This window comes from Phodopus roborovskii, unplaced genomic scaffold (assembly GCF_943737965.1).
Source record: "Phodopus roborovskii unplaced genomic scaffold, PHOROB, whole genome shotgun sequence".
NCBI classification, from domain to species: domain Eukaryota; kingdom Metazoa; phylum Chordata; class Mammalia; order Rodentia; family Cricetidae; genus Phodopus; species Phodopus roborovskii.
The window spans coordinates 49223-121311 of NW_026125403.1; the positions used below are offsets into that span (position 1 = coordinate 49223).

The following is a 72089-nucleotide window of genomic DNA, read 5'->3' on the forward strand; positions in this document are numbered from 1 at the left end:
AACTCTAATAATCATAAGGTCTGTCTCCTCCTACAGCAGGAAAAAAAAAAAAAAAACAAACATGAATGTAAAAGCAACTTGCAAGCCAGGGATGGTGGCACATGTCTGTGATTGCAGCTGGGAAGCTGAAGCAGGAGGAAAGTCACAAGTGTCAGGCCAGCCTGCACTGCACAGAAGGAGCCTGCCTCTCAGGACACAGTGGCACGAGTCTGTGATCCCAGCACTCAGGAGGCAGAGATATGAAGGGCATTAAGACACTGAAGGTTGGCTTAGAACACACACACAAGTGAGAACCACCAGAAAGAGAATAATTATAGGGCTAGAGATCAACTCAGCAGTTAATACAAAAGGTTCCAATTTCAATTCGGAGGCTAAGCATAATGGGAAAAACAGAGGAGCTCTAGAAGGGTGAACACCCCTAGAGAACAAATCTGCAGGCATATAAGTGTGAGGTGGGGCCTGGGGCATGTGCTGTGAACCTTCAGCCCAGGTGGGCAGGCATCAGGGCATCCCTGTCCCGACTGGGGCTGACCTTGACTATGGCACACAGAAAGACTATTACTATTCTAGAATCAGAAAACGCCAAGCTCTCTCTGTATATATTATTTTTTTTATTAAGCCTCCTCATTTAAAAAAAAAATACTTAAAGCCAGAGGCTACAATTACAATTTTCAATTAGCAGTATAATAAGAAATCATAAAAGGAGAGACTGTTGACACAGGGGCACTGAAAATAGGGGTGGTGACGCCAGCCAATTACCTCGTTAGAAAAATAAGAAAACTTCAGCAAATATTTACACACTGCTTAGGAGAGTTAGCATTAAAAAGTTAATCACGGAGTCTATTTGCGAAAAAAGAAGAAAAAGGTGATTCTACATCACAGGTTCTAAGAGAGCAATTCACAACTGAGGCAATGAGTGGTCTGTTTTAGGAAACATCTGCTTTTAAGCTGGGCGGTGGTGGCACATGCCTTTAATTCCAGTACTTGGGAAGCAGAAGCACTTGGATCTCAGTGAATTTGAGGCCAGCCTGTTCTACAGAGCGAGTTCCAGGAGTGTTAAACATAGAGAAACCCTGTCTTGAAAAACAAGAATGAAAAGAAGGAAGGGAAGAAAAGAAAGAAAGAGAAACATATATTTTTGTTTGGGGTCAAGTGATGTTCAACAACAGTGCCAAAATAACTCAAAGAGCAATCTCACTAAGAGCTGGAGAGGATAGCAGGTGAGCCAAGGGGAAAGATGTGTAAGAACCTCACTTGTAAAAGAGCCCACCTTTCTTTCTTCCTCCCTCCCTTCTTTCCTTTTTTAGATAGGGTTTCCTGAACTTACAGCATTCTGGCTGCTTCTGCTTCCCGAGCTGGAATTAAAGGTGTGCACCACTTTAACAGGCCAGGCCTAAGATTCTTAGAATTTCCAGGGATGAACCCTTATTGCCCTGGAAAACACTGTGGTCTCCCTGATAAAATACCAATAAGCTGGACTACATCATAGCTACAAAGTTCTGCCCTTGGGTTGGAGAGAAGCTTGGTGGTTACGAGCTCTTGCAGAAAACCCAAGTTCAATTCCCAGAACTGATATCAGGCAGCTCACAGTTGCCCATAACCCTAGATCCAGACCTAATACCTCTGGACAGACACACAATTACAAATAGTATATAAAGAGGCTGGAGAGACGGCTCGGCAGTTAAGAGCATTTACTACTACTCTTGCAGAGGACCTGGGTGAGTTCCCAGCACCCACATGGTGGCTCACAACTGCCTGGAACTCAGTTCCAGGGGATCTGATGACTCTTCTGACCTCCATGGGATCCTACACACACGATACACATACATCTACTCTGGTACACACACACACACACACACACACACACACACTAAATGAGCAATTTTTTTTTAAAAATTGGCTGGACACCTTCAATCCCAGCACTTAGAAGGAATTCCAGGACAGCCAGAGCAGCCAGAGCTACACAGAGAAATCTTTAAAAAAAAAAAATAATAAATAAATAAATAAATAAATAAAACAAAATTTTAAAGCTTCTAACAAGTGAACAGTGCTAGCAAAAAAGTAAAGACAACTGAAAGGTCAGAGGGCATGTCTACCAATCACATGCCTAACAAGAAATCCATGTGCAGAGCCTAAGGAGAATGCTTGAAACCCCACAGTAAAAGAAATTGGGGGGAGGGGAAGCAATATGGCTCATCATGTAGGGGCACTAGCCACTAAGGCTGACAACCTGAGTTCCATCCCAGCCTAGCCTAACTAGTGAGTTCCAGGCCAGTGAGAGACCCTGCCATGAAAATACAAGGTGGAGAGCTTCTGGAGAACATCATGTAGGGTTGACCTCTGGCACTGGCACGCACACACTCACACATTTGAATGTACACATGCACACATAAGCATATGCAGGCATGCACACACATGCATATGCAGACATGTATAGACACACACATTCATGCATGCACACACATATACAAACACACACACACTAGTTTTAGAATGAGCTAAGGTCTTGAACAGACAATAAAGCACATGAAAAGATGCCAAACTTCACTAGTCGTTTAGGAAATGAAAACCAGAGACACTGCTTTATGCATCAGCTACTATAAGACAGGGGCAGGAAAAGACTCAATGGGAAAAAGCACTTGCCACATAAGCTTGACCACCTGGGTTCGATTCCTAGGACCTACATAAAAATCTGTCATCTCACCTTTCCGACGGTGAGATGTGAGGTGGAGACAGGAGAATAAGCCTGGGGTACACAGGGCTACACACTGGGCAGTAGAATCCAGAAAGACTATGCCTCAACAGGGTCATGAAAAAGAATAGACTCCTTAAGGTTGCCTCCGTGGCAACCAAGACCACTAGTATGTGATCTTTTCCAGTCTAGAACTTGGGCTCATAAATCTGGGATTCCTATTCTGCCCTCTATTATTGTTCAAAAGCCTTTAGTGATGCCAGTACATAAAAGGAACCTAAAGGATCTTTTTGCATTTTTTTTTTTTTTTTTTTTTTTTTTTTGGTTGGTTGGTTTGGTTTTTCGAGACAGGGTTTCCCTGTATTGTTTTGGAGCCTGTCCTGGAACTAGCTCTGTAGACCAGGCTGGCCTTGAACTCACAGAGATCGCCCTGCCTCTGCTTCCCGGGTGCTGGGATTAAAGGCGTGCACCACCAACGCCCGGCTCCTTTTTGCATTTTGAAATGCATTTTGAAACAGAGTCTCATTTGGTAGACAAAGCTGGACTGGAGCTGGCAGCAATTCTCCTGTCACAGCCTCCGGGATGCTGAGATCATAGCCATATACCACCACACCAAACTTGTAAGGATGGATGAATGGAAGGACTGGATGTTGGATGCATGGGAAAATGGGTGAGTGGGTAGATGAGTGCAAGATGCGGATGAGTGGGTGGGTGGGTGGATAAGTGGGAAGAGAGGTGGATGCATGGATAAGTAGGTGGAGGGGTGGGCGAATGGATGAGTGAATGAATGTATCCATAGGGGTAAATGGGTAGGTGGATGGCTGGACGGATCTATGGGGATCCACGTGGAGGGCCGAGCAGAAACGCACGCCGGGGCTCAGGACACCATCTTCCCAAAGGCTCGGACCCACCCCTGTACCCCTCGATCACGCACCTGAAGCGCCCACTCTCGCACGCCTCGGCCACGAGCCTCCACCACCAGCTCTGCAGGTTCCGCGCCGTCCCGCCCTCAAAAGAGTAGCGCTGTCCATTGGACAGAACCTGCGTCCGTCTTCCAGCCAGCCAATGGCTGCCGCACGGGAAGGGCGCAGGATACTGGCGTCATCATTCGGAGCTGAGGGAGCGGGCAGTTGCTGGGGCAACTCTTGGTGGCGTGGGCACCTGCGGCGGGATTCTGGCAGCTAATCTGGGCGAGGCAGGTGGAATGTAGCTCCGAGAATTCCAGCATGGTAAAGTTTGTAAATCCGGGCTTGGAGAGGCACGCCTGTCTTCCAGCTTTAGGAAGGGTGAAGCAGGAGGATTAGGACTTTAAGGCCATCTTCGTCTCTTAGGGAGTTCGAATCCAGATTAAATTGTAAGAGTCCCTGTTGTCGGGGAGCATGCATATACAATCCCAGCATCGAGAGATAGAGGCAGGAGGATCAGAAATTCAGGATACATGCCATCCTGTCTCCAAAACCAAAATAGGGCCAGTGAGACGGTTCAGAGTTACGGTAAAAGACTTGTTGTAAAACTTGATAACCTTAGTCTGATGCCCAGGACTCATATGGCAGAAGGAAAACCAACTCCCACCAGTTGTCTTCTGACCTCCAAACACACACACACACACAGAGTGAAGATGTAGTGTAATCTAAAGTGCCAGGGTCATGACCAGCTGGTCATGGTGTTACTGGCCATTAACCCCAGCATTCGGGAGGCAGAGGCAGGAGGATCTCTATTACTATGAGGCCAGCCTGACCTACATAGTGAGATCCAGGCCAGCCAAGGCTACACAGTCAGAAGGGGCAGTTGGTGGGGATAGAATCAAAGCTAAAGCTCTTGTCAATTCCCTGGATTCCCTCAGCACCAAAAATAATAAAAGTAGTAGTTTTTTTACACTTTATCTGGGCCTGGCAGCATAGGGAGACATGGTGTCTCAGAAGATAAAAAAAAAAAAAAAAAATTAAAAAGGGGGGAGGGGACTAGAGACACACACAGTTCAGTCGGTACTCACTGAGTTTCATCTCCAGAACCCATATTTTTAAAATAAATAAACAAAGCCAGGCCTATTGTAGTCACAGCACTGGGGAAGAGGAGGATCCTCGGTGCCCAGAAGGGAAGGAACAGAGGGATGAGAAGGGGCAAGATCAGTTCTATTCTGTGGAAACACAACGGTGACTTAGCAGGAAAGTATGATGAGGGCAATGAACAGAGAGGGAGATCAAGAAGAAATCCTGCACACTCCATCTTCTCTTTAACTCATCTTCCCTGAGGGGTTATGTGACTCTAGAAGAAATGGCCACAAAGCTGGGAAGCTGAAAGAGATACTGGCAGAGATTCTAATACTGGATCTTTGAGTTGGAGCCCAGAAAGGCTACCATGCAGGAGACAACCTGAACCAGAGGAAAAGCTGCCCTTGCAGGGGCTATGTGAAATACACCTAAGATTCCCATCAGTTTCTGAAACTGCATTGGAAGATTTGTTGCTGATACTGCTGGCTGACAGAGAGGAGACAGTTGGTTCTTTGTGAGGCAGAATACAAGGAGGGGAAATTACCAAGATGTGAGAAAAGACAGGCCCCTCCCCCAAGCATAGTTGATGCCTCTCACCAGCTGAGAAGCAAGAACTCCAACACAGCTGGCATTTGCTGTGAAGGTGGTCAACACAGAGATAATATCCCTTCTTTATAAAGATATGTTATCTTAAAATAGCCAGGAACCAGGCATGGGGCTGCAATGTGTATGACCATGAGTGGGACCTCATTCTCCTAGATATTTTCCGGGGAATCTCAGACAAGACAGTTAACCTCCATTGCAGTGAAGATGCCTCAACGTCCTGAATCCCTCAGAGCTGGAGTTTTTACCTTGTCAATAGTAATGCTGCCAGATGCTACTCAGGATTTTCTTTAGGTTCCTTAGCAACCTTAGAGCAGCAGTTCTCAACTTGTGGGTCTCACAAGGGTCACCTAAGACTATCAGAAAGCACAGATATTTGCTGGGCAGTGGTGGTACATGCCTTTAATTCCAGCACCCGGGAGGCAGAGGCAGAGGCAGGTGGATCTCTGTGAGTTCAAGGCCAGCCTGGTCTACAAAGCGAGTTTCAGGCTCTGAAGCTACAAAGAGAAACCCTGTCTCAAACTAAAAAGAAAAAGAAAACACAGATATATACACATAACAGTAGCAAAATTACAGTTATGAAGTAGCAACGAAAATAATTTTATGGCTGGGGGTTACTGCAAGAGGAACTGTATTAAACGGTCTCAGCATTAGGAAGGTTGAGAACCACTGCTTAGAGGATAATAATAACTCCAACCCCCACCACAATGACGTATATGACTCTTAAAAACAAGGGAGAGAGACTGTTCCTTGAGAAGCCCACACCCATGGTCTGTGGTCTTACTTTCTGCCTGATACCTCTTTCTCTTAAAATTCATATTAAGAATGTTTTGGGGCCTGGCATTGGTGGCACATGCCTTTAATCCCAGCACTCGGGAGGCAGAGGCAGGTGGATCTCTGTGAGTTCAAGGCCAGCCTTGAATCCGGACAAGCTCCAAAGCAATACAGAGAAACGCTGTCTTGAAAAACAAAACAAAACAAAAAAGAATGCCATTTTGAAAGCCAGGCATGGTGGCACAGGCCTTTAATCTTTTGCACATGGGAGACAGAGGCGGAAGAACCTCTGTGAGTTCAAGAGGCCAGTCTGATATAGCGGGTTCCAGGACAGCCTGAACTACATAAAGAGACCCTGTCCCCCCCCCCAAAAAAAAACAAAACATGTCATTGAGGGGACCTGGAGACATGGATCAATAGTTAAGAGCATTTGTTGCTCTTGCAGAGGACTGAAGTTCGATTCCCAGCAACCATATGGTGGCTCACAACCATTTATAACTCCAGTTCTAGGGATCTGATGCCTTGTGACCTTGGACATCAGGCACACATGTGGTACACACGCACACATGTAGGCAAAATACTCACAGCCACAAACAAATCTAAACAAAAATTTTAAAAGACTGCCCCTCCTTTTTCTTTTCAAGAAAGGGTTTTTCTGGGTAGGCCCGGTTGGCCTGGAATGTACTCTGTAGACCAGGCTGGCCTTGAACATAGAGATCTGCCTACCTCTGCCCATCACTGTCTTGATCTGTCAGCTGTGCTGATCGGTGTTTGCAGACACTTCCTTCTCATCAGGTGTGATCAGGCCCTGCCACATAATCGGTGACAGCACACAGTCAGACCCCATCAGGAAGTCACACACTCCAGGTGCCTGAGGAGGGCAATAGTCTCCATGGTCTTTAAATTTCTTTCTTTAAATTTTTTGTATTTATATTACTATAGTTTTATTAGTATATGTTAATTATAATAATGGGTCTCATGCCATTTTCATACATGTATGTAAGGTATCTTGGTCCTATTCACCCTCTCTACCCTTTCTCGTCCTCTTTACATTCCCTTTGACCCTCTCCCTCTTCCCTACTCTTCTCCTCTCAACTTTCATGTTTATGCATATTGGAGACAGGGCTCATGCCACCAAGGCTGTCTCCAAACTGGCTGTGTAGTGAAGGATGAAGTTGGACTCCTGATCCACCCCCTCATGTGTGCTAGGGTTACACTGTGAACTGCTCTACCCAGTTCATGTGGTACTGTGTGAACTCGGGGCTTCATGCATGCTAGAAAAGCACTCTATCAAGCATTGTCCCCAGCCCATCGAGACATCCCAATGTCAATCATTTTACAGACCACTCTTTTCTCAACTACAGTCTCTGTACACATCTGGGGCCTTCTGGACTTTCTGTTCTGTTCTACCTGGCTGTCTCTCACATTTGCCTCTGTGTGTGTGTGTGTGTGTGTGTGTGTGTGTTCATTCGTGTGAGCACACATGTATATGGAGGTCAAAGGTCTTCACTGAGTGAAGGTCTGTCACTGTGCCATGTTACTGTTTGAGACAGGGTCTCTCACCGAACCTGGAGCTTTCAGACCCATCAAGGCTAGCTCCCCACTGAGCTCCAGTGATCCTCCTGTCTCTGTCTCTCCCAATGCTACAACAAGAAGAGCCAGTGTGTCTGGCATTTAAAAACATGGATTCTGGGACTACAAACTGAGGTCCTCATTCCCATTCAGCAAGCACTTTACCAACAGAGGCAGCCTCTGGTCAACATTTGATTGTAATCTGAGCTTAAGCACTGACTGCCCTATCTATGTCTGGAAGCAAGCTCACTGCTGGTATTTCTAAGCAGGATCAGCCTGGCTGGGTAAACTAATTTAGGGAAAGCAATGGGCACTGTCAGGATGTCCAGTCCTCCAAATATGCTTTCCATCTATCTGCATCTGCTTCTTTTCCCCTCCAGACACTAAGTATCCCAAGCTAGCCTCAAACTCACAATCCTGCCTCATCCTCCCCAGTGCTGTGACCACAGGTGTATACTGCCACACCCTGCTTGATCTTAGTCTGCAGAATTGATGTTTGTGTCTCACTTCCATGCCATAAAGGTCTTCTCTGGGCTTCACTAGGTTTAATAATAAGTGTTCTGTATTGACTAGCTGGATAAATGGTGTTTTCTCTCCCATCCTATCTCCTGGCTGCTGTTCATGAGAATAAAAGCTATTTTCAGTTGTGAACCTAGCTTTAACCGCTGCAGGTGGTGGCGCATGCCTTTAGTCCCAGCACTCAGGAGGAAGAGGCAGGTGGATTTCTGTGAATTCGAGGCCAGCCTGGTCTACAGAGCTAGTTCCTGGACAGGCTCCAAAGCAATACAGAGAAACCCTGTCTTGAAAAAAATTAGAGAGAGAGAGAAACACTGTCTCAAAAAACAAACAAACAAACCAAAAAACTATTGATGGCTGGGTTGCTTTCTGACCTACCATCTTCTCTAATTGTTTGGGGGAGGGAAGTGACATTTATGATCTCAAGGAAATTCTACTAGTCTTTGCTCCACTGAACATGTGTTTCTTGTGTGGACATGTGGTGTGTGCAAGCATTTGCATCTGTGTATACATGTGTGTCGATGTATATACATACATATGTACATATGTGTGGAGGCCAGAGGTTGATGTCAATTTATCTCTATCACTCTACCTTAGTTTCTTTTTTAGACCACATCACTGTGTAGCTCTGGCTAGCTTGGAACTTGTTATGCAGACAGGTTATTTCAAACACAGAGACCCACCTGCATCTGCCTCTGCCTTCTGGGTGCTGGGATAAAGGCAGGTGCCACCATGACTGGCTCCAACTTTTTCTTTGAAACATACTCTCTCAATGAGCCCAGCGCTCACTGGTTCAGGTCCAGGGATCCTTCTCTCTCTGCCTCCCCAGCCCTGGGCTTACAAGCACATGCCACCATATTTCTAGGGACCAAAATCAGGTCCTTGTGCTTACACAGAAAAAACTCCACTCGCTAAGCCATGTCCTCAGCCCCCAATACTATAATCTTGATGTCCAAGACTAAACTCTTGATTCCCCTTCCTCTGAGGTCATATTCCCTGGGCTCCATGTTGGCTCACTACCACCACCCTCTTCTCTCTTCTCTCTGTCCTCTGTCCCTTCCTTTCTCCCCTCTCTCCATGATTTACTGTTACCATAGCTTTTATCTAAGACTGGGTATGGTGACTCAGGCTCATCATTCCAGCACTGGGGAAGCTGAAGGAGGATGGAGGAGTCTAGGTCAGCCCGTACCATGTAGTAAGATCCTATCTCAAAAACATAAAAGCCAACCCAAGCCATCATCGTTATTTCTGCTACTTAAGAAGCAGTGTTGGCTGGGCAGTGGCGTCACACACATCCCAGCACTCGCAAGGCCGAGGCCAGTGGCTCTTTGTGAGTTCAAGGCCAGCCTGCTCTATAGAATTGTTCCAGGACAGCTAGAGCTACATAGTGAGATCCTGCCTCAAGAAAAAAAAATCCACTTTTGCTTATTTAATCTGTTTTACATTTACTAATTCATGTGTGATTGGACAAGTATCACAGCATGTGTATGGAGGTCAGAGGATAACCTACAAGATTCGTTTCTCTCCTTCTACCATGTGGGTCCTGGGGCTCAGACTCAGGTTATCCAGCTTGGTGGAAGTGCCTTTATTCAGTGACCCATCTCTCCAGCCCAGTATAAATGCATGATTAAACTGACTTTATTACTCTTCTGAAAACTCTAAAAATAAAAATCACTAATGAACCTCCTCCAGGCTTGTAGCTTAACTAAATAAAGATCAGGAAATGTGATTCGGCTGTGGCCCTAGCTGCTTCGATGACAACACGAAACACAGCTGGTCCAGTCCAGCTACTGCCACATCCTCCAGGCCACACTCTCTTGTCCAGATGCAAACTGAATAAAACTGGCTTTTCTTTCTTTCTTTGTTCCCTCTGCTTGTTTGTTTGTTATTGTGTATATACATGTATACATTGTGCATATGTGGATGCCAGACTTTTGTGAGTCTGTTCTCTCCCTCCATCACATGGGGATTGAACTCGGGTTGGCAGGTTTGATGGCAATCTAGCTTGCCCACTGAGCCATTTTATCTGTGCCCCCCTTTTTGTTCAGAAAAAGATCTCATGTACCCCAAGTTGGCCTCATTGTCTCTATGTATCTGAGGATGACTTTAAGCTTCTTTCTGACCCTCTTGCTCTCTTGTGTGCTGGGATTATAAGTGTGCAACAACATGCCCTGCTGGGGATAGAACCCAGGACTTCCTGCATGCTAGGCAAGCATTGCCACCAAGGAAGCACAAAATCGGCTAAAGCTGGCTTTTCTAACTTACAGCATGACTTAAAATGAGCCTGTGGAGTTGGAGAGATGGCTGAGTGGTTAAGCGTGAAAGGGGTAAACTAATAAAGGGACCAGACCCTCACTCAGCCATGACAGGCTACAGAAAAGACATGTAGGCCTACTCAGCACATGACATAAAGAAACTTCAGATTCCTCTGGTCTCCTAGAGCCTAGAGCCAAAACTGAACCCAGAAAAACTCCAGATCCCCTCCTCCCCCCAGCCTCCTAGATGCTTGGTTCCTGGGAACTGTTTGGCTACGAAAGAAACTCCAGGGGAGACCAAAACCTCCCCTGTCGTCTCCAGGATACAGTTCTGAAAACTATTGATATCTATGTACAACAGGCCACCTGCAAGTAACAAGACAAAGCCATAGAAGCCACAGAATGTTCCCTCTCAACACTGACCAATAAGAATAATTGGTGCACAAGTATTTCATGCCAAAATATGACTTTAAAATTTTTCCCTGATTGTTCCCCAAATGAACCAATCAGAAACCAACCTACTCCTACTGATGTACTCCTGGGAGTTTTGCCTTTAAAATCCTGACAGTAGACAGGAAACTCACTTCCCCTGGTGGCTGCTGCGTCAGCCAACTAGATGAGGTCCCGGTCATGGATGGATGAACAATAAACCTTATGCATTTGCATCAGTAGGCCTGTCTCTCTCTGGTGGTCTCTGGGGATCTTCACGACTTGGGAACAAGAGTACTGGCTGCTCTTCCAGAGAACCTGGATTCCATTACCAGCAACCACATGGTGGCTCACAACTGATGTCTAGCTCCAGTTCCAGGGGATCCTACACCCTTACACAGACAAACATACAAAACACCGATGCACACGAAATAAGTAAATCATTAAAATGAGAACCTGTGAGCTTAGCACTCATACTGCAAGCCTCTTCCATATCACAGGATGCTACAATTTTCTTTTTCTTTCTTCCTTTTTTTTGTTGTTGTTGTTTTTTTGTTGTTGTTTTTGTTTGGTTGGTTTGGTTTTTCAAGACACTGTTTCTCCTTGTAGCTTTTGGAGCCTGTTCTGGAACTCTGTAGATTAGGCTGGTCTTGAACTCTGAGATATCTGCCTGCCTGCCTGTCTCTGCCTCTGAAGTGCTAGAATTAAAGGTGTGCACCAGCCACCACCACCGGTCTGCTACAGTTTCCTTATACTAGATTCCACTGGACTATTGTGTTTGTACAGAATCCACATCCTGTCCCTGCCTTTAGCACACCTTGGAAAACAAAGCCTAAGGGTGGGACACTCTGACACTGCTAAGAGACTGAGAACCATTGAACTAGACTGCCAAGATTCATTGTGCCCCATATACCCTGTTTCCCCGGGGTAGAATGGGGACAAGTTTCCACAGAATGAGACTCAAATGCTGTTAGGCATGCTGGTTAGTGACTGGCAAAGCAGAGGTAGCCGAGATCTGGGAAGGAACGAAGAACTCAGCTGAGAGTTAATCCAATCCCCATAGAATCAGTGACGCTAGAATTAAGCACGGTGAACACACCAACACCGGGCAGCTGCTTGTAGCAGCCTTCTGTCCCTAAAATCTCACAAGTTTTCTGCCTGGCAGTCGTAAAAATGACAACCCAGGTTGCATGCTTTCCAGGGAGAGCTTTAAATCAGGAAAGAGACCCACAGGTACAATTAGTAGCTTGCATTTACTTATTTCATATTTGTTTTATTTCCCAGTACGGCAGTTTTGTACATCTTAGGTAGGTGCTGTACCACTGAGTCACACCCAGCCCCTCACTGGGGGATTCTAGGCAGGTGCTCTACTGCTGATTCTAGGAAAGAGCTGTCATGATCCCAATCCTCTTTTTACCATTTTGAGGTTTTGTTTTTTGTTTGTTTGTTTTTTGTGGTATAATCTCATGTAGCTCAGGCTGGCTTCAGACTTGTCATACATGAGTCTTACCAGAGGTTGACCTAAACTTCCGATCCTCCTGCCCCATGACCAGTTAATGGGGAGCCAGGGATGGAACCAAAGGCATCATGCATGCTGGACAGGCATTCTACACACTGAGCTATACTCCAGCAGACTTTTTATTTTGAAAATATTTTTTAAAGATTTATTTCTGAGGCCAGGTGGCGGCAGTACACTCGAGAGACAGAGACAGGCGGATCTCTGTGAGTTTGAAGCCACCCTGGTCTACAGAATGAGTTTCAGGATTGGCTTCAAAGCTACAGAGAAACCCTGTCTCAAGAAAAAAAAAAAAACAAACAAAAACTATTTGCAAGCCCGGGCATAGCGGTGCACTCAGAAAGCAGGAGGGGCCAGATCTCTGCTAGTTCAAGCCCAGCTTGGTCTACATAGAGAATTCCAGGACAGCCAAGGCTACATATTGAGACCCTGTCTTTTTTTTCTCTGAGACATGGTTTCTCTGTGTAGCCCTGGCTGTCCTGGAACTCACTCTGTAGACCAGGCTGGCCTTGAACTTACAGAGATCTGCCTGCCTCCCTGAGTGCTGGGATTAAAGGTGTGAGCCACCATCTCCTGGCTGTATTTTAATTATCAATTTATTGTGTGTCCCTGCACACACATGCATGTGCCATGGCACCTGTGTGGAGGTCAGAGGACAATTTGCAGAAATTATGGGATGGCTACTCTTGGTTATCAACTGGACTACATCTGGAATTAACTTAAACCCCAAAATAGGGCATATCTGTGAGGGTTTTTAAATTATGTGTGGGGGTGGGTGTTTGTGTGTCAGGATGTGCACATGAGTGCAGGTGGCCACAGAGGCCAGAGGGGCCAGAATCCTCTGGAGCACATTGTGAGTCACCTGACATGGGTGCTGGGAGTCAGACTGGGGTCCTCTGGAGGAGCAGTGTGTGCTCTCAGCCACCGAGCCATCCCTCCCGCCCCCGCTTGGAAGTTTTCACACTGTTCCAGAAAAATAAAACGAGGCATTCTTTCCTCGGGGCAGGAAGAACAGTCAAGCCAGCTTCCCTTCTCATACTCCCTCCAAGACCCTTGAAAACAGAGGGCAGGAGACAGCTCAGTGGATAGAGTGTGTGCTTCACGAGTGTGGGGACAGGATCCCCAGAACCCAAGTGAATAAGTGAGCAGGCATGGCGGCTGCCTATAATCTTGGTGCTCAGGGGACAGAGACAGAGGAGCCCCAGGACAACTTGGTTAGCCAGAGTAGATGAATCATCGAACTCTGGGATCAATTGAGAGCGCCTTCAAAGTGGAGAGTGATCAAGGCAAATGCCTGATATCAAGTATCAAGTTCAGGGCTACACACACACACACACACACACACACACACACACACACACACACACACACACGAAAAAAAGACACTTGTAAACCATAGATGACTTTGGGAAAGGAAGTCTAATTCACATACAGACCCACTTCCTAAACTCATTTTGGAGCTGAGGAACTGAAGAGCCCATTGTTTGTCCCCAGCTAAGAAAGTGAGGTGAGGTTTTTGGGGATGCCACCTAGCACTTCAGTGCCTCCCAGGAATGGCCTGTAGCTCTGTCAACCTCTATTCCAAAGAAGGCCTTTTGGTGACATCTTGTGAAAAGGACAGAAACTGCAGCTCACACTCCTGAAAGGCAAGCCCTCTGTCCCTAGTCTCTGGTCTTAACGACAGCCAGGCTTTGGGTCCCACCCAGAGATGGACTGGATATGACAACAGAAGTCAACTCAGAAAAGGGAGGGAGCAGCCAAGAAAGGGAGAATGACTCATTCTAAAGCCAAGTCTAAGATGTCAAAGCATTTGAAGATGTGTCTGCCCCATAAGAGGCAGGAAGGAAGGCTTTGGCAAATGCACAGGCCCTTCCAGCCCAATGCCAGGCATAGATCCCAAGCAGTCTCCCCAAATGAGGCCAACAGGCTTAACAGGAGTGAGAGCCCTTGCCTGTGACCCCAGTACTCTAGCACTTGGGAGGTTGAGGCAGTGGGATTTCAAGCTCAAGGCTAGCCTGAGCTGCATACTGGGATTCTGTTTAAACAACATGAACCCATGAATCAGCTTCCAGGGCTGGATAGCTCAGTGGTCAAGAACACTTGCTTCTCTTCCAGAAGACCTGGGTTCAGTTCCTGGCACCTTCGTGCCGGCTCACAACCACTGCCATGTTCCAATTCCAGGAGATATGACACCCTTCTCTGACCTCCAAAGACATCAGGCACACACAGGTGCAGACACATATGTTGGCAACACAATCTCTCTCTCTCTCTCTCTCTCTCTCTCTCTCTCTCTCTCTCTCTCTCTCTCTCTCCAGAGTAAAAGGCTGATTTTACAGTCTGTAGAGCCAGGGCTGTAGCTCACTGACAGGTGGATAATGACACAGCCAAACAATCCAGTGAGTACTGGATGGTGTCCACTGGTGCATCGTCTGTGCAGTCCTGCCAGCAGCAACTGGGATGGGGGTCTCCATTCTGTCACTTGTAGAAGCCTGAGGAATTTCTTTAAAAACATTTTTTACTTCCTTTTATTTTAAAATAAAGATTTGTTTTAATTTTATGCATATTAGTGTTTTGTCTGCATGTTTTCTGTGCACATTGGCATGCAGTGCCTACAGGGACCAGAAGAGGGCACTGGATTCTTCGGAACTAGAATTTCAGATGGTTGTGAGTCACCAAGTGGGTGCTGGGAATTGGACTCGGATTCTCAGGATGAGCAGCCAGTGCTTAGCCAGCACTTAGCCCTCAAATTTCCTTAAATTAAAAAAAAAAAAAAGAAAGAAAGAAAATCTTTTAGGGTCCTTGATTCAGGTAAAACAGGCTCCTTGGCGTCTGTGCAGAAAGGAATTTCTGGACAAGCCAATGAGAAGCCGAGTCAGAGTCTATTAAGGGTGGGTTGGGCTGTAGCTCACTTGGTAGCATGTTTGTCTAGCATGGGTGAAGCCATGGGCTCCATCACCAGCACTTTATAAACTGGCATAGTAAGGAATGTCTGTACCTGGAAAGTGGGGAACAGTAGGTCAGTAGTTCAAGACTACCCTTGAGGTCAACCTTGGATACTTGGGACATTGTTTCAAAAGAATGAGCAGGGTGTGATGGCTCACACACACCCTTAATCTCAGCCTTTGAGAGGAAGAGGTAGGCAGATAGATCTCTGAGTTCAGAGGTCACCCGTCTATCAGGATAGATAATGAGACACTGTCTCAAAACAAAAATAAAAACAAAGAAGAAAGGAAGTCACCAAAGTATAATAAACCACGAATGAGTATGGATGTGGGCTTTTTCATTATTATTATTATTATTATGATTTTGGTTTTTTTCAAGACAAGCTTTCTCTATATAACAGTCCTAGCTATCCTGGAACTTGCTTTGTAGACCAGACTGACTTTGAACTCATAGAGATTCACCTGCCCAAATGCTGGGATTAAAGGTGTGCGACACCATGCCTGACTGGTTTTATATTTGTTTTTATGTGTGTGTGGGCTTGTGTGTACGTATGTTCACTATGTATGTGCCTAAAGAGGTCAGAGGAGGGTTTCAGATCCTCTGGGACTGGAGTTATAAGACAGTTGTGAGTCATTATGTGGGTGCTGGGAATTGAACATGGGTCTTCTTAACCTCTCTCCAGCCAAGCCAACTCTCCAGCCCATTAGTGTTGGCTTCTTCTTCTTAAGATTTATTTATTTTATGTATACAAGTGCTCTATCTGCATCTATGCCTGCATACTAGACAAGGGCATCTGATCTCACTGAAGATGGTTGTGAGCCACCATGTGGTTGCTGGGAATTGAACTCAGGACCTCTAGAAGAGCAGTCAGTGCTCTTAATCTCTGAGCCATCTCTCCAGCACCCTAGTGTGGGCTTCTTAAAGATCAGTGGTTTAGTGACTTAATGGTGACTGTATGTAGGGTTTTGGCATCTTTTGGAATCTTGTTACAGAACAGGTTTTTAGGGTACACCCCTTCCTCTATCTCTGCTCCCTTTTCTATAATTGAAATCATAGAGTGGCTCTAGAAGTGCCTTGGATGAAAATATAATCTTTTAAAATGGATTTTCAAGCTGGGTGGTGGTGGCACATGCCTTTAATCCTAGCACTTGGGAGGCAGAAGCAGGCGGATCTCTGTGAGTTTGAGGCCAGCCTGGTCTACAAGAGCTAGTTCCAGGATGGAGACCAGAAGGCATCAGAGCCCCTTGAGGGAGAATTAGCTGCGAGATGTGGGTGGTGGGAACTGAAATCTGATCCTCTTTGGGAGCATCAAGTTGAGGAAAGCAAGGCCTTAAGCAGTTATTTACTATGTTAGAATCCTTGTTTCTCAGCTAATTAAGTTTTCAAATAGACCCCTGTATTAGTACCTCCTTTCTCTTTTGTTAATTTTCTCCATCTTTCTATCTGGCCTCAGTCCCACTTCTCATCTGTGCCTCTGGGAGGGTTCTGTGGGTGCCCAAGGCCACACTGGAGCTCATAAGTGACACATATCACTATTTAGACTCTGTCTAAAAAGGAAATAAGCAGGTGAAATAAATTATTTTATTAACCATTACATATAAAATATTTCATCATATAAACAATGTCTTACATTTGATATTGCTCCAAAGCCTGGTGATTTTGTTTTGCTTCCTTTGTCTCAGACATGATAGACAGGTCCTCTACTACTAAACAATGCCCTAGATCTAAGGGGTTCTAGGCAAATGCCCTCCTATAGAATCATGGTCCCAGCTCCTAACTGGTAGACTCTAGGTGAGTGTTAACCCAACAAAGCTAGCCCTAACCTTTCCCAATGTACTTCTGATTTTTCTTTAACAGTCTGTGCCTTTGAGTGCAAGGGCCCAGAGGCCAGAAGCATTGGATGCCCCTGGAGCTGAAGTTTATATGTAGTTGTGAGCCATCCAATGTGGGTGCAGGGAACCGAACTCTTGTCCCCTGGAAGAGCAGTCCATTGCCCAGGCCCACTCAGTGTGCTTTTAACTCTCAATTTGGAGTCATCTCAGCTGAGGTACTTTTATTTCATGAAATGGTTAGGAGGTAGATCCGTTCACCCAAGCCCCCCACATACTTAAACACTGCCTAGTTAGTGAACCCAGATTATTTAAAAGCTGAAGAGGAATGAAAATCTCCACTATGCTGGCTACCACCATCCTGGGAACGTGGAGGCACAGAAAAACGATCTGTCTCACTGTCCCCACACATCAACACTGCCTGGACTTCGTTCTGAGAGCAACCCAAGTCCCCTCAGATCTGGGCAGAGACTGGGGGTAGGAGGAAGTACAGTGAGTCAGGAGCTGTACTGATGTGGACCCTGGAGAGGCACAGGCTTAGGGCAGTCACAGTCCAGTCCTTGGAGCAGTGGCTGAGTAGACCCCACCCTGCCTTCCCACCACAGCCAGGGGGCCACACAAACTGCAGAATGCTGCTAGTACGTAATTCAGGAAGTTTAACTTTCCCAAAGGCATCAGAAATCAGGATTAAGGGCAAAACCGGATTAGGCGGCTAGTCCCACTTCATCCCTGACACCCAGTGGTCATCAGGATCAATCAAATGACATTCCCCACAATGTCACGGCCAACTGGTGGCACAGCTGGTCAGGCCATGCAGGCAACACAGGATCGATGGTGGCTGCACCCTGCAGTCCATCCCCACTGCTCCTCAAAGAGCTCAAGAAGGACTGCCACGGCACTTCAGCACGTGGGGAAGTTTCTATTTCAACACCAGGGTCGGGAAAGGGCACCACACTGATTGTGTTCTTGGGCACCAGGAGTGGACTGTGCCCCACGGACACCCAGTTACCAAAGCCATGTAGGGAAGAATGTAGAGCCATCGGCAGGTCTTTTCTGTTACAGGACAGAATTTCCCAGAACACCAAGTCCTGGAATGGTTTAGCACAAGCCAAAGCCACGGCTTATGAGGTTTACACAGGTTGGTAGCTCCCGAGCTCAGCAGCTTGCTGTGGTAACCTAATACACCTCCAAGTGCTGAACAGCCTCATTTATTTTGTTAAATAATTTGTGCTGTCTGTGTGTGTGTGTGTGTGTGTGTGTGTGTACACATGTGGGTGCACATATGTGTGTGTGAAGCTGGAGGTAATAATTGCTGATGTCCCTCCCCAGGAAGTGTCCACCTTGTTTCTCAAGGAGGTATGCTGGCCTCTCTCTCTGCTGGTAAGAACTCTCCAATTAGGCTACGCTGCTGGTCAGAGTCCCAAGTGTTGGGATTACAAGTGTGCACCAACCCCACATCTGGCTTTTTTAAAAGCATGGATTCATGGAATAAACTAGGTCCTCATGCTTTGAGCCATCTTCCTGCCCTAACTTCAACAGTCAATGGGAGACGTTTTCATAAAGACTCAGTGTAACAGGAGAACCAGGAAAGTGCTGGAGACCACATCACCAAGGTTAAAACCCAACAGAGAAAGGAGCTGGTGTTCAGCCCAGACAGGAGCCTCACTGTCACTTCACGGTCCGTCTGAAAAAGACAAGAAAGAAGCCATGGGTGACCACACATGTCAGAACTGCCTAGAAGGGGTCTGTCATGATAAAGGGCCTCGGAGACCACTGGAGATATTCTAGAAACAGCTACTGTGGCCAGGCCTGGCCTTTCTTATGGAAGCACACCACATCACATGTTTGAAAAGCACAGCTGAAGTCTCACATGCCATTTAGACTAGTACCTGAGTTGCTGGGCCAGCCAACTGATTCCCGATGGCTTCTGCTCAGGAGCTCTGGATGCTGAAGACCTACAGAGAAAGTCAGATTTGCGTTTATTAGACCCTCTCACCCACAGCAAGAGAGCCCACCTCAAATATACAAACAGCTCAAGAAAGTCAAGTATAACTACAAATAACTTAGCTGTCCTCTGACCTCCATATGCCTGCTGTAGCTAGCATGTATATCCTGTTAGCCCCAACAAAAGATGAAAAACTAAAAGGTAACTTATGGGGCTGGCAGATGGCTCAGTGGAGAGTGCTTGCTGCCCAAGCCTGGGACTCATTTAATTCCCAGCACCATGTAAAAGCCAGATGCTAGTGTGTGTCCGAAATCCCAGGGATGCTACAGGGATATGGGGGGTGGAGGCAGGAACCTCCGGGGGAGCTCTCAGGTCAGCTAGGCTGGCACACGCAAACAGGATCAAATAAAGTGAAATCAAGGACCAACATCCATGTACACTCGAGTGCATACATGGGTGGGTGGGCAGGGGAGTACACACAGTAAGTTATCTTTCATTTTGGCTCGGGAGTGAGTGCAGACAGAAGTTTCTACTACTATGTCAGGCATTGATGGCGAATGCTTTTAATCCCAGCACTCGGAGGCAGAGGCAGGCAGAGCTCTGTGAGTTCGAGGCCAGCCTGGTGTACAGAGCTAGTTCCAGGACAGCCTCCAAAGCTACACTGAGAAACTCTGTCTCAAAAAACAAAACAAAAAAGAAGTTTTTATAACTTATAAAAGTAGCAATAAGGGATGTCCTGGGCCCCTTCCCACAAAAGATATGCCAATGTCCTAACCCAACTTCTGGCAGTCAGGAAGGACACCTCCTTTAGAGACAAGTCTTCACTGAGATGACCAAACTGAGCATCAGTCACCCCAGTCATCAGTCAAGACAGCAAGCCACACAACTGACCGTGTGCTAACAGCAGGAGGCAGGATACAGACAGGCACTTGGGAAAACCACACCAAGACCAAGGCAGAGATGGGAGCAATGTGCTACAAAGCCAGGCTCATCAGGGAGCACTGGGCAAACCAGACAGTGGGAGAAGTGGGGCCTCTCAGAAGGAGCCGTCCAGTTGCCAACTCTCTGTTCTCGGCCCATGAAAGAATAAATTCCTGATGTTGAAGTCCCCAGTATGCAGCAGCTACAGGACTAATTTCACAGGACTCCAGCTCAGACTGTGAATATAAGCTTCTGTCTGCACGGCATGACGCACACCAGATTGGGAGCACTAGGAGCCCGTGCTCACCTCCCACTGCTGGCCGAGCTGCTCCCAGCTTGGCAGTTGTGGTCCAGAGGATGCCTGTGTTGAATGCAGAAGTTGCCATGGCATTGTGAACAAGCCAGCGGGAGCATCTCCTTCTTCCTGCATCCCTCTTTTGAGCATCGGTGTGTGAAAACCTGCAAGGAGCAAAGTAACTTCTGTGAGCAGCATGTCACCAGCCTACCTGGAAAGGACCCTGGCAGCACAGGGTTGTGACTCTAAGTACTCAAAGAGTCTGCATTAGGAGAGAACTGTGCCTTGGCCCTCAACACACACAAACACCTGAAGCTTATGGGTGTGGCTTAGCAGCAGATTTATTCCCCAACACTGCCCAATAAAAACAAAAGCAACAAAAACCAAAACCTGAAGCTGCGGGGATGGCTCAGTGGATAAGAGCACTTGTAAGGAGATAAAGATCGAAGATCAGATCCCCACGTAAAAATCTGGGCACAGCTACACATGCTGCAACCAGGGCTTGTGAGGGACAGGGATGGGGATGGGGGCTGGGGATTGAAGCTTTCTTGCTGTCAGCCTAGCTCCAGCTTCAACAAGAAACTGTCAGAAGAGGGCATAAGGCAGGGAATGATGGCGCAGCCAGAAGACACCCTTCTCTGGACTCTACACCTTCATGCAAGGGCAATGCATACACATGTGTATATACATTCACACACAAACCAAAACAAAAAATTTTATTTATTGCTTTTTATTTTTCTTAAAAAAAAAAAAAAAGTCTGGGTCTCACTATGTAGCCTTGGCTGGCCAGGAGGAGCTTGCCATATTGCCATGTACCATGCCGGCCTTTACTCTGCCTCCTAATTGCTGGAATTAAAGGCATACATCTGGCTTTTTAAAAGTTGTTTTAAGAGGGGAAAATAAAAAGCTAAGGACAAGCCCTGGGCGCTCAGAATGAGGATGCCAAGGTTCTGTTTAAACAGCTTGTGCCAGGTGAAAGGCAAACACCGATTATGCAGTCAGCAAAGCTGTGGCCCCTTGGGGGAGGCAACAGGTGATTTCCTGGAAGACTAGGCAGAAAGAAAACAGGGCAAGGAGGGAGGCAAAGCAAGGGCGTGACAGCAGCACCATGGTAACTGGCTCAGCGGTTCTGGGACAGTAGTTTCTGAGGATTTAACTCAGGTTGTGAAGCCTGCATGGGCAGGCAGAAAGCTTTATCCATTTAGCTGCTCCCCGGCCCAAGTGTATGCTTACTCTGGAAAATGGTGGGGCGAGCATCCAAGAAAAAAACAAGCAGGAGAAAAAAGCAGGGGGAGCTCCCAGGGGAGGAGCAGCCAGGATGTGAGGGCTCCTCAGTCTGCAGCTCAGGCCCTGGGAATGTGCGGCCTGCAGAAGGCCGATAAGGAAAGGATCTGCAAATGTTAAGGCTCTTCCCCATATGAAATAAACAAAATGGCAGCACATTTCGCTAAAAGCAACAAGTCTAGAAAAGCAAACAATAAAAAGGGAGGCACAATGGTGCAGGCCTGCAATCAGAGAGCTGAGGCAGGAGGATCAGGAATAAGCTAGACTAGGTCTCAAAAACACGAAGGGAGGGAGGGAGGGGAAGGTGAAGCTGGGGTGTAGGAGGAGGGAGAAAGGGAGGAAAAGGTTGTAGCCAGATTTCAGAAGCTAAAATTACTAGCAGGTGGAGAAGACACAGCTATTAGCTGGAAGAGCCTCAGAGCAAGCCCTCTGAGGAAGCAAAGCACAGTGGGCAGAAACAGTCACTGGGAGGCTGGGCGCAGCAGGACCACATCCCAAAGAGGCCACGGCCCACCTGAAGGCCTGATAGGATAGAGGCTGAGAATAGAGGCAGCTAGTGCCCAGCTCAGGGGCCACACTGTCCCTGCCTGTGCTGCCCTCTGGGTGGCAGAGAAGGTACGTCCATACCTTCACCAAGAAAGACCAAAGACAGGCACACACCCGCCTCTCACCCTGTCGCCCCCCCCCAGGAGAGGACCAAGAATGTGACCCATTTCTTCTGACTCCAGAGGGAGTGCAGGAAAGGAGAGAGTTAACGGAAGGGTCTAGAAACCCTTGCCCTCTTTTATATCAGAAGAGACACTTGGGGATTCCTGAAGACAAGGACCTAAACTGAGACCCTTGTGAGGATTGGGAACTGTTTCTATGCGGCAAACTCACCATTCACAATGCAGAAGACCTGGCTTCCCACCAACTGTCAGCACTCCACATTTTGATGCCCAACAAGCAAAATGTCTGGGGTTCGATCCCCAACACCATATAAAACAGGCATGATCTTGCATGACTGTAATACTAGAGCTCAGGGAGAGGAACCTAGGGGGATTAGGAGCTCAAGGTCATCCTTGACTATATAGAAATACTAGACCAGCCTGGGCTATGTAAGATGCAGTCACAAAAGAAAGAAACCTGACCAGCACCCCCTCCCCCGAAAAAGAAAAACAGCAGCAGCAGCACTATGCTGTGTACCATCGTGTGTTAGCAGCAGCAGCAGCACTATGCTGTGTACCATCGTGTGTTAGCAGCAGCAGCACTATGCTGTGTACCATCGTGTGTTAGCAGCAGCAGCAGCACTATGCTGTGTACCATCGTGTGTTAGCAGCAGCAGCACTATGCTGTGTACCATCGTGTGTTAGCAGCAGCAGCACTATGCTGTGTACCATCGGTGTTAGCAGCAGCAGCAGCACTATGCTGTGTACCATCGTGTGTTAGCAGCAGCAGCAGCACTATGCTGTGTACCATCGTGTGTTAGCAGCAGCAGCAGCACTATGCTGTGTACCATCGTGTGTTAGCAGCAGCAGCAGCACTATGCTGTGTACCATCGTGTGTTAGCAGCAGCAGCAGCACTATGCTGTGTACCATCGTGTGTTAGCAGCAGCAGCACTATGCTGTGTACCATCGTGTGTTAGCAGCAGCAGCACTATGCTGTGTACCATCGTGTGTGCAGCAGCAGCACTATGCTGTGTACCATCGGTGCAGCAGCAGCACTATGCTGTGTACCATCGTGTGTTAGCAGCAGCAGCACTATGCTGTGTACCATCGTGTGTTAGCAGCAGCAGCACTATGCTGTGTACCATCGTGTGTTAGCAGCAGCAGCACTATGCTGTGTACCATCGTGTGTTAGCAGCAGCAGCACTATGCTGTGTTAGCAGCAGCAGCACTATGCTGTGTACCATCGTGTGTTAGCAGCAGCAGCACTATGCTGTGTACCATCGTGTGTGCAGCAGCAGCACTATGCTGTGTACCATCGTGTGTTAGCAGCAGCAGCACTATGCTGTGTACCATCGTGTGTTAGCAGCAGCAGCAGCAGCAGCAGCACTATGCTGTGTACCATCGTGTGTGTTAGCGCTAATCCAACTCTCACCTTTTTGTTCCTCCCAGGGTGAGAGGTGCAATCTCTGTCCATGTGCTCTCCAACCACCACATCTGGGATCTCTCCTCTTTTCACAGGGATGGGGACACTACAGAGGGGACACACGGGCACCTGCACATCCTGAAATAATGAACATACAATGACACCAAGACTCACACACGATGGTGTCTTACAGCATAACAGTAAACCACCCAAAGTTGTTCAGTGGGATTTAAACGCACAAAGGCCATCACTGCCAGCTTTGGGGGGCCCTCAAGAGAGGAAGCTGGTGAGATGGGGGTGGAGGGCATATCATGGCTGTGGGAGGGGACCCACCTGACCCCTCAGAGACAAGGTGATAGGTGGAAACACTGGCAGGAAGGGGTCCCAGCAGTCACTCTGATCCTCAGTGGGTTTACAAGCAGGGAGATAGCCTCAGCAGAGGACAGGGCTGAGACCATGTGGAAATACTTAGATTAATAGAAATCCACAGGGCTATACCCCACTGCTGACTGCCAGCTACTGAGGGGGGCTCTGCAGGGAGTGATGGCAAAACTCTGAGCCAGGACCACTGAGGGAGAGGGTCCATGCCAGAGGGGATGGGGCAGGCAGCTGACATCAGATGCGAACAGGCATCACAAGCTTGTGAGGCTTGCTGTCTGCAGAAGGGCTGCCTCAGTTGGCTGATGGGCCCACAAAGAAACAAAGCATTCCTGTGTGATCACTGAGTAGACACTTCCCAGGATGGGTACAAGGAAAGGTCCAGATGACACACAAACAGGATGGCACCTAGTCATCTGTGCCTGGTAAACAGGGATGTAAGTCACCTACCCCACCCACCACAATGACTTGGCCGGACTATAGCCAGCCCTGCTTAAGGCATGTGACAAAGTCACTTACTGTCCATATGTCACCAGGGGAAGTGGCAAAGTTCACTGACATAACCTATGAGTCACCTTTGAGACAGAGTGAACCCATGGACTTGAGGAACCTGGGTTTTAACGGGCACCTCCCAGTGTCAGCTGGACAGTGTGGAATCTTCTAGGAAACTCCTGCTACAATGACTCAGAAGGAACGAGAAACTTTGACAACTACTGTTCCCTGTTGCAGGGGGATCCACAAGCCAAGTGTGTGAAGTGAAGGGCCAACTGTGAAGGCTTGAATGTGCCACACACACTGAGGGTGAGATTTGAGGGCTGGGAGACAGCCCCGTTGGTAAAGACACCCAAGCAAGCACCATGACTTGAGTCCCCTCACCCCCCTTTGGTGGAATATGCTGGTAATCCCAACACTGCAAAAATGGAGACAGGAGGATCCCTGGGACCTTCGAGCTAGCCAGCCTAACCTACTTGATGAATTACAGGCAGTAGTGACTTACCTCAAAAAAAAAAAAAAAAAAAGGCAAGGTGAATGGCACCTGAAGTTGTCCCCTACTCAGCCCTCATACACAGCACAATTTGACTGAGTGGGTGCAGACTTCCCCCATGGGCCTCGGGAGTCACAGCCTACAGCCACAGTCCTGATTTCCATACAAATACACTATCTGGAGACAGCACAGGATGCATGGAGCACAGGATGCATGGAGCACAGGATGCATGGAGCACAGGATGCATGGAGCACAGGCTGCAGAGGCAATCATGGCCCCTTCTGACTTCCTGACTATCACTATCACAGCAGACTGCTACTGCTAACCCCCTGCACCTACCAGGGTAGGCTCAGAGCACAAACACTCCAGTAGCCACGTGAATTGGTCCTTCCATACAATCTTGTAGCACGAAGAGACACTAAATATTGGTCATCTCCCTCCAGCTGTTTATTCCCTTGCACGCCTGCCTCTGCCTCCTGAGTGATGGTATTAAAGGTGTGTGCCACTACTATGACCTGCTGGCAGCATGCATTTGTAATACCAATGCTGGGAAGGCAGAGACAGGAAGATCTTGGGGCTGGTTGGCCAGCCAGTCTGGCCACTTAGTAAGTTCCAGATTCAATAAGAGAACTTGTTTCAAAAAAGGTAGAAAGCAGCTGGGTGTGGTGGAGCATGTTTTATCTCCCAGCATTTAGGAGGCAGAGACAGATGGAACTCTGAGTTCCAGGCCAGCCTGATTGACAGCAAATTCCAAGCTATTACAGATATGAAGGGGGACCCTGTCTCAAAAAACAGAACTAAACAAGTAACCAAAATAAAATAAAATAAAATAAATTAACACAAGCAGCTGGGGTGGCTGGTATCCACTGTCCTGTTATGACGTACACTACATTGCTAAACGGTCACCTGAGTTCACTGAGAAGCTGGCTCTGGAAGCCATGCTGCAACCCATCCCCAGCCCATTTCCAATCCAATCATGTTTATCTCAACATGTCCTCCAAGACTTCTTGCCTGGGGATGGGTCAGTCCCCCTAACTCTGTGACAGAAAGAACAGAACAGCCATGCAGACCACGTGACAGCACCATGTCACGGAGAACAGCCAGAAGGGAAACTACTTCCAACAGGGGGACTGCTGCCTACCCTGTGATGGGGAAGTACCTGCCGTGGGAACAGAAGTCAGAAAACAGCAATTGCGAACTCCCTCAACCTCCCCATCCGTTTCTGCTGTTTCTGTTTCTGGTGTCCAACTGGACAATGTTTTATACTATTTATCCATCCACATCCCCTTCTTCCAGCTCGCTCTTGCTACTCTTTTACCTTGGCTGGCTACACACTTAATAAACCCACTCATTCAACACTCAAGGCATGGCTATCTGAGACCACTCTTTGGCCTGCACAGAACAACTGGTCAGAACGGCTGTGGTGTGCGGCAGTCTGGACCCCAGGATGATGAGTTACCTTCTTGAATGCAAAGGGACACTTATGACTGGCATAGGAAAAATGGTCTTTACAGAAATCTTGTTTGCATGCATCACATGTTACTGGCAGAAAATCTAAAAAACAAAAATTAAGACAAACCAGTAAATCTTCTGAAAGACCGGAACCAAAGAATTACATACCATTCAAAGCAGGAACGTATCTACATTAGGCTCCTCATTCCTTTAAGACACACATAGATCCTGGGAGTGTCACATTTGAGAAAAAACAACTTTGGGGAGAGGAAATTAAAAAAGAAAGAAAAAAAGAAAGAAAGAAAGAAAGAAAGAAAGGAAGGAAGAAAGAAAGAAAGAAAGAAAGAAAGAAAGAAAGAAAGAAAGAAAGAAAGAAAACTCAAGATGGGTCTTATTTAGCCCAGGCTGGTCCAGAACTCACTAGGTAGCTAGGAGGACCTTGAATGTCTGCTCCTCCCACTCGACACTCTCCAGTCTGGGGTTACAGGCATGAGCCACCACATTGGTTTTACGTGGTGCTAGAATGGAATCCAGAGCTTCATACAAAGAGTTCTACCAACTCAGCCACAACCCCAGTCCCAAAGCTAGAAATGTAATAAGGTCAAGAGACACCGAAGGACCCACAAAGCTATCTTCTCAACAGAGTCCATCTCTTGTGGTATCGCAACCATCCAAGCTATATACCTGTTGTATCTGCATAGCCCTGGTGGCCATTACCTGACCTTAAGTGGATGTTAAACTTCAGTGTTTAACAGGCCCTGTGTCCTGCACCAGAGTCCTCATGCTGAGAAGCCAAAGACCAGGACTTTAGTTAGTTAATGATGTTAATAGCCAGAGGTTTCTCGCAAAACTGCCAATGAGATAACCATTTCCTAGAAGGAGCCCTTCAAAGTTCTTACCTAGTTGCTTGCAAGTTGGTTCTGAGCAGTGCTTCCCCAAGTCAGGAAACTCCATTATGAACACAGTGTCCAAAAGACAGGTATTTAAGTATTAATCACCTGTGGGAATTAGAAATGAAGAAAATGAGGCCCTGATCTACATAGCAGTTCCAGGCCAGTCTCAGAGATAGAATGAGACCCAGATTCAAAAAGGAAAAAAAAAAAAATCATTACAATTAGTGGCTAGTGATGGGAAACCTAGTGTTGAAGAGCCAGACAGGATTCACTGACAAATTATCCTATTTCAAAGAAAACAGTGCGTGGCTTCTAAGGAATGATACCTCTTAGCTTAATAAAAGAATGCTTGCCTAGCATGGGGGAAGGGGAAGTTCTGGGTTCAATCCCCAGCTCTGGCAAAAACAAATGTGGTGACAATGAGAAGGGCTTTCCATATTCAATTCATAGGTGCCACTGAAAACTACAATTTCCTTGGATTTCCAGTTGCAATTTCATCTTCTCCTTAGTACACTTGTTGACATCAAGATTCTATTCCCAGGTGCTAAATGACATTAGTCGACTACACTCCCCCAGTGTGGTCTGTCCCTTGCGTCTTACTCTCTTATGCACTGAGTTTTACTTTGTACTTACTACTTAATGATATCAGGCCAGAGCTGATTAGGGAAGGAGGCTCAAGCCATTAATTACCCACAAGAAATAGATAACTAGAAAGGCTTGGCATCCTGGAGACCAGGCTTAAGTCCAAGTCTCCTCTATGTTCTGTCACCCATCAAATGGTTCAAAACTCTTGCACTTTCCAGAGTTCAAGTCCCCCAGAGATCTTTTCACATCTTTCTATCACTTCATTTCCCCACTGGGGAAATTCCTAATCTATTCCTTGTTTAGAACTCTTAGACTTCAGTAAACATCTATTTGCCTTGCAAGGACTAAGCTGCAGTGTTAACTTTTTCCAAACATCATCCCTACCACCTGCCAGCCCCCTTCACTTCCCACCCTCAACTCGTCCCCCTCCCAGTGTATTTAGTTGCTAATTGCTGACTCTCCTGCTGGCGAGAAAACCTTCCGGCATCCTGCGCAACAGAATCCCCACTATGAGACGTTTTTATTCAAAGATGTCAGCACTTGATGCTATTACCAAATGACCATCGATTGTCTCTATTTTTTATTATTATTTTTTAATTATATGGGAGGGCAGTCTGTATTATGTAGCCCTGGCTGTCCTATAACTCAATTTGAAGACCACACAGACCATCAACTCAAAGATCCCCTGCTTTTGCCTCCGGAAGCGTTAAGATTAAAGGTGTGAACCGCATGCCCGTTTCGTAGACTGTTTCATGAGAAAAGATCTTCATTATTTATACCAGAATTTATACCCTGGATCTTGCGATCTAATGGCTCAATTTCCCCAGTGCTAAGACTACAAGCCTGAATCACCACGCCTGGCCCACGACACTGGTTCAGGACAGTTAACCTGGGGAATGTAATATGTCACTGAGCTAAATCAGTAACCCCTTGACGCCCAGGCCAGAGGAAACCACGGCGCGAAGACGCCAGCCCCAGGTTCACTAGCTCCTGTGATCCCCTAACTCAGCAGCACCTGTGACCCGGTTCAACGCGACCCACAACGACACACCGGTACCTGGCTCTCGTGGGTAGCTGGGGGCCTACGACGGAGACAGACAAGCGGTGTCCTTCGTGGTCAGCCTGGCGACACCGCTGCACGAACTGCAGCACCAATCCCCGCGTGGCACCCGACTTCTCGCAAGGCCGGAAAGCGTAGCATTGCATCTGCTAGAGCCAGGGCCATTTATTCTCAGCCAACAGATACAGAGTCATGCATCCTGGGCGTTCCCGTCGCGCTCCGATGACGCACTGCAAATGTCAGCCAATCCCGTAATGCCTAGGCTAGGCTCTCCGGCGCGCCTAAAACGTCACCAAAGGCGAGCCAATCCCTCCTCGCTGTGAAACAACCCCCACCCCCAGGGCGCGCACAGTGGTGTTGTCACTTGCTGTGAGACCAATCTGGTGAGTCCACGGCTCGGTCCCACTTTGTCCTCCGCCTCTTTTCTGGAACAGTCGTGCAAAATCTCTGTCCTGGGCTGAGTCATGGTGAAGCAGCTCTGGGCGAGTTGGTAGGCCTGTACAGCCAGGGAGGCTGAGACAGGACTGGGCCGGGGGTCAGAGTACAGCGGTCCGGCAAACCCTGTCGGTAGGCGTCCTGAGGGTTGGAGCTACAGTGTGCACAAACTTGGTGGCCCATCTGTGAAGCTGTAGGGATCCTAGGACTGGGGCAGACAGAACCCCTGTGCCAGGTTTTGGACGTGAGATCCAGTCTAGAGATGGAGTACATAATAGTACCCCAAATGCCTTTATCTTTGTTAGCAGAATGGTAGGAGCATCTTCGCCCTATGCATGTGGATTAGGCAAGATGTTCAAGTATTGAGTGTTATGCCCCGATCGTGGAGTCCCCCAGAGACTAACAAGGAGACCGAGTCCTGTATGTAAAAGCGTTTGCTCTTTAGCCTTTATTCAAGCCCAAACTTGGGCTCTCCCACAGCCGTTGAGAGCAGAGAGTGCCCATCCCGGGCAGGGTAGGGTTTTTGTTATAGTAGAGGTTGGGGGTGAGGGGATTTTCAGGGTTCAGGACCCTAATTGGCTAACATTTGTCTAGGGGTGTCTTGGTGAAAGGGGATGGGTATGTGCTAGGCTGAGGGACATCAGGTGATCCTATCTACAATGGTTGGAACGTTAGGTACTTTTCACTTGGATGATCCGTTCCTGGGTGGTGCCCGGGTGGTCCCAGCTTGTGGCCTCTCCTGGAGTCAGGTGTTGCTCCGGGGTAAACTGAAACTTCAGGTCTACTTTCTGATTGGTCTGCAGTGAGACTTGGCACGGCAGCGGTGCTGCCAAGAAGCAGGTGTGTGCCAAGTTGCTGTGGGCTTCACACCAAGTCTTGAGTACCAGCGGCCTATGAGTTGGGCTAGCTGACCCAGAGCACTGGTTATTTATTTATTTATTTATTTATTTATTTATTTATCTGGTCAACTTGACATATGTGAGAAGAGGGGACCACAATTGAGAAAATACCTCTATCATACTTGCCTAGGGGGTGTTTTTAAATTAGTGATTAATGTGGAGTAATTATGAGCAGTGCCTAGGTTCTATAAGAAGGCAAAAGCAAGCCGGGCTGTGGAGGTTCACGCCTTTAATCCCAGCCTCTGGGAGGCAGAGGCAAGTGGATCTCTTGAGTTCATAGCCAGCCTGCCTACACTGTAAATTCCTGGACAGCCAGGGCTACACAATGGCTTCTGCTTCAGTTCCTACCCTGTTTGAGTTTCTACCTTGACTTCCTCAATGATGGACTGTTTACCTGGAAGTGTAAGATGAAATAAACCTTTTCCTCCAGAGTTGCTTTTGGTTATGGTTGTTATGGTTGTGCTGACCCCCAATCATAAAATTATTTTTATTGCCACTTCATAACTGCAATTTTGCTACTGTTATGAACTGTCACAGAAATATTTTGGGGGATAGAGGTTTGTCAAATGGGTCATGACCCACAGGTTGAGAACCACTGTGCTAAGGCCAGAGACATGGTTGGACTTTGATTGTCAGTGGGGCTGGTGATATAATCCTCAGCTCTAAGTAAGAGCTAACAGCCACAGGCAAAACTTTAGCTTTGTTTATATAAAACACAGCCCTCATCTCAAATTGTAACTGGAGTTTCTTTTCCTGCCTGGCCCCACAGGTTCATCAGCCCTAAATAAGCACACAGAGAAATATTAATTATAAACTGTTGGCTAATGGCTAGGGCTTCTTACTGGCTAGTTCTCTCTTAATTATTAACCTATAACTACTAGTCTATGTATTTCTACATGGCCTTATCTTATCAGAGAATGCCTGGCATGTCCTACCTTCCCAGTCTCTACATGACGTCCTCTTGATTATACTGAAGCCAAATATGAGTGACTGTGGCACAGGAAGAGAGTCAGTTCACCTCAAATATCTTTTTCTGGTGTAGTATAAGCTTTATGGAGTTTATATGGTAACGGGACAAAGAAAATGATAAATGAAGACACTTAAAATGCCTTGGTGAGCTGGGTGGTGGTGGCACACGGCTTTAAACTCAGCACTCCGGAGGCAGAGGCAGGCAAATCTCTGTGACAGGCTCCAAAGCAATACAGACAAACCCTGTCTCCCAAAACAAAAGCCTTGGTGGAAATCTCAGGTAGGTGGATTACAGCAAGTGGGGTGGCCTCTGTTAGAGGCCTTGAATGACATCTGATGACATTCTTAGCCTTTGGGCTGGTGAAAGCCGGGTTCACTTGTACATTCCAAAAGTATTTACCTAATAGTCTAAAAGATAATAGCTCACATGTGCACTGAGGGGCATAGGTGGCTAATTGAGGAGCTAAAAGATGTCTAGCCCAAGATTACTTGGTTCTGGGACCTGTAAAATTCCAAGTCTGCAAAGTCAGTGACGTTCTAATCAGCCTTGTAGGATGTGTAGCAATGGTGTGGTTGATACCAATATGTCTTACCCCTTTACTAATAAGGCTGGTTGCTTTTTCTACCCATGATGAGTAGTCAAGGGGGAGTGTTTCTAGTGTTGAAGACCTGGGCCCTTGGGTGCCAAAGGCTTTCTTCTAAGCCGAGGTGACAGACTCAGAGCCATCCAGCTGCAAGTCCTGAGAATAGGAATCTACAGCCCCAGACTCCGTGGCCGGAACAGTGGCTGCAAATGCTTGGGTTAGAGATTCTAGGTTTTGCACACAGCTGCTAGTGTTAGACTCTCAGGTGGGCCCTGGATTTCGGGACCCTCACCTAGCAGCTGTCAGTGTCACCTACCCCTTGTCAGACCAAGAGCATCTGCCAGTAATGGTCCTTTATTTATTTATTTATTTATTTGTTTGTTTGTTTTTTTTTCCAAGACAGGGTTTCTCTCCTGGAACTCACTCTGCAGACCAGGCTGGCTTCCAACTCACAGAACTCCACCTGCCTCTGCCTCCCGAGTGCTGGCATTAAAGGCATGCGCCACCACTGCCTGGTGAACCTGTGTTTCTTTTCTCTGACTCTTGGCAGCTTTCTGTTTTTTTCCCTCCTTTCTTCGGTCTGGGCACTCCCATCTCCATTCCCTGTTGTGTTCCTTGTTCTGTGCCCCTTCGTAGCTCTTGGGCACTGTGAACCTCCTCAGCAGCTCTTCAGCCACTTCTCATCATGTTCCCAGTGCAACCCTCTCAAAAGCAGGCAAAAGGAGCTGGGGAGATGGCTCACCATACAGTGCCTGCTGTGCAAGCTTGAGGAACGCAATTGGATCAGAACCCATGTAAAAAGCTGGGTGTGGTTGTGCAGCCTGTAATCCCAGTACTTGGGAGGCACAGACCCTGGGGATTGGCTGGCCACCTAGTCTAGCTGAAAACAGTGAATTCTATATTCAGTGAGGAATACTGTCTCAAAACAAGGTAGAAAGCAGGCGGTAGAGGCACCTGATGGTGACCGAGTATGTGTACATGTGTGTGTGTGTGTCTGTGCGCACGCCCATGCCAGAGTTGACCTCAAGATAGGTATAGGAGGAGAAACATTTGAGAAGGGAACCTAAGGGAATCAAGCAAGGGATGCTGTGGGAACCGGCCATTATGGGCCTTCATTTGGATCCAGCTGACTTGCCCTATTCATACCTGAGAGGGAGTGTGGATTGAGAAATGGCAGGTAAAGATGTTAAGAAAAAGAGACAGGATAGAATCAGGAGTGCAATCCAGTGAATACTGAATGTGTCAATTTTATTCTTCAACATTCTTAAATACCCAACCAAAAATGGGAACATGGTATCATGTACCTAGAACAAACAAACTGTTTTTCCTTAATTCTCCAAGCATTTGGTAACCACACCTTAGACTTAATTTCTCATTATCTGGCTTTGAGGATCAAGAGTAACTACACCTCAGACCAAGTCTGTTGTTATTTGGATAAGACACCCTAGTCCAAGATCAAACATCCTACTGTAGCCATGCCTAGACCTTTAGGGTTTTATGACTTACTAAGGACAGTTTTGAACTCTCTGACCTAGAGCCAAGATGAAGGGGAGCCATCTTTATGGGCCCCAACAGGATGAACTTGAGGATACAAAATTAGAGGATGGGGACTGTGCCCTTGAATTGTGTTTATGATGCTTACACCTGAGGTAGCACCAGGGATTTATCACAAGAATTCAGGGAAGAGGTTAAAAAAAAAAATGCTTGGGTCTCAGGCAGCCTCGTGGCGAAGAATTTTAACAGAATCTTACTGTGTAGCCCAGGCAAGCCTAGAATTCACAATGATCTTCCCAAGGACTGGGATTACAGATGTGCATCATCAAGCCAGTCACCAACCTGTTCTTTAAATTCCAGCTGCCACACTATTGATGAGTATTAAAGATGGTCATGAGCTCCATGCAGGTGCTTTTGCCTCTGTGTTCTGTCATAGAGTTCCTACCCAAACTCCAATACTGGGCATTGAACCAGGGCCATAAACATGCTTAGCCAGTGTTCTGTTAGCCCCACCCCTCACAGGAATTCTAGAGATTCCGCTCTACCACTGAGCCACACCCCAGCCCCTCACTGGGGGATTCTTGGCAGGTGCTCTACCACTGAATTGTTTCTTCTTTCCTCTCTGCACTAATGATTGAAACTAGGGTCCTGTGTTTGCTAAACAAGCAGCACTGAGCTGTATCTGCAGCCCTCAAACCGATTTCCTAATGAAAGAAAGCTGCTGGTCTCTCACCGCACACCACAGTCCCTACAAGTCCCTCATCCTTTTGCGATTGTGTTGCTTTGGCTTGGCACTGTGTACCCAACCATCACTTTGGAAATGTGCTATGGAGTTCAGATTGCCAATAAACACCCAACTCAAACCATGTGAAACACAGTATAAATATTTAATAGAACAAAGATAGCTCAACAGAAATATTCTGGAAAGCAATTATAAGGTATACAGGAGATGTGTCTTACAAGTTTTCTTCTGATATTAAGTAAGCAAATGCCCAACTGAATGATGGGCATCTGAAAAGTGAAGCCATGGTGTGGGAGAGAGCCTCACAATGTCTTGCCCTACTTCATAATTTGGCAATGTCATGTTGTTTAATGTGTGGGACCCATTTTACTGCAGAATCTGGATTGACAAAGCCTGACCATCTGTGCCAGTAGGGTTTCTGATCTGTCTTCTACCTCTTCCACCCCTTGTTCTGGGGATTGAACACTTTGTCTCACATACCCTAGGCAAGCACCCTAATGCAAACTAAGCTGCACCCCATCCCCTCACTGGGGGATCCTAGGCAGGTGCTCAATTACTGGGCCACACTCCTAGCCCTTGTTTTATGTTTTATTTTGATATATGATCTCATTGTGTAATCCAGGATGACCTTAAAATGGTGATTCTCCTGCCTCAGCCTGCTTGCTGAGTGCTAGACTGACAGGCCTTCACCGCCACACCTAGCTATTTCACGTCTCAAATCTCCAACAGTAATAGATTTATGACCACTTGCAGCTGATGACTGCCTGTACAAAAATTGTGTGACTGGAAGATACAAAATTAGAAAAGAAAAATGAGACGCATTGAGAGCATGCTAAAGACGGCCCCTGCAAGGATGTTTCCAGCCTTCCGTCAGAAGAATTCCATTATTGATGCTGAGCGTGCAGGCTGTGCATTGATTTCCTCTACCCACAGGAGCCACCTCCTCTCAGCATGCAGTGCAGACACCAACTCGAAATGGACCCACATGCTCCTCCCTCCCACCATGAGGGTCTTTGGCTCACGGCCAGAGCCAAGGCCTCTAAAGAGGAACTCAGCCCCCTCACAGACTGACAGTTGTGGAGGTGTTTCTCAGGGCAATAGAGTGGCAATCAAGGACAAATGGGACAGAGCAGGGAAACAGCTGGTGCCAATGCATGGATGTGTGGAAACTGGGGAGTCTAAAGAAAGCTTGCAGCCTCGTTAGCCTGGCCTCCAATGCTGGTTTCTTAGTTTCAGCCGTTAGTGACATCCAGGGCAGGGCAACTGAGCATCCTCCAGCCACCACTGCCACTTCTGTCTGTACAAAATGACTTTGGTATAAAAGGCTAGCTGTGTAGCAGCCTTGCCAGTACTATAGTTCTCTCTCTCTCTCTCTCTCTCTCTCTCTCTCTCTCTCTCTCTCTCTCTCTCTCTCTCTCTTCCTCCATCCTTACCTTCCTCCCCCATTAAAAATTCCCTATTGCAGTGTTCAAGTGCAGCAGCAAAGGGCACTGACTGATTTAACAGGTGTAACTTGGGATTCTCTTGTGTTCTTTCTTTTACTGAGGTACAGGGCATGCAACTCAGTGCCTAGTATGCCAAGTAGGTACTGTTTTATGACTGAACCACACCCTAGCACCTCACTGGGAGATTCTAGGCAGATGTTCTACCATTGAGCCACACACCCAAGTCTATCTACAAAGGAATCTAGGCAGGTTCTCTACCACTGAGCCACACCCCAGCCCCTCACTGGAAGATTCTAGCCAGATGTTCACCATTGAGCCACACCCCAGCTCTCTTTCTACTACTTTGGTTTTGGACTTTGATACAGGGTCTCACTATGTAGCCCTGGCTTTCCTGGATCAGACTCACATTGAACTCTTGAGCAATCATGCTCTAGGCATGTTTTACAGTTCTCAGCTTTGTTTGTTTGTTTGTTTTACATTTTAGTTTTCAGAAAGGGTCTCACTAAATTGTTCAAACCCCATTCAAGTGCACTATGCAGCCTGGGATGGCCTTAAACTCATGGTCCTCCTGCTTCAGCTTCCCAATATCCAGGAACCCAGGCCTGAACCCATCAGGCCCATCCAAAAGTACCATTCTTCATTTCACGTTCTGAAATGGGCCTCAGCTGTCCCCTGCCTTAGGAAGTGCAGCCTTCAATCTGGGAGGAAAACAGTGGGAACCTCACCCTTGCTGATCAGCAACACCATGAAGTCATCCATTTGTTTTCAGCTCTGTTGGGTCCTGGGGCTTCTGAATTAGTAATAACCCACCCAATTTGCCAGTGACTGGCTGTGCATTCCCACCTAGCCACACTGCTTTACCCTTCCAGTCTGGGCATTAAATATTGAAGCCCTGGGCCCTGCCGGCTCCATTTTGAGGCAGCCGAGTTGGGGGTGGATCAACCCACACCGTTGGCCGCTGCTGTGGTTCATTATAGTCATCTGTGCATGTTGGCTAGGGATGCAACGCTGTCTCTTCGTTTTGCTCCACCGCTACTGGTTTGAAATTGAAAGGGAATTGATTTCTGGGGCTTCCAAAAGGAGCTACTGTTACCACCAGCTGCTACATCCACAAAGGGTACTGACTGACCTGGTGATCTTGAGATGCACCTTGCTCCCTGTAAGGCAGAGGAGGTGTTGGGGGGCAGCCAGTGTGTTGGGATCTGAGAAGTACCTACTTCATATGACACACATACTTCCCTGGAAGTACAAGGAGAGAAAAGTACATAATGGTAGTTCTTCAGCTTTCTGGAAAGTAAAGATACAGTGGATGGATAGATGGACAGATGGACAGATGGATGGACAGAAGGGTAGATGGATGTCCATATGTGTAAGAAATGGATAGAGCTGGGTGTAGTGGCATACACCCTTAATCCCAGAACTCGTGAGGCAGATCTCTGTGAGTTCAGCCTGGTCGACATAGTTCTAGGACAGCCAGAGCTACATAGTAAGACCCTGTCTCAAAACAAACAAACAAGCAAATAAACCAAAAAACCCCCCAAAAGATAGATATATGATAAATGGGTAGATATATGCATGTGTGTATGGATATATAAGTAGATGATGGATGATAGGTAGATACTGATAGATAATAGATTATGTAGATGATGGACAGATAAATGGACATATAGACAGATGAATAGATAGATGGTAGATATATTCATTGATAGGTACATGGGTGGATGATAGACATACAGATATAGCGTCTGTCAAAGCAGAGCCCAGTGCAGGCAGAAAAGGGGTGGAACCAGGCCGAAAGTGGAGATATGCAAAGGGGACAAACCTTTGTTGCCACCATTCAGGAAAGTTCCTGGAAAGAGGTGTATTCATCAGGAGGGACCCTTACCACAAACATGCCACAGGCACAGAAGGGTGGGGGTCCTCCAAAGACCCTAACCTCTCCAGCAAACTCAGCTGAAGCCAGCAATCAGCATCACCTCAAGGACCATTGTTGTGAGTGGCTCTAGAATATATATTTATGTCTGGCTTTTGTGCATGAGAATGTGTGTTGCAGGTACATGTGTGTGGAAACTGTAGATAGACTTTTAATGTCTTCCACAATAGTTTTCTGCCTATTTTTTTTTTTTTTTTTTTTTTTTGAGACAGGGTCTCTCCATGAACCTGGAGCCCATGGATTGCTAGTCTGGCCAGCCACTGAGCTCCAAGGATCTTTCTGTCTCTGCTTCCCCAGCATTGGGATTGTAGTTGCCTGCCACCCCACCCCCATAATGGCTTTAAAAACTGTGGTGCTGGGGGTCAAACAGATACTCATGTGGAAACAGCAAGCACTTCTCTGATTGAACCATTTCCCCAGCCTTTGTTCATCTGTGTACTAATTTCTTTGGGACAGTCTCACTCTATAGCTGAAGCTAGCCTGGAACTCACTATGTAGCCCTGGTTGGAGTCACACAATTGGCAATCCTCCTGCCTCAGCCATCAGAGTGCTGCAATTATGTGCATATGCCATGAAGCCCAGTGACCCTGGGTCTCTGAGGAAAGCACGGGCGTCAGCCTGAGGGCTGAGATGCTAGAAAGTTCTGTTCCTCAGTGTCCCCGGATATGCAGTTCATCTCAGAGTTGCCTGTGGACCTTTGTCAAGTCCTGTGCTGAGCTGGTCACTGGCTGGAGCAGGTAGATCCTGCTGGCCTGGTAACACCCGGATCAGACCTAGGGCTCTGTTGAGAAGATGAAGAAGCAGGGAGGAGTAAGGCTGGTCCCGAGGGAAGGAGGGCAGAGGGAGGCAGGTGCAGACCTCCTGGGCAGCAGGCCCTGCCAGGCTCCTGTCACCATCTCCACAGCCCCAGAGGCTCCCTTGACTGAGCTTTGGAAAGTTCTCCCATGTCCTCCTCTGCCAGCCACTAAGCAGTGACAACAGATACTAATTGTGGCCATAAATTACCCACCCCTGCCTGGCAGGCCTTTGGGTCAGAAACAAAAAGGGAGCGCCCAGTATTAACTGCCAAGGAAGGCTCTACTCTACTTGCTCTTCAGTTCCTCCCCACCCTGCAGGACATGGAAAACTCTACTGACAGGTAAAGTCCAAGATCCTAGACAGTCAACTGCCAGGTGACTGCATTATGCATTGTTTTTATTTTCCTTCCAGTGCTGGGGATGGTGCCCAAGGCCTTGTGTATATAGGACAAGTGCTTTACCACTGAGCCACACCCCAGCCCCTCACTGGGGGATTCTAGGCAGATGCTCTACCACTGAGCCACACCCCAGCCCCTCACTTGGGGGATTCAGGCAAGTAATCTACTGGTGGCCCAATGCCCCAGCCCTGGCTGGAATTTTACAGCCATAAGCCATTTATGAAGGGACAAAGCCTGTCAGAACTACTGTTATCTGATGTGTAGCCAACTCCAGGCAGGGTGGATGCAAGTGATAGTTGCCATCCTCAGTGATAGAGAATTGAACTGCATGGCTTCCCTGGGCCTAACGTTTCTGGTTCAGATTTCTGAAGTAGACCATCGTCTGCCTGGATCAACACAGACACACTAGGGTCCCTCATTACCTACACAGCACCCTTCCATGTGTTGCTGCCCCTTAACTCTTGCCTCTAAGTACATGAGTGTCCCTGCTCCCTTGGTGTCAGCCACATCGGTTGTCACTGACTCCCCATGCCCAGTGCCTCCCCTCAACTGCACAGAACGCTCATCAGAATCCCTGGGACTGAAATCCATTCCTGTTAAGTCCAGGCAGGGGAGAAGGACAGAAGATGCCAGGACGCCTAAGAAGACAGGGGCGTCACACCTGCCAGATGCAAACAGATCCAGGCAGAGGGAGAAGGGCGCTCAATAAAAACAGGCACAAATGAGATAAATGAGTCATTAAACCCGCTTCACTTCAGCTTTGAGTGGGTGGCAGGCACCTGCCTCCCTAACCCTGGGAAGCGGGGCAGGCGTTGCAGGGTGCAGCCCTCTGTGCTGTGCACACATTGAGATTGAGCGTCCATTCACAGAGGCCCATTCCTCCCCATCTGCCTGATGCTCCCCTTCATGGGAGAGGCATAAAACTCCTTTAAGATGCGTTACCTGCTCTCTGCAATAATAATTGGCGGTTACTCAACTCCCAAGGGTGTCATAAATAACCGCACCGGGAGCCTAGGCTGCCATCATTAGCAAGGACTGGATTGAGCTGGTTTGAAGTCATGCTGACTTACCTCACTCTGTCTGTTCCAACTCTTTATTTTTATTTTTATGTTTATATTTTATATGCGTGTGTGTATGTGTGTGTGTGTGTGTATGCCTGCTTGTCTGTATGTGCATCACATGCCTGCAGGTGCCTACAGAGGCCAGGAGGGGCGTTTAATTATGAGCCACCTGGGATGGGTGCCAAGGCCCAAACCCAGGTCTTCTGGGAGAGCTGTAAGTGCTCTACCAGTGAGCCACATCGCCATCCTTTATTCCAAATCTCTATCAGGCTACTGCAGTCAGTTCTGTTGGATGTGGTAAGAGCCTGACATGATCATTCTTCTCTCTGTCTGTTGCTTCCTGCCAGTCCTTTTAGTTATGCTTGCTGTAAACTTACTAAGCCCACTCATTCAAAACCGAAAATGCAGGGGGCTGGAGAGGGGGCTCCAAGGTTAGAAGCACTAGTTGTGTTTTCAGAGGACCAGACTCTGGTTCAATTCCCAGCAACCACGTGGCAGCTCACAACTCCAGTTTCAGGGATTCTGATGCCCTCTTCTGGCCTCTGAGAGCATTGCGTACATGTGGTGCAGGTAAAATATCCATAAACATAAAAAATTAAAGGAAAACCTTTTTGTTTTGCTTTGCTTTTTCACACCAGGGTTTCTCCGTGTGTGCCTGGCTGTCCTGGAACTTGCTTTGTAGACCTGGCTGGCCTTGAACTCACAAAGATCCACCTGCCTCTGTCTCCCAAGTGCTGGGATTAAAGTCATGTGCCGCCACTGCCCAGATAGGAAAACGTGTTTTTTTTAAACAACTGAAAGTAAAGCTGTCACCACAGATCGTTCTCTAGACAGAACATCCCCAAAACATGAATCAAAATAAACTTCTTCCCTTAAGATCCCTTTGCTGGGTGTTTGTTTGATGAAATCAATGAGGGAAGGAGCTGACACCTATAGACCCATGCCTGCGATGAAGCCTGATCTGTAAATTAAGATCTGGAAAAGATTAACGGGAGAACTACAATGAAACAGAGCAATGGCAACATCATGCTGGTAGAAGTAGTGTGGGTGTGCTCACAATGCTTTGCTCTCTCTCTCTCTCTCTCTCTCTCTCTCTCTCTCTCTCTCTCTCTCTGAGACCCAGTCCATCTTATTCCATTGCTGTGAAGAGATATCATGACAACTCTTAAAAAGAAAAGCATTTAATTGGAGTCTGGCTTACGGTTTCAAAGGCTTAGCCATTATCATCACGGCAGGTAGCTTTGACGCACGCTTGACACTGGAGCAGTAGCTGAGAGCGACATCTCATCTCAATCTGCAGGCTGCCCAGACTGTGAGAACTGGGCCTGGCAGGGACTCCTGGAACCTGAAAGCCCACTCCAACAAGGCCACACCTTCTAATCCTTCTCAAATAGTGCCACCCCCTGATGATTCAGCATTCAGATATATGAGCCTGTGAGGGCCATTCTTATTCAAACACTACAGGATCTCACTGTGAAGTTCTGGCTGGCCCGGATCTCTGTGTAAACAAGGCTGGCCTTGAACTCCCAGAGTTCTGCCTGTCTCTGCCTCCTGGGTGCTGGGAGTAAAGGTGTGTCCCACCACTCCGGGCATATAACTTAATGTTGAAGTAAGGAAATTCACAATAACACTGGCTACTATATCCTTTTGTATTTAGAATGTCGGTGGCCAGTGGGGCAGGGAGATGGCTCAACAGGTAAAGGTGCTTGTTGTGCAAGCCCAATAATCTGAGTTTGAGCCCCAGAACCCATGGTGGAAGGAGAACCCACTCCTAGAGTTGTCCTCTGAACACAAATTCTCTCTCTCTGTCTCTCTCTCTCCACCCAGTCTCCCTGCCCCCATTGTATCTGTGTGTCCATGCCATTATCTGTGTCTCTCCTTTCTTTCTCATACTAAAATAGACCAGTGTCCCTCCCCTACACACACACACACACACACACAGAGAGAGAGAGAGAGAGAGAGAGAGAGAGAGAGAAGTGTATATCTTCTTATAAATGACCTTTTTCATTTTATAGCATCTCTTTGTTTACTCTGTCCTGGTTTTCTCTGTGTTGCTGTGATAAAACAGTAACCAAAAGCAATTTGGGAAGGAAATGCTTTGTTTCAGTTTACAGGTCACAGTTCCTCATCAAGGGAAGCCAAGGTAAGGAAATGGAGCAGAACCATGGAGGAACACCGCTCCTTCATGCTCTCAAGCTCGCGTGGCTTACTCAGCCTTCTTGATTAGACAGCCCACAACCATCTGCCCAGGGATGGCATGGCCCAAGGTGGGATGAACCCTCCCACATCAATCATGAATCAAGAAAATGTCCTACAGACTCGCCTACAGGCCAGTCTGATAGAGATGATCCCTCATCAAGGGTCCCTTTTCCAAGATTACTAATTTGTGTAAAGCTGACCAAAGAAACTAACCAGTTAATTGTGTGTGTGTGTGTGTGTGTGTGTGTGTGTGTGTGTGTGTGTGTGTGTGATAGCCTGGAGTTTGCTAAGTAGCAAAGCTTGACCTTGAGTGGCCTCTACCCCCACCACTGAAGTGCTGAAATTACAGACGTGCACCACTATGTCCAATTTCATCTTTTTGTTGTTTTGTTCTGTTTTTCCAAGACAGGGGTTCTCTGTGTAGTCCTGGCTGTTCTAGAACTAGTTTTGCAGACCAGGCTGGCCTCGAACTCATAGAGATCCACCCGCCTCCGCCTCCTGAATGCTGGGACTAAAGGCATGCACCACCACCGGCTGGTTTATGCCCACTTTATACAGTACTTGAGATGGGACACCAGGCAATGTGCCTGCTAAGTAATCAAGCTACCAACTGAGCCATATCTTAGATCCATGTTTGCTCATAGTGTCTCCTAGTCCCACTATGATCATGAGGCTGAAGGACAGAAAGGCAGAAGACAGAGGCTGAGGGAATACTTAACTAGTTAGCTTCAGACCTAGAAACTCAAACCCAGACACCTTCAACTACTGAGCAGCTGTTCTCATAGGGCAAGGACTCTTGCACTGACTCACACCCTGGCCCCAAACTGTGTGGGTTTTTGGTTTGAGGATTTTGTTTGTTTGCTTGTTTGTTTTGGTGTAGGCAGGATGATGTATGGCTGGCATAGTAGAGGTCATAGGGCTCCTTCAATGTGGGAACTCCGGTCATCTGGTTTGGCATCAAGCGTCTTTATCCACTGAGGCATCTCACTAGCTCAGGAGCTTTGCCATTTGCTTTGTTTTGTGGGGTCTTTTTTGTAGTTAATTGTTTTTAAATGTTCGTTGGTGTTTTACCTGCATGTATGTCTATGTGAAGTTGTCAGATGCCCTGGTTTTGGAGTTACAGACAGGTATGAGATGCCATGTGGGTGCTGGGAATTGAACCCAGATCCTCTGGAAGGGCAGTCAGTGCTCTTAACTGCTGAGCCATCTCTCCAGCTTCATGTTTTGTGATTTTTTTTGTTGTTTTTTAAGACAGGGTCTCATTTGTGCACCCCTATGATTTCGAACTTCTGATCCTCCTGATTCAACTATCTGAATGCTAGGATTATAGGGATGTACCAACACACCCTGTTCAAAGTTGTGTGTGTGTATACTAGTGTGCATGTGTACTAGTGTGAATATATGTATTAATATGTGTATATGTGCTCACACACGTGTGTGTGAGTGCATGCTTGCATGTGTGCATGGTGGAAGCCAGAGGTCAATCAATTATTGTTGTCTTCTTCAGTCACTTCAGACAAGGTCACTCACTGGCCTGAGGTTCACACATTATCTAGGCTGACTAGCCATCCAACCTCAAGGATCTGCCTATCTCTGCCCCCCAAGGGCTGTAATTATAAGCTTGCATCTCCTCAAGTAAAATGAAATGTCGCTCAGGTCCTCATTCTTTGCAGCGAATGTCATACTGATTGAGGCTTCTGCTTGGTCCCTCAACGTGTCTTTAAGGAAGTACTCTCTGCTCCTGCAGGCCAGCATCCATCACCGCCCATCACTGCTGTGAAGAAACAGCCTTCCTCTGAGAACTGGGCAGGATCCTGTGCACAGGCCATACCACTCTGCAAATCTCTATCACACTGCCAACCACGCTCTGCAAATCTCTATCACACTGCCAACCATGCTCTGCAACTCCCAACATGTCGACTCCAGCATGAGATGCCTGCCCTACCCCTGGGCACAACATCTCCATCTTATGTAGCTGGTCCTGAGCTAAGGACTGGCTCAGCACTGGCATTCTAGTCTACAGACTGAACTTTGGGCAGCAGCTGTGACATCACCAGTCTTGAACAAGGGGACTGTTGCCCTGGCCCAGCATAGCATGCTCCTGCTCCGCGGGGGTGCCACTCACAAGCCAGCTCTGGAGTGGCCAGTATCAAAGACAAGATGGCAGCCTCTGGCTATGACGTTCTGTGCCTGGCCACTTAGTCTAGTGTGATGGTTAATAACACTTGTCAACTTAACAGAATCTAGAATCACTTAGGAGAGCAAAAAAAAAAAAAAAAAAAAAAAAAAAAAATCCTCAACAAAATGGCAACCAACATAAGGCAAGCATATCTGTGACTTTCTAGACTGAGTTAACCCAAGTGGGAAGACCTACCCCAAATGTGGGTGGCACCACCCCATTGGCTGGGGGTGAATAAGAAGGAAAGTGGCCTTTCCTGTTCGGTTCGTGCAGCGATCTTGGACGCCGGATCTCTCGTTTTCATTGAGTAGATACCTCCATTGCAAAGATGGTTAATGTACCTAAAACCCAAAGGACTTTCTGTTAGAAATGTGGCAAGCATCAGCCTCACAAAGTGACCCAGTATAAGAAGGGCAAGGATTCCCTGTGTGCCCAAGGAAAGCGGAGCTACAATTGGAAGCAGCCTGGTTACGGTGGGCAGACAAAGCCAATTTTCCGAAAGAAGGCTAAAGCCACCAAGAAGATTGTGCTCATGCTTGAGTGTGTGGAGCCCAACTGTAGATAGAAGAGGATGCTGGCCATTAAGAGGGGCAAACATTTTGAACTGGGAGGAGACAAGAAGAGAAGGGGCCGGGCTGGAGAGATGGCTCAGAGGTTAAGAGCACTGGCTGCTCTTCCAGTGGTCCTGAGTTCAATTCCCAGCTACCACATGGTGGCTCACAACCATCCATCCTGAGATCTGGTGCCCTCTTCTGAAATGCAGGCAGGCATGCAGACAAAACACTGTATATGTAATAAAAATAAGTAAACAGAGAGAGAGAGAGAGAGAGAGAGAGAGAGAGAGAGAGAGAGAGAGAGAAGGGGCCAAGTGATCCAGTTCTAAGACTTGTGTCTTCTGGGAGGAAAATGCTGAAGCAGTAGGAAAATGACTTGTTAGAAAATAAAGTTATTGTTCCTGATTTAAAAAAAAATAAATAAAAAAGGAGGAAGTGAGCTGAGCGCCAGCATTTGTCACTGTCTGCTTCCTGACTGTGGGTGGAATGTGACCAGCTGCTCCCATCTGGAACTCCAGCCACCACTCCTTTTGGACTCCTACACGGTTTTAGGGGTACTGCAGTGTGCAGGAGATGAAAGGGCCAGTGCGGGTGGAGACTGGGTTGCCCTCCACCCTAGGTGAGCTTTTGGTAAATCACTACCCTTTGAGTGCCACCATGAAGGCCCATTTGCAACACCCATGAGCTGGAGAGAGGGCTTGGCGGTTAGGAATGACTTGCAGAGGACCTGAGTGTAATTTCCTGATCCCACGTGGTGGCTCAGCCACCTGTGCCTCCAGTTCCAGGGGATCCAATACCATCTTCTGACCACAATTATTTCTGCTCAACTTTATATGTGGGTTATGGGATTTTGTGAGCCTAAGGGATCCTCCTGTCTCTGCCTCCCCAGCTCTGGGATTGCATCCATAATTTGCCAGCATCAGGCTTTTTTTTTCACATGGATTCTGGGGGATGGGTCTCAGGTCTTTATGTTTGCTCTGCACACTAAGCCTTCTTCCCAGTCTGGAGTTGGGGAGGTGGCTCAACAGTTAAAGAAAGCACATACTTTCCAAACATGAGGTCTTAAGTTCCAGTGCCCAGAACCCATGGAAATGCTGGCTGGGGCAATTCTATAATCCCAGCCTTCAAATGCAAAAAACAGGGACCTGCCCCCACCCCCCAGAGCAAGCTGGGTAGTGAGACAAGCTAGCCACATGGGTGAGCTCCCCGCTTGCCTGAGAGACTCTGCCTCAGTGAATAAAGTGGAGGACCATCAAGGGTGATTTCCCCACATCAACCTCAGCCTCTGCATACATGTACAACAGCATACATACGCACACATGCATTAAATAAAAAGAAGAAAGGAGAGAGGAAATGAGGAGGAGGATAAAAACCTCTTGCAGTCTCCAGTAGCTGAGCTAATCTGAGTGCCTTTTCGGCAAGAATCCCTCCTGGTCTCATGGTCCAGCTAGACTCTGGACAATCAAATTGTCAGGGAAAAGATTATAATTGCTTAATCCGGAAGGACAAAGGGTAGAGATGAACTAACTTCCCATCTGTCAATAGTAGCAGAAGTGAGGATTAAAAATTAGTTGGTGGCTTAGCTGATATTTTTAGGATGCTGCCAGCGAAGGAAGAGTGTTCTAAAAGCAGGAAAGTGATCCGAGCGCAGCATAATTCAGTAAAGATCACGGTTAGCTTAGCACCCTTTGTGAAGACACGATCGCCGGCAATGTGGGAGGATTTATCTGGAAAATTGCTTGGCAAGCAGAATTTGATGTGGGACAGGCAAGCCTAGATGACCACAGGAGACCCGCTGGTGAGCCATGCAGGAGATTGCTGAAGATACTGTATTTAAAATGGACGATGAATGTGCTTTGTGTGGTCTGTGTCTGTGAAGAATTAGGTAATGTGCCCTGTAGAGATTTATTCTGAAGGTAAGAGGAGAGGCAGGATGGGGGAAGAGGAAATGCCACATTCCCAGCACTGCATGTTTTTGCTGGACGTGATGGCATCCACCCACAAGCCAAGCACTCAGGAGGTTGAAGTAGAGGGCTTGTGAGCTAGGCTGGACTTCATTGTAAGATCCTATTTCAAGAATAAGACAGAGGGAGGGCCAGGAGATGTGGTTCTATCAGTAGAGCCTAGCATGCCCATGGCCCTGGGTTCCATCCCCCGCACTTCAAAAACCAGGAGCTATTATACATGTCTGTAATCCCAGCACACAGGAGGTGGAGGCAGGGGGATCAGAAGTTGAAGGTCATTCTGCTACATAGCAGTGTTTGAGGCCACCCTGGGCTATGTGAGACCCCACCTCAAAAAATACAAAATAAAAACCAAGACAACAACAACAACAAAACATACAAAAAGCCCTGAATCAAAAGAGCAACAGCAAACCCCAAAGCAGGAGGGAGAGGTGCTCGGCAGGGGAAGGCGCTTGCCTTGTAGACCTGTCAACCCAAGTCCAAAAATCTAATCCCTGGCTACAAAAAGAAGGCTGATCTGCTGGTGGATGCCTGTAATCCCACAGCGGGTCCCCGGAGCTCATTGGCCAGCCAGTGCAACTGAATCAGTAAGCTGCAGAGTTAGTGAAAGACCCTGTCTTAGAAAGTGGACAGTGCCTGAGAAAGGGTACGGGAGGGAGGATGTTCTCTGGCTACTGTTTGCACGTGTGCAAGTACCCACAACACATACACACACCACCACCACCACCACCAGCAGCAGCAGCAGAAGGCCACACCTGCTGGCAGTCTCTCTACATAAAGGACATGGAAGAAGGAAGCTTGCTCTCTTTGCCTATTTCTCTTGCTCTCAATAGCAAGTCCCTTCCTTCGCTGGCCTTAGAAGCCACCACTTCAGGATTCTGGTGTATACTGAAGACCACCTGAGACATCCTGCCTCACAGACTGAACAACTACTGGATTCTTCTTAGACTTTCCACTGGGAGACAGCCACTGTTGAACTAACACAGCCTGTAAACCACACACACACACACACACACACACACACACACACACACACATGTATGTATGTATGTATGTATGTATGTATGTATGTATGTTTTGTTGTTCTGGAGAATCCTGACTAATACCTGATGTAGTACCAAGTATCAATACCTCATTTCTTTTTCCCACTCAGTAATGTTACTGTTTAGTGAGACCACATTTTACTAGCTCATTTTTACTTATTTATTTTAAAGCTTTTTTTTTATACTTAAACATTTATCTGTGGGTGGATCTTTGGCTCCTTTCCACTAATATGAAAATGCTTTTATAAATCAATAAATATATTCTATATAGGGGAGTCAAAATTTGAGACAGGCTCCCACCATGTAGTCCAGGCTGTCTTCAAACTCAGACCTCCTGAGTTGGCCCTCAGAGTGTCAGGGTTACAGTGCTGTGGGCCACCACCACTATCCAATCAATATTTATTGTGAATGCCTTTGGTTAAAATTAGAGGCTCTGGTGCACTTGGTATCTGTCTCCTATTGGCCCTTGGGAGTTTGTTTAAGGCAGAAAACCACTCATTTTTCACTGGCCAGACCCCCATATTGCCAGGCCTGGCTCAGAGTAAGCCTGAGGCTTCTGCAAGTCAAAAGTTGCCCAACTCCCCAGTGTCTCCCGGGTGAACACTGTCCACTAGGCCACAATGCCAGAATCAGGAGACTAGGAGTGACCACATCCAATACCCCTATCAGCAGGACAGGCACTGGCCTGTCATAATGGCACTGGCCTGTCATCCAGCACTAAGGATATTGAAGCAGGAGGATTGCATGTTTGAGGTTAGCACAGACTACATAGAAGTAACTTGTCTCAATATAAAATAGGAGCTGGAGAGATGGCTCCATGGTTAACCATCTGTAACTCCAGTTTCAGGGGATTTGACATCCCTCTTCTGACCTCCACAGATGTGCACGTGGTATACATACATGCAGGTAAAACACACATATGCATAAAACTTTTTTTTCGAGATAGGGTTCTCTGTGTAACTGCCCTGGCTGTCATAGAACTCGTTCTGTTGATCAAACTGGCCTCGAACTCAGAGAGGTCCACCTGCCTTCCGAGGGCTGGGATTAAAGAAAGGCCTGCGCCACCACCACCCAGGAAAAGAAAAAAAATATTAAAAAAAAAAAACAAAAAACCTTTAAACATTGCCGGTAGTCTGTTGAAGCTCGCCATTCTGGATAAATCCTGAGGTCTAAACTCATCTCCAGGGATACAGTCTGGAGTTCGGACCATCTCTCTGTGGTTAGTTCTTCCCGCTTCTACTAGTGGTGCAAACTCTGCAGAGAAACTCACAGGTCACACTATAGTTCCCTCCAAACCATCTCGCGCCTGCCACCTAGCGGTCCGGTCAGAGCAGGATACGGGTTCAAGAGAATCATTAGTCGCTGCCAATCCTGGGCTCCCAGAGCAAAGACTCGCCTTCCTCTGCAGGGTTCAGAGTCTCCTTCCACCAGGCTAGTTCGAAGCCCAGAGGCGGCTTTGCAACAGCGTGGAGGAATCTCAACTGCGGGATACTTGCTCGTCGGTATAACTGCTGAGTTTTTGATGACCCCTGTATTTTCTCCCTTCCCCCTCCTACCCACTTCCCTTTCTTCCCTACCCTCCTCTCCTTTCTCTTCAATTCCTACCATTTTAACTCCGTACTCTTGAGTTCTGTGTGTCAGTCCTTCCGCTTGGGCGTACCCACAGGTGGTCGCTGGGCCCGCGATTGGAAGCCAGCACTACCCACTCAACAGTGTCTACTGAGAGCACACACTGCATGAAGGCTGGCCCTGGGCTATCAGGGATGACATCTTTTCTACTCTAGTGACCTTGCATTCTAGCTGTGGAGCAGCAAGTGATGGCTGTCATCCTCAGGAGCCATTAACTCTCAGTGAACCCTTGTCTGCCTCAGTTTCCCTAACATTCATAGCCCCATCCAAGGGGATTTGCTATGTGCAGGTCTGGTGAACTTGACCTGGCCTCTGCCACCCCTAACCCCAGCTCAGCAAACCTGAAGAAGAATAGATGCTTGGTCAGTGGGTTGTCTATAAGCTGTGTGCAAGGGGCGGGTTCATCAAATGGGCAGAGGCAGCTGGAGCCTCAGTTCTGGATGAGAAGGATTTGAAGTAAGAGCCTGGCGGCATAGGCTTTCATCCAGCTATCTGCCAAGCTGAGGCAAGAGCCCCGCAAGTTCAAGGCTGGACCGGGGTATAGAGGAGTTCAATGCCAGCCTGGATAGCTTAGTGAAACGCTGCCCTAAAAAAAGTAATCAAAAGGGCCAGGTGGTGGTGGTACAATCCTTTAATCCCAGCACTCAGGAGGCGGGGCAGGCGGATCTCAGTGAGTTCAAGGCCAGCCTGGTCTACAGAGTTCCAGGACAGCCAGAGTTACACAGAGAAACCTTGTCTGGATGAACCAAAATATAAATATAAAAATAAAATAAATAAATAAATGGCCTTGAGCTTGGGGTATAACTCATTAGTGGAAAGCATGCCTAGAATCCCCCCAGTGAAGGGCTGGGGGCGTGGCTCAATGATACAGTGCTCTCCTAGCATGTTTGAGAACCTGTGTGTATCTTAAGCACCTGCTTCCGCCGCAGCCCCCTCAGGTCTTTATCCCTTGTTCTTGAAGGTGTCTAGGGAAAACATTTTTTTTTCAGATGCTCTTATCAGTTAGCAAAAGAGTGAGATCCAGTGTCCCGGGCATCTTTTGTCCCCTGGCAGACAACTTCTCTGACACTTTACTTTAGCGATTGAATTCTTAAGTGAGAATCAACCTCCCAAATTAAGTCTCTAATTCCCAAGTAAGCCAAGCAGCTATTTTTCTTGCAAATCTTGCATGAACATAATTTAATAGAAGGTACAAGCTAATAAAATAAGCCCATATATTACAGCCTCGGCACAATAAAGAAACCAGACAATGGAAGAGACAAGTGGGCAGGCAGCACCTTTCAGCCCAGGGAGAAAGAAAATGAAACAGAAATAAGATGTGAGTTCCATCTTGTGTGTAAATAACTTTAAAGAGAAACAATAAACATGGTGTCCACAGCTTTTAATGTATTGGGGGGATTATTTAATTGCAGGGTAATAAGAGTTGGTATCGCTTCACTGAAGCTTTGCCTACTTGAGACCAACTTCTTTATTACTGCTGTGGTGGTGGTGATCATTGTTTTATCTTGAGACTGCATTTCCCTGTGTTTCCCAGGCTGACCTTAAATTCCTAATCTTCTGCCCTCAGACAAAGAGCTGAGACTACAGGCAGTGCCACCGTGCCTGGCTTCTAAGTCATCCCCTTCTGTCCTGTCTTCTCTGTTTGTTTGTTTGTTTTTTGAGATAGGGTTTCTTTGTGTAGCTTTAGAGCCTGTCCTAGAACTCACTTTGTAGCTTTAGACCGGGCTGGCTTCAAACTCAGAGATCCACCTGCCTCTGCCTCCTGGATACCAGGATTAAAGGCGTGCAGGCACTGCCGCCCAGCATCTTCTCTTTTTGTACAGTTAGAAATGGAGCCCATGGCTGGCTCACTCTGAAGCCCAAGTGGCCTTGAATTTGTGATTCCCCTGTCTCAGCCTCCAGAGCAGCTGGGAGAACTACTGACTTCATTTGCTTTCTCCGTTTTCTTTTGGTTTTAACTTTGGGGAGGGTGTTGAAACAGGGTTTCTCTGTGTAGTCCTGGCTATCCTGGAACTCACTCTGTAGACCAGGCTGGCCTGGAACTCAGAGATCTGCTTGCCTCTCCCTCCCAAGTGATGAGATTAAAGTGCCTGGCTGGTTTTAATTTTTATATTGTTTTTATTTTGGTTTGTTTGTTTGTTTTGAGACAGAGTCTCTCTATATGTAGGTCAAGGTGGCTTTGAATTCACAGAGATCCACCTACCTCTTCCTCCCAAGTCTTTATTTAGATTAAAAGTATGTGCCACTGTCCCTGGCTATTTTATTATTGTATTGGTATTGTGTGTATGGTGTGTGGAGGTGGATAGGGGGTGCCTGGTGTGCATTTGGAGGTCAGAAGACAGTTTCATGTGGGTTCAGGAGCTTAAATTCAAGCTATTAGGCTCCCTCATCTGTGGTGGTTTGAATAAGAATGGCCCAGTCAGGTGTTTTGTTGTATACCTTCAATCCCAGCCCTAGGGAGGCAGTTGTGGGTAGATTTCTGAAGATTTGAAGCCAGCCTGTTCTACAGAGTGAGTTTTAGGACAGTCAGAGCTGTTACACAGAGAAATCCTATCTTGAAAAAAACAAAAAGCCAAACCAAAATAAACAAAACCCAACCCATCCAAAAAAGAATGGTTCCCATAGGCTCATGTATTTGGTTGTTAGAGAGTGGTGCTGCTTGACAAGGATTAGGAGGTGTGACCCTAAAGATGTGGGGGCCAATCCAAGCACTTAGGAGATAGAAAAAGGAACTCTGTGAGTTCTGGGTCAGCCTGGTCTACATAGTAACTTCCAGGCCAGCCAGGGCTACACAATGAAAACCTGTCTTAAAAAAGAAAGACAGATCCAGGCAGTAATGATGCACGCTTTTCATTCCAGCACTCAGAAGGCAGAGGTAGAGGTAGGTGGACCTCTGAATTCAAGGCCAGCCTGGTCTATAGAGCAAGTTCCAGGACAGCCAGAGCTACACACAGAAACCCTGTCTCAAACAACAACAACAAAAACCCCACAAGAAAGCAACAGCAGCAAAACCACACAATACCAAATATAATGTTGGATTTGTTAGAGACAAGAGATGAATTTATTTGTAAGTGTGTCGAAGATTCCAAAAAGCAGATTACTTTTCAGCTAAAAGTGGTCCCAGCTCCAGGGAAGCAGAAGCAGGAGAATGGACAGTTTGAGTCCAGCCTAGGCTATACAGTAAGTTCTGGATCAATTGGGTTGCATAGTGAGTTCAGATCCATCCTGGGCTACAGAGTGATTTATAAGCCAGACTGGAGTACACAATGCATTTCAATCCAGCTTAGGCTACAAAGTGAGACCCTGACTCCACAAACCAGAATAAATCAGTAAATAAAATAAACTGCTGTCTTCTTCGAAAGTCCCACGAGGCAGAATACTGTTTAGCAATAAGAAGACACAGAGTTTTCATACACAAGTAGGATGAGTCTCAGGAGGGTTACATGGAGTGGAAAGAAGCCAACCCCAGGAGGCTCATACACCATGAGGCCCTGCTTATGTAACGGCCTTGCAATGAGAAAATTGCAGACACCCAGGACAGGCTGGGGTTTGGGGGCCTCAGCATGCAGGAGAGACAGTGGGGCCATGGCTCTGTACATAGGGGTCCTCGTGGTGGTGCCCATGTCTTATGGAACTGGGTTTGCAGATATGAATACACACACACACACACACACACACACACACACACACAGCAATGTGGGTGAGCTGGGAAACGAGAGAACCCCAGGGACTGGCTACAGTTCTTTGAGACACTGCTGTTCAACACAGCTAGGAACTTTTTCTAGCGTTTGTTGAAATTGTGAATTTATAATTCTCTACAATAGAGAAGAGTCTCATCTTAGTTTTGAGACAGGGCCTTGCTATATAATAGCCCACGCTGGCCTCAAACTTTTAATGCTCCTGCCTCAGCCTTCTAGATGCTTCTGGATGGTAGACCCACACCACCTTGCCGCCCTGCTTCTGTCTAGCCTCTGACCTACACAGCTCCACTAGTAAGCTTTGTGCAGGAAGAAAGTGATGTTCTATTTTAGTTTTTGAGTGCAATTTCTGTGAATGCCTTTCACAGACCATTGGAGGGCTGTATGATCCTGGTGTCTGGATGCAGCCTCTGGTGTCAGACTCTTGATTTTGAGATGGGATTCTGCCACATCCCAGTTGCATGCCCTGGGAGCTTCCAGATCCTCCTTTGCCAAGATGGACCAGAGTTGGAACAGTCTCAGCTGCTGTCCAGTATCCAAGCCGGGGTGTGCTGAAGTTGTAATGCAAAAATATACTAATTGGAAATAGTGGTGAGCTTATCCGGGCACAGCTCGCTGAAGTCTGGGCTTTGGTTCTCTCTCTCTCTCTCTCTCTCTCTCTCTCTCTCTCTCTCTCTCTCTCTCTCTCTCTCTCTCTCTGTCTTTCTCTCTCTCTCTTCTCTCACCATCCCAGCCTTACAGAACCTGTGTATGAACTCTTCAGAGCTGGGTGCCATAGGGTGGCACTGTTTCCTAGCCATAAGCCTCAGCTTTGCAGAGTGGGCTCAGCTTTGCAGAGTGTCACCCAGTGTGCCCTATGCCACTGCCTTGGGTGAGTAGCTTCTTCACCAGCACTCAGGAAACCTTTGCTGGAACATTCCAGAGTTTTCAGTGAAAGGACCCTGTTGCTATGGTTTTAACCAGCGAAGGAGCAGCTAGAGGAAAGGCCACTGAGAAACCTCTTGCCTAGTCAGTTTCTTGGATATGTGTTTTAGAAGTGGGGGATGGGGGTATGAGAAACCATACTGAATCCCTAGGGTTCTCCCATGAGGCAGGCATCCCTGGTGGCCACTGCACCTGTCTATGCAGAGGGCGGTGGGCGTGGTCACAAGGCTAGGCATGGTCCCAGCTGCACAGAAGGCGGTTAGCTCTCTTAGCACCCTGAGGTTCAGGCAAGATAGACTGCACTTTATTAATTCATGGAGAGAGTAAATTAGCCTGGCAAGTGTTTTTTATATTGCACACACTTTTAGAAAGAGATATAATCATAATAATCCTGGACTAACTCATTTTCATTTTTTTCTCTTCTACCTCTTCTCTCCACCCTGCATCCTACTTGTCCAGTACCAGGGATCGAACCCAGGGCCTGCCACCTGCTAGACAAGGCCTCTAGCACTGACCCATATCCCCTGCCCTGATTAAGGAACTGTTTATTATACTATTAAACTGATGTTTGATCCTGTCATGGTGGCAAACTCCAATTCATTTGGGAGGCTGAGGCCTAAGGATAGAGAACTCTGGTTCAGTCAAGTCTATCTACTGAAACATTGCCTCAAAAACAAAAAACTAGATGCCGAGCAGCCTTTAATCCCAGCACTCAGGAGACTCTGTGAGTTCGAGGCCAGCCTAGTCTACAGAGCTAGTTCCAGGACAGGCTCCAAAGCAATACAGAGAAACCCTGTCTCAAAAAACCAAAAATAAAATAAATGAATAATCAATGACAGTGGTGTCTGAAATCCTGGCAGTCAGAAGGCAGAGACAGACAGAGCACTGTGAATTTGAGGTCAGCCTGGTCTACACAGCAGTTCTGGCTGGCTACATAGTGAGACCCTGCAATAATAATAATAATAATAATAATAATAATAATAATAATAATAATAAATCACATTATTATATTTTAATATTTAATATTAGTATATCTTCTTCTTGTTATTTTATAAATCAGTGCTCAGTGGATAAAGTGCTTGAGGCACATGTTTGGTGGCCCTGAGATCAGATCTCCAGCATCCATCTGGTGGCAGCTGAACATGGGAGAACACACCTGTAATCCCAGAGCTGGGAGGCAGAGACAGGAAAATTCCTGGGGCTTGACGGCCAGCCTATGCAGCTAATGGGCGAACTCTAGCCTCAGTGAGACACTTTTCAATTGCAGTTTTCAGTTGTAGGTTCTCTACAGTTCAACTTTACAATTTTTACCATTCAAAACACCATGACCAAGGTAACTTGTAGGAGAATACAGTTTCAGAGGGCGAATCTCTGACCATCATGGCTGAAAGCGTGGCAGCAGACAGGCAGGCCATGGTGCGGGGACAGTAGCTGAGAGATTATACCCCGGTCTGCAAACAGGAAGCAGAGAGAGCTAACTGGAATTGATACGGACTTTTGAAACCTCGAAACCCACCCCTAGTGACACACTTCTTTCAAGAAGAGGTGTCACACCTCCTAATCCTTCCCAAACAGTTCCACCAACTGCAGACCAAGTACTCAAATATTCGAGCCTACGAGTACCATCCTCATTCTGAGCACCACACCATATCCCTAAAAAGAAGATGTGTGGGCCTGGAGAGATGGCCCAGAGGTTAAGAATGCCCATCCTTAAAGAGGACCTGGGTTCAGTTCTCAGCCCCGTATCCATGTGCCAGCTAACAACTGTCTTTAATCCCAGTTGCAGGGGATATGATGCCACTTCTGATTTCTGTGTGCACGTGGCGTACGTATGTGTACTCAGGCACATATAAAATAGAATCATTTTTTTCCAGACAGGGTTTCCTGTGTGTAGCCCTGGATGTCCTGGAACTCACTCTGTAGACCAGGCTGGCCTTGAACTTACAGAGGTCCACCTGCCTCTGCCTCCCAAATGCTGGGATTAAAGGCATGCGCTACTACTGGCAAAATAAAATAAAATAAAAAACTAGAGTAGAAAGAAAAAGAAAACTAATGTGGAAAGTGATAGAGGAAGGCACTCAATGTCAACTCTGCCTCCAAAGGGGGGGGTTGTGCACAGGAGTGTGAGCACACACACACTCACTCACACTCACATGCATTACACTCACACACAACTGTAATTTGGGGGACTCATTCATCTCTGCTGCTCACATGGATACATCACACGTGTCACATGGACATGACACATGGACCCTTGCCTCCAGATGTCACAGCACAAGTCTCTGTTGCACTTGAACTCCATGTGTGCCAACTGAGACTCCCACTCTCCCAAGACACTCTATTTCGAGTTAAGTGGCTATTTTTATTCTGTCTGTCCCTAAAGCACTAAGTTGCCAGTGATCAGAAACACTGTCCCATTCCTCTAGCCAATCAATAGTCATTAAATTAACCATTAAACCAGCTATTGAGGAATCAATGGGAGAGAGACACAGCGGAGAGTGTCCATGAAGCAGGCTGCATGCTGGTTATCTGGAACAAACACCTGCTATTATAAGGCCCTTTCAAGAGAGGGTATAGAATGACGTACGCGGACACTGTGATCCTAGCTCTGAGAGGCTTACTCGGGAGGAGCTTGAGTTTGAGGCCAGCCTGGGGTACAGAGTAGCTGCTGGGAGCTAACACAGTTCCTCATGTTGTGGTGACACACCCAACCATAAAATTATTTCTGTTACTACTTCACAAATATAATTTTGCTATTGTTATGAATCCGAATGTAAATATCTGTATTCTGATGGTCTTAGGTGATGACCCATAGAGGAGTTGAGACCTACAGGTTGAGAACTGCCACTCTCTTTTAAACAAACAATAGTCAAAAATAGAGGGAGTGCTGGAGAGATGGCTTAGTGGTTAAGAGCACTGACTATTCTTCCAGAGGATCGGGGTTCAGTTCCAAGTGCCCACAAGATGATTCACATCTATCTATAACTCCAATCCCAAGACATTAGGTGCAGATACCACTCACAAACATACATGCAGACAAACACCCTTATATATAAAATACATAATCTTTTAAAAAGAGAGATAACCTTTATAAATAGTTCATTTTTTTCTCTTCTCTTAGATTTTTGGGCCAATTTATGTAAAGTTAAAGTACTGACCTAACTCTGTATAGGTACAAAAACACACATACCTTTTTTTCTTTCTGACAGAGTCTCATGTAGCCCAAGCTGGCCTTGAACTCATTTTGTAGTAGAAGATGACCTTGAATTTCAGATCTCCCTGCTTCCACAGCATACTCTTTTTTTTTTTTTTTTTTTTTTTTTTTTTTTTTTTTTGGAGACAGGGTTTCTCTGTGTAACCTTGGCTGTCCTGGAACTCACTCAGTAGACCAGGCTGGTCTTGAACTCACAGAGAGCCATCTGCCTCCTGAGTGCTGGGATTAAAGGTGTGTGCCATCACTCAGCCATACCACACTCTTTTTATGTGGTGCTGGGGATGGAACCCGGGCCTGGCTATGCTAGAAGAACACTTACCAAGTGAGCCCCAGCCCGGACATGATTCTCAACAGCATCAGAATTTGATTAGAGAAAGGATTTCTCACCCAACCCAGAGCAATAGCCAGGGTGATGAAAGGCTAGGAGAAGCCTTGTAATGAGGTTGGATTAGAGTCGTCCATAAATATTTATAGGGGAATTGCCGCTTCCACCTCCCCTGCTTGTAATACACAAGACATCTGCCACCAGGTCAAAATGCACTCACTGAACACGGTTATTCCATATGAACAAATGTAGTACTTTTATGTATTTTTATTTCACTAATTTTTAAATTGTATTTTTGCATTTTTAAATTGTGTGTTTGTGTGTGTGTGTGTGTGTGTGTGTGCATGGAAGCATGAGCCATGTCAAATATGGAGGTCAGAGGACAACTTGTAGGAAACAGTTCTCTCCTTCCACTGTGTGGGTCCTAGGGATTGAACTCAGGTTGTAAGGCTTGGTGGCAGATACCTTTATCTGCTGAGCTATCTTTCAAGTACCTGTTGTTTTATTATTATTTTTTACATAATATCTCTATTATTTCTTAAAAGTTTTTTGTTTGTTTGTTTGTTTTTGTTTTTCGAGACAGAGTTTCTCTGTATTGTTTTGGAACCTGTCCTGGATCTAGCTCTGTAGACCAGGCAGGCCTTGAATTCACAGAAATCCGCCTGCCTCCACTTTCCAAGTGCTGGGATTAAAGGCATGTGCCACCAACGCCCAGCTAAGTTTTGTTATATTTTTAATTTAACTTTATCTTATGTCTTTAGGTCTTTTGCTGTGTGAATGTCTGGTGTTTATGGGACCAGAGAGGGTGTCAGACCCCCCTGGAACTGGAATTACAGGCTGTTGTTAGCTGCTAATACATTCTGGGAATCAGCCAGGGCCTCTGGAAGAGGAACAAGTGCTCTTAACCAAGCATCTCCCCAGCCTTGATTGTTTGGTTCATTTTGGAGATAAGGGTCTCACAACGCAGCCTTGGCTGGCCTGGAACTCACTGTGTAGACCAGGTTGACCTCAGACCCACAGAGATCTGCCTATGTCTGCCTCCCAAGTGCTGGATTAAAGGCATGAGCCCTCGAATGCTGATTTATTTATTCTTATTTATCGTGTATGAGTGGTTTGCATGGATGTATGTGCATCGCATACATGCATTGCCTGGGGAGGTGTATGAGTGGTTTGCATGGATGTATGTGCATCGCATACATGCATTGCCTGGGGAGGCCAGGAGAGGCACTACATCTCCTGGACCTGCAGTCACAGATGGCTTCAAGCAGCTATGTGGGTGCTGTAAATTCCCGTCCTGTGCAGGAGAGGCAAGTGCTCTTAACCACTGAGCCATCTCTCCAGCCCAATGTGTATGCTTTGAAGTACTTTTTATTCAAGATTTAACATTTTAAAGACTTATTTATTTCCTATGTATGAGTGTTTGCCTGCATATATGTGCACTACACGTGTGTGCCTGGTGCCAGTGGAAGGCAGAGGGTTCCCTGGGACAGAAGTTACACCGTTGTGGCATCTTTCCAGCCCCTTCTATACTCTTTGAAGTACTGCTCTTTGTTGTTGTTGTTTTGTCTTTTGAGACAGGGTTTCTCTGTGTAGCCCTGACTGTCCTGGGACTCACTCTGTAGACCAGGCTGGCCTCGAACTCACAGAGATCTGCTTGCCTCTGCCTTGCGAGTGCTTGGATTAAAGTGTTCTTTTTCAAGTGAAGTTTGGAGCCTGGTGAGTGGCACACACCTTTTATCCCAGGACTCAGTCGGCAGAGGCAGGCAGATCTCTGTGATTTCCAGGCCAGACTGATGGATAGAGTGAGTTCAGGACCCAGCATGATCAGGGCTCCACAGAGAAAACCTTGTCTTGAAAGAAACAAAAACAAGGAAGGAAGGAGAGGGGAGGGGAGAGGAGGGGAGTGAAGGAAGGAAGGAAGGAAGGAAGGAAGGAAGGAAGGAAAAAGAGAAAAGTGAAGGTTGGATCAGAGGTCTCATTTGCATCTAAATTCTTCACCTACCAAATTTACCCTTTTAGAAGACACCCCCAACTACCTCTCCCCCCAGCCACCACCAAAAAAAAAGCCCCTGGCCCCACAAATGCTAGTGCATGTTGTCTCTCTCCTAAATATTTGCCCTGTCCTGGTCCTTAGCACGCTGGACAGGTGGCAGTTTCCCTGGTTCCAGCGTGTGTGGAGCCCCCGATCCTTGGCCCATCCGCTCCCTGGCTTCCACTTGGCCTTGAGCCCCATGGAAGGCTCTGGGCTTGCTTCTGGAGTGCTGGAGTGTGGCTGGCAGGCTTCCCACTTGCCCCGGAGTTCCAAGAAAGAAGTGCGTCTCCCTCCTGTTGTTTTGGGTTGTTGTTTACACAGAGCCCCGAATACATATGGCTCAGGGAAGCAATTAAGGTAAAGATGCAAAGTGGGGCTGTCCCACAGGACAGCCAATCTGCCAGTCTCCCAGTCAGGGAACCTCATGCTCCAGCCACATGCAGCCTCCTCCGCCATACTGTACCAGGAAGCAAGAGTTCGTCTCTAAGATTTAACTAGGGCTCAGTTTTTTTTGTTTTTTGTTTAAATCTTCTTGTGTGTTTATAACGTGTGCATGTGTGTTAGCACGCGCACACAAGACACACACACACACACATACACACTCACACTCATGTTTGTGAGAGTGGCTGTGTGCCGTGGTGTACAGGTGGGGGTCAGAGAAGAATCTCAAGTGTCCATTCTCACTTTCCCCCTTGTTTGTGTTCGCAGCTGCACATCAGACTGCTTCATATCAGACCAGGTCAGCGGATTTCTGGCGATTCTGTCGCTGCCTGCCAGTTTGCTAGAGGAGCATAAGGACTGCAGATGGCCACTTCTGCCTCCAGCTTTACATGAGTCTGTGGCTCCAGACTCAGGTCCTCATGAGTGAGTGAAGTAAGTGCTCTACCCTTCTAGTCATCTTCCTGCTCTTCAAACCAGGATTTGCTTTTGTTTCTCAGTGCTGGGGATTGAATCCACTACCTCCTCAAGGTACTAAGCAGGCCACGCCCACAGCCTCTCACTGGGGGATTCTAGGCAGGTGCTCTACCACTGAGCCACACCCTAGCCCCTCACTGGGGGATTCTAGGCAGGTGCTCTACCACTGAGCCTCACCCTAGCCCCTCACTGGGGGACTCTAGGCAGGTGTTCTACCACTGAGCCACACCCCAGCCCCTCACTGGGGGACTCTAGGTAGGTGCTCTACCACTGAGCCACACCCTCAGCCACTCACTGGCTCTACCACTGAGCCACACACCAGCCCCTCACTTTCATTGTTTTGCCCAGACAGGTCTTGAACTTTCTATTCTCCTGCTTTTTTGTGCACTGTGAACAAACTTTTTGTGCACTGTGAAGAAAAGCTACTAAGATTGGTTTAATAAAAAGCTAAATGGCCAATGGCTAGGCAGGATTTCCAGGGCAGAAAACACTAGGAAGAAGGGCAGAGTCGTAAGCCAGATGGAGAGGTGGCAGTGTGAGCAGTACAGAGTAAAGGTAATAAAGCCAGGAAACAAAAACTAGATTGATAAAATGGGTAAATTTAAGTGGTAAGAGCTAGTTAGTAACATGCCTAAGCTATCGGCCAGGCTTTCACAATTAATAAGTCTGCACGTGGTTATTTGGGAGCTGGCAAGCAGGACAGAAAAATCCACCTACAGGGGTGACAGTCTGTGAGGCTTGGCTCTCATTTGTGAGCTTTGGTATATACTTGCTTCTAAAATCAAGTCCCCCAGCACGTTGAAGACTTCATAGATGCTTTTATATTTAAGATGTTTAGGCTCTTCTCTGAGGTGGTAGCCTTTTCCTCTCCAAAAGCTATCAAGGGGTGCCGTGGTTGGGGAAGTCTGATAGTTGTTCAGTCCACAAGTTTGGATTTCTCAGCCATTCCAACCTGGTGCTGGAGACCCAGGAAAATCCAGAGAGCTGCTGGAAGTCTTCAGCCTACATTAGAATACCAAAGAAATAATAAATTACATCATGAGTGAAGGAATGCCACAGCAGAAGGATAGATGGACTTGCCAGCAAGAGTGAGGGCAAGCAGGCAAAGGCTTCCTTTTTTCACATCCTTTTATGTGGGCTGCCACTAGAAGGTGTGACCCAAATTCAGGATAGGTCTTCCTCAATCAAATGATCCAACTGGGACTGGTATGTAAAATTATTTAATACTAATTAATTAAAAATAAAAAATAAAAATAAGATAAAAAAGAAAAAGAAAATGTCCTGCAGATATGCTAAGGTGCTTGGATTTTTGTTAGTTTGTATGTTTTTGAAGCAGGATCTCTCTATGTAGCTCTTGCTGTCCTGGAACTCACTTTATATGCCAGACTGACCTTGAACTCACAAAGATCTGCCTGCCTCTGTCTTGAGAGTGCTAGGATTAAAAACATGTGCTACTACACCTGACTTGGCTTGGATCTTAGTTGAATACAGATATAATAAAATTGATAACCAAGATTAGCTATCACAATCTGTAACCCTAGCAATGATGGGGAGGGGATGGATGATCCTTGAAGCTTATTGGCCAATTAGCCAATCAATAAGCTCTAGGACAGGAGGAGACCCTGGCTCAAAAAATGCAAGGTGGACAGAGCCTGAGATATGACATCAGAGGTTATCCTCTGACCTCTGTGTATATGTTCACCCCTGCAGATATGAACACATACACACACACAGAAAGAGAGAGAGGTGGGAGGGAGGGCGGGGAAGGAGGAAGAAAGGAAGGAAAGAAGAAGAGAAGAAATATAGAGAAAGCTGGGCATGGTGGCTCATGCCTGAAATTCCAGCACTTGAAATAGTGAAGCAAGAGGATTGCTGTTAGTCGAAAGTCATACTGGGCTCCATAGTAAGGCTCAGGCTGTCTAGAACTCTTCCACTGACTGCCCCCCCCCCCACACACACACACAAAAGGAAAGAAAGAAAGAATAGGAACAAACACCCAGAATTCCACTCAGTGAAAATTTCCCCTTGAAAAGTTCGTGAAAACACGCAAGGCTCATCTATAGATGTCTCTTTTAGGCTGCCTGCATGGACACTTGGCAGCCAGTCTGCATCTTTCAGGCCCGTCCCAATCTATTTTTGGTCTCATGCTCACGAGCCAATGCTTATTTTGATAACTGCATTTATGCTCTCCAGCTTTGGCAGACAAATCATCACCCTGGGCTTCCTCGTGGTCACGAACATCAGCTCACCTCCTGCCAGAAGCAGCCTCCTCCCTCTATGGGCTGTGGTTTGTCCTGTGCAATTAATTGTCTGTCGACAGAGCCTCACAGGGCAGCCATCTCTCCGAAGAGAAAAACATACAAATGCCCCATGCAAAAGCCCTTTCCAAACTCAGGGGCTCTAGATGAATGGTATGAGGTGGTGTTCATTGTCTGTGAGGATTTAAACAGGGTATAGCTGTGGTGAAAGGTTATCCACGTTCCCCAGGTCCCTCCAGCTGTATCCCAGGTAACAGGCTCCATGGGGAACCTTCTTGCAGGCTGTGCAGGGCTTGCTCCAAACTCTCTATCACAACACGCTTAAGAAACTTCCAAAGTAGGCTTGGAAGAATGTGCCTGTCATCCCAACACCTCAGAGGCTGAGATAGGAGGTTCCAGAGTTTCAGTCTAGCCTGGGCTTCATGGCAACATCCTGTCTCAAAACAATAGAGGCCAGGCCCATAGTTTAGTTGTCAGAGTGAATGCCTAACACATACAAAGCCCCAGATCCTATCTCTAGCATGTCTGTAATCCCAGTACTTGGGAGGTAAAAGTGAGAGATAAGAGTTCATAACTTGTTTGAGGCCAACAAGGAAGGAAAAAATAAAGAAAAGAGGTGACTGGGAAGATGGCTCAGTGCTTAAGGACCTAGGACACAAGCCTGACAACTGAAGTGTGATCCCAGGGCTGCAAATCGTGCTCTGGCCTCCACGTGCATGTTGTAGTATGTGTCCTCAACAAATAAATACATACATGGAATAAATAAAATTTAAAAATAAAATAACAATATCATGGTGGAGACACCCATCGACCTCTGACCTCCATGTCCATGCTCACATCGCTGCATGCCTCCAACACACATGCACTCATACTCGCCTGTGCATGAACAATCACATACATGGAAAAGAAGAAGAGAGCACATCACCCTTTCTGTGGCGGTGGTCTCTGTGGGTTTCACTACCTCACAAAGTCCAGATGTTCCAATCTGGCCAGCTGCATGGCTGAGGCCACCAGTCCTTCCTCCCAACCAGCAATCTTTGAACCATGAGCACTAGTGAAGCCAGCCCGGTATAGACGGGTGGAAGGTGGTGGTGGTGGTGGTGGTGGGGGGTGACTGCCTTCTCACATGGAAGTAGCTTTACTTTTAGCTTCATCTAATTTGGGCAACAGCTCTGGATTTCTTGTGGTTAGTGGTTGGGGTGGGGGACTTGAAGGGAAAAGGAAGAGGGAGAAGGATAGGGAGACTCCTGCTGGAGCTGGCTGCCAGGAGCAGTCTGCACATGCCTGTCAGATGTGCCTGTGTAGAGGGCCATGGCTGTCCCGGCAGCCACACAGCCCCACAGAAGTAGTTATACCAAGCTGAAGGAGGCCCATAAGGCCAGCCTGGAGGTGGATGGTAAAGGCCTGGTTCATCTCTGCTGCCATTTTCTTTCCTCTCTGGCATCTTCCAGGCATGTTGCATGCTTTCCTGTGGGCCATGGTCTCAGGCAGAGCCCACCACTCTGGTCCTGTGATGCCTTCAATTGTGGACCAAGGGGTTAATTTGATCATTCAAGCCAGTCTATCCTGGTTTAAACTCCTCTTCAGGAAGCTTTTTACGCCAATAAGAAAGTGATGTTTTTCTCAAACATGGGTGGAGCATCTGAGTGTAGTGATAGAGAGACCTGTCATTCCAGGTGCTTGGTGGTGTTCAAGGCCTGTCTGGGCTGTAGAGTAACTTTGAGGCCATGCCCCAAAATAAAAAGTAAAAAGAAGGGTAGGGATGGAATCTGCAAGGGAGGTGTTGGGAGTGTGGCTCAGTGATAGAGCACCTGCCTAGAATCCCCCCAGTGAGGGGAATTCCTTTTTTATAACTTTGTATGTATGGGCGTTTTGTCTGGTATGTTCACCACTTGCACATAATGCTCAGAGAGGCCAGAAGAGGGCTTTGGGTCTCTTGGAGCCGGAGTTATAGAGGTTCAATGTGGGTGCTGGGAGTCAAACCTGGATCTTCTGGAAGAGCAGCCAGTGGTCTTCACCTTTGAGCCATCTCTCCAGCCCCCGCCCTTTTTGTTTCTAGGATGGAAGTCTTAGCCTTGCTAGTGCAGAGATTTCAGGTGAACACCACCACACCCAGCTCTTATTGGACACAGGTTTTTCACCTTCTCCATCTACTGAAAACGTCTTCTTCACCTCAATCACTTTTTCCGGCTTCTTTTTTTTCTGATTCGGCTTCTTTCAGATTTGAAGTAATTTGGCATCTGCTCTAATTCTTTTTCTTTCTTTTTTCTTTTTTTTCTTTTTTTTTTGGCTTTAGAAAAGTAGCAAAAATTAATTAATCTACAGCTGCCCTGATAGCAAAAGTTAATAGAAATTTTAATAAAAATACAACCTCAATAAGCTTCCCTATTGTTCTAATAAATGCAATAGAAGTTTAGGATGGTAGATAAAAAAAATTAATAAACCACCAGAGGGCAGGGACTATGCAGCTCAAACAAAGGGCGCGGTCTGTGCTCAGCCTCCTCTGCCAGTGAGAGAGAATCTGACCCCAAGTATATTCCTCACTCCGTGCTGGGTGTCTCAAGTTGTATTGGATCTTCAATTAATACTTAAAAAGGGAAAAACCGAGACAGGGTCTCATACAGCCAAGGGTACGACCTTGAACTTCCGAACCTTCTGTTTCTACCTCCTGAGTGGATTATGGATATGTGTTACTACCATATCCAGTTTATGCAGTGCTTGGGATCAAACCCATGGTTTTGTGCATGCTAGGTAAGCACTATGCTAACTGAGCTACAACCTAGCTCCTAATAGTCCTTTTGAGACAGGATCCCATTATGTAGTTCAGGCTCACCTCAAATCCCCACAACCTCCTGTCTTGGCCTCTCAAGCAGCTAGGATTACAGGTAGACACCATCATTGTCTGGTACTGATTTGTCTTTATTGTTGTTTGCCTTTTGAGGTGGAACTTTCTGTAGCTCAGGCTGACCTTGAACTTGTGCTGATTCTTCTCAGGTACTGAGATTATAGGCAATCCCCCATCACATCTGGAAGATGTAGGACCTTTGGAACTGGGGAAACAAAATCAGTTTATCTTCAGGGCTGTAAGCTCCTCAGGGCAAGACAGGGCTGAACTCCATCCCTGAACAGATTTCATGTGGAGGAAGCAGGTGCCTGCTTCACCATGGGCTCATCAGTTATAATGATGACAGCCAAGAGGACTTCGAAGGAGTGTTGCAGCCTAGTGGCTCGAGATGTCTAAGTCAATTCTCTGCAAGGGTTCCATGACCTGAAGGCTGTTTAACTGGTCCAAGAAAGCTGGGTGTGGTGGTTAAAGGCCTGTCATATAACTACTTGGAAAGCTGAAGCTGGACAATAACATGGTCAAGGCTTATGTCACGAAGTTCAAAGTCAGCTTGAGCAATTTAGTTAGATCTCATCTCAAAATAAAAAATAGGGTTGGGGCTGTGGCTCAGTGGTAGAGCCTCTGCCTAGAATCCCCCAGTGAGGGTCTTGGAGTGTGGCTCAGTGGTAGGGCCCTTGCCTGAATCCCACAGTGAAGGGTTTGGGGGTGTGACTTGGGTGATAGAGTGAGTGGTATTTGTGAGGCCCTGAGTTCAATCTCTAGTTTTAAAAGACTCTAATCAGGAAACATGTCAGAAGAGGGTCTGTGGCAGCTCTAACTGGATGAGACTGTGATTAGGTGCCCTGACTACTTCCTTTGGATCCAAGAACCAAATGAATGACTCAGCTGAGAGACAGAAGACACTCATGGCCCTGCCTGTCCCGAACATGAGACATTTTGGTGCATTGGAGCCTCTGGCAACCAGAGACGGGAATAAGAGTGTGGAATCGAGCCAGGAGGAGCTACTGCTGTGACACAGGATGGGCAAGCTGGCCACCTGTGCTCCTAGACACTGCCCAAGGAATTTATATTGGAGGCTGGCATGGTAGCATGTGCACTTGGGAGGCTGAGGTAAAAGGATCTCAAGTTTGTATCCATCTGGATTGCATAGACTCTGTCTAAGGTGGGGTGGAGGGATGGCTGGTGGTTAAGCTCAGTTGGTACAGTCTTGTCTAAGTAAAAAGCCCTGGACCTCATCCCCGCTATTGTGTAAACTGATCATGGTGTCACACAGTCTGTCATCCCAGTACCGGGGGCAGGAAGATTAGGGGTCAGGGTCATCATCAACTACTTGATGAGTTTGACACCAGCCTAGACTACATGAGACAGAAAAAAGAAAAGAAAGAAAGAAAGGAAGGAAGGAAGGAAGGAAGGAAGGAAGGAAGGAAGGAAGGAAGGAAGGAAAAAGAAAGGCAGCACATAGTGGAACTCATCTTTAATCCCAGAACCTGGGAGGCAGAAACTGGCAGGTCTCTCTGAGTTTGAGGACCGGCTGGTCTACATGACAAGTTCTAGGCCAACCAGGGTTATACAGGGAGATTCTCTCAAAACACACTCACACACACACACACACACACACACACACACACACACACACACACACGTTAAACTTCCATTCTTCCATCTCTATTCCACACCTGAGACTATAGCTTCTTCTACTGGAATCTTCTCCCTTTCCCTACAGACAGTCTTAGTGCTATTGCTGTTCTTGAACTCACAACTGCTGTGTTTTTATAGTCTTCCCTTCCCTGTTTATAGAGACAGGGTATTACTTAAAGCAATCTTCCTTCGTCATTTCTTCCGAGATTTCAGGCACAAGCCACTGCTCATCTGGCCACTGCTGGTGTGTGTGTGTGTGTGTGTGTGTGTGTGTGTGTGTGTGTGTGTGTATCTTACATGTGTGGGTGTGCAGCACACTGAGGTCAGAGGGCAGCCTTGGATTCTGAACTTTGTCTTCTATCTCATTTTAGACAGGGTCTCATTGCTGTTGGGCATGCCAAGCTAGCTGGCTCCCAGCCTCTGGGGAATATCCTGTCTCCATCCCCTATTTCACTCTAGGCATGCTAGGATTACAGACATGTGCTACCACATCTGGCTTTTTAAAAAATGTGGGTTCTGGGGATCCGAACTCAGTTCCTCACACTTGCACAGCAACCACTTTACCATCTGGGACATCTCTCCACCCTCTACCACTGAATTCTTTGACTTGAGTTGATTCGATCTGTTGGCAGTTTCTTGTATTTCTCCTGATAATTGGAAAGTACCTCTGTGCAAAGTCTGAGGGAATATACTCCTTTTTTTTTTTTTTTTTTAATTTAGAGGCAGATCTCATGTAGCCCAGGAGCCCCAGATTTGATATGCAGTCAAAGATGACCTTAAACGCCTGACCTTCCTGCTTCCACCTCCTGAGTACCAGGATTACAGGCATGGACCACCACACCCGGTTCACGTAGTGCTAGGAATCCAGGGCTTTCTGCATGGCAGGCAAGCACTCTACCAACAGCCACAACCCCAGCCCAGAACACATTCTCTAAACAAGGCCTTTGTCTATAGATTGCCTCCAAGCTTGAGTCACCCCTGACTCCCAGAAATTCCTAGACAGACTTGGGGAGATCACTGACATAGTTGGTAAAAGTAGAGGGAGGGGGAGGGGAGGAACACTCAGCTCTTGTGCAAGGCTCCCAGTCTGCCCCCTCCTCCCTGCCTCAGTTTCTCTGCTTAGCCAAAGCCGAACAGATCTGCTGAGAATTAGTTTGAAAAGGTCCACTGACCATTCCTAGGGTGAGTGCCGGGGTCCTGATGGATGCTATTAAATAATTGCAGCCTCCAGGGAGGAGCATGTCGCTCCACTGCATCCTTGATCTGAGGCATGGCAGAGCCAGCTGTGATGTGTCTTTGCAAAGTGATCTTATTTAACTGAGCTGATGTGTGTGTTTTGGTTTCCCTTCTCCAGCCCTGCTAATTTCAGATTCGGGTTGTTAGGCGATAACTGCTCATTTCTGTAGTAAATTGAGAAAAGACTCATTAGAAGTCCGGATGCTTGTGAAGGGCTGGGACCGTGGCTGAATCTGGTATGGAAACAGGCTAATTTTTAGAATGGCTTTGGGACCTGGGGATGTGGCTGGCTCGGTTGGTAAAGTGTTTGCCTAGTGTGCACAAAGCTCTGGCGGTGTGCGGCTGTCCTCCCAGCCCTGGGGGAGGTGGAGCCAGGAGGATCAGGAATTTAAGGTCTTCCTCAGCTTTGTAGTGAATTTGAAGCCAGCCTGGGCTACATGGGCACCTGTTTGAAAAACTAAGCTAAGGATACATGAGATGGCTCAGAGGCTAAAAGCATGTGTTTTGGCAAGCCTGGTGACTTGAGTTCAGTCCCCCAAACCCACATAAAAAAGGAAGGAGAGAACGAATTCCACAAAGTTGTCCTCTGACTTCCATAAATGCACTGTGGCTCAGTTGCCCACACACACCCATCAACCCATCATACACACACACACACACACACACACACACACACACACACACACACACGAGAACAAATGAAGTAAATTAAAATAAAGCAATAAGCAAAATGTTGTTGTTGTTGTTGAAGACCTTTTGTTTGGTTTGGTTTTGTGATGCACAGAGTTTAACCATGGCTGCCTGTGTGCCCACAAGTGTGGTTCTATCCATTAGAGCCTGGTAGGCTCAGTTGTGGAAAGAAGGGGACAGGCAGGGAAGGAAATAAAAGAAGGTAAGGGAGAGTAACAAGAATGCATTATTTACATGTATGAAATTATCAAAGAACAAAAATGTATAATAGAAAAAGGAAGAGGGAAAAACTTTTTAAATAAATGAATGGTTTTTGTTCCAAACAGTAAAATCTCACAATTCAAAAAGGGTCACCTCTTCAATGCCTAAAAACCTAAATCATACTTGGATAAGCAGTAAGGCGAGACAAAGGCATCAGGTACCAAATAAGGTTCTTTGTTTGTTTGTTTGTTTTTGTCTTTTCGAGACAGGATTTCTCTGTATTGCTTTGGAACTCGATCTGTAGACCAGGCTGGCCTTGAACTCACAGAGATCCGCCTGCCTCTGCCTCCCAAAGTGCTGGGATTAAAGGTGTGCGTCCCCAACGCCCAGTGCAAATAAGGCTCTTAAGACTGGTGAGGAGGCATTGGGTGGCCATGAAGAGCCTTTCCTGGGGTCCTACATCTAATGCAGTGGGAATGGGAAGAAAGGGCCGTGTGGTATGTGGCCTTTTCTATGCCCTTCCCAGTTCTGGAACCAAGGAGATGGCTCAGCTGGTGAAGTGTTTGCCCTGCAGGTAGGAAGACCTGAGGGGGAGGGGAGGATGATGAGCTTGGTGGCACATGGGAGGCAGAGACTGGTAGATCTCTGTGAGTTCAAGGCCAGCCTGGTCTACATAGTTTGAAGTCCTCCAAGGCACAACCCTGTCTCAAGGCACAAACACAAATAACAGCAGCACAACAAAGCCCCCACACAGTCTAAAGATAAGTTGCTGTGACAGTCTTTAGAAATCCAGCCCAGGAGAGCTGGAGGTGGCTGGATCCCTGTCCCTTTCTGGCCAGCTAGCCTAGACTACTTAATGAGCTCTAGGCCAGTGAGGAATCCTGTGTCAAAAAGCAAAGCTAAATAAATAAATAAATAAATAAATAAATAACAAAAAACCAAAAACAAACAAACAAACAAAAAACCCAAGGGAGTGGGGGGTCTGTGAGACAGGTCAGCTCATGCTACCAAGACCCAAGGAAGTGAGTTGTATCCCTGCTCCAGTAAGTTGTCCACTGACCTCTACGGCATGGCATGTGTTTGCGTGCGTGCACACACACACACACACACATACACACACACACACACCAATAAAAAGTGATTTTAAAACATGCACACAAAATGTGGATAATGTCTGAGGTTGTCCTGTGTGTGTACACACACATACACTTTTCTTTTTTTTTTAATAAGAATGTATCCATGAGCTCCTGGTGAGGGGTGGGGGAGGGATGCCAGTGGGAAAACACATGTCTCAGGACGAGAACAAACGGACAAGATGCTTTCATCCTGCCCTTGTCCCTCCCTCTGCCTCCCATGTATTACCTCTCTGCTATGTTGATCCACAGGAAAGACTGTCTCCCTCTCTCTCCCGGTCCTCATTTATAGTCTCCCTCCCCAGACTGGTAGAATCTCTTTTTTGCGAAATTATCCTTGCCTAATCCCTGGAGACAAGAAGTGGATTAGCGGTTGCCAAGGGCTGGGGGAGGGTTCGGATGGGGAGCGACTGCTAATGGGTATAGAGATTCTTTTGGGGGTGAAGAAAATGTTCCAGAAGTGGGTGGTGGTAACACAGGGTTGCATCACTCTGGTGATACCCTGGAAAATCTAAGATACTGAATGGTACTCTTTACAAGGTGCTTGACAGTACCTTAGTAACACCGTGATTTGGACAATGAAGCCAGCCCATTGCCCCTTATCACTGATCTTAGTCCAGTTTCTACAGGCCATAGTCATGCATCTTTCAGGCTTCTGTTGGGGGTTCCATGGAGTGGCTATGAGTCCTGCTGGTCACCTTTGGAGCTGTTTTCCCCTTTTGGCTGCATGCCACAGCTGCAGTTACAGGGGACCTTCAGATCTGACCTTGGTCAGCTCCCTATCCAAGAAGCTGGTGTGTGTGTGTGTGTGTGTGTGTGTGTGTGTGTGTGTGTGTGTGTTTTAAACCCTGGTGGAAATGCCTGTAGGCAGGGAGGATGATTCAGGGTGTAAAATGTTTCCTGTACAAGTGTGCAGATATGAGCTTGATGCCCTGTACCCATGTAAAGCCTGGGCTGTGGCACACTCCAATGCCAGCATTGGAGAGGTGGAAACAGGAAGATGCTAAGGATTTACTGGCCAGCCAGTTCAGCAAATCAGTGAGACTCAGGATAAGAAGAGCTCCTGTCTCAACGAATAAGGTAGAAAGTGACCGAGGGTTGGAGGAGGTGGTGCACATCTTTAATCCCAGCACTTGGGACGCAGAGGCAGATGGGTCTCTGTGGGTTCTAGGACAGCCTGGTCTACAAAGTGAGTTCCAGGACAGAGAAAATCGAGAGGAAAAAAGAAAGTTACTGAGGAAGAAACATTGATCACACAACACATAAACACATAAACACACACACACACACAGAGAGAGAGAGAGAGAGAGAGAGAGAGAGAGTTTTATTGAAACTGAAGTGTATGTAGACTGCACTCAAAGGAATGGAAGGAGTTGAGAACACTTGTCCTCCTGGGTTTTAGGAAACCATCAGGTCTCCAAAAGAAGAACAGGCCCCTGCTTTGGGGATTAGGTAGAAATTACAAAACTCCTTGGAGTTACACCAGCTACCTACACCCAGGTGGGCAGACAAGGACAGACTACAGCAGGCACTGGAGGTGACTTGGGGATAGGGGCAGTGGAAGGAAACTAGGACTTAGGAATTCTCCCTCCCTCCATCCCTCCACCACCTCCCATCCCCCACCCCGGGGTGCGTGCGTGCGTGCGTGCGTGCGTGCGTGCGTGCG

The 72089-nt window shown here is 47.0% G+C and overlaps 2 long non-coding RNA genes across 2 annotated transcripts; both read right to left on the reverse strand.

Moving 5' to 3' along the window:
* Positions 1-18149: 18149 nt before the first annotated feature.
* Positions 18150-20457, reverse strand: LOC127215270 (uncharacterized). The gene is made up of 3 exons (XR_007833937.1): positions 20294-20457; positions 19010-19075; positions 18150-18804 (listed from the first exon to the last, which is right to left on the reverse strand). It is a non-coding gene; the product is annotated as an uncharacterized LOC127215270 (long non-coding RNA).
* A 3172-nt stretch (positions 20458-23629) lies between these two features.
* On the reverse strand, positions 23630-29191 carry LOC127215269 (uncharacterized). The gene is made up of 4 exons (XR_007833936.1): positions 28987-29191; positions 27351-27449; positions 26459-26553; positions 23630-23774 (listed from the first exon to the last, which is right to left on the reverse strand). It is a non-coding gene; the product is annotated as an uncharacterized LOC127215269 (long non-coding RNA).
* Positions 29192-72089: the final 42898 nt, after the last annotated feature.